A 72,089-nucleotide genomic window follows, 5' to 3' on the forward strand; every position below is an offset into this window, starting at 1 on the left:
TTTAATGAGTCAAATAGGGTCATAGGTCACCCTATGACCCCCTTTGACCCATGTGAACATTACTAATATGTCCTTAGGTGTCCTAGCACCCCTAGGGACATATGTCATCATTTAAAGGGTCAAAGGGGGTCATAGGTCACCCTATCACCCCCTTTGACCCATATGAACCATTCTAATATTTCCTAGGGACATATGTCATCATTTAATGGGTCAAAAGAGGTCATAAGTCAACTTATGACCCCCTTTGACCCATGTGAACAATTCTAATGCGTCCCTAGGGGGTCTTAAGACCCCTAAAGACATATGTCATTATTTAATGATGACCTATGACCCCCTTTGATTCGTATTAATCATTCTAATACGCCCCTAGGGGTCTTAGGACTCCTAAGGACATGTCATCATTTAATGGGTCAAAGAGGGTCATAGGTGACCTATGACCCACTTTGACCCATATGAACAATTTTAATATGTCCCTAGGGACATATTAAAATTGTTCATATGGGTCAAAGGGGGTCATAGGGTGACCTATAACCCTCTTTGACCCATATAAATCATTATAATGTATCCTTGGGGGTCCTAGGACCCCTAAGGACATATGTCATCATTTAATGGTTCAAAGGGGGTCATAGGTCACCCTATGACTCCCTTTGACCCATATGAACAATTCTAATATGTTTCTAGGGGTCCTAAGACCCCCAAGGACATATGTTGTCATTTAATAGGTCAAAGAGGTCATAGGTCACCCTATGACCCACTTTGACCCATATGAACAATTCTAATATATCCTTAGGGGTCCTAAGAGCCCTAAGAACATATGTCATTGTTTAATGGGTCAAAGGAGGTCATAGGTCACCCTATGACCCTCTTTGACCCATATTAACAATTATAATATGTCTCTAAGGGTCCTATGACCCCTAGGGACATATGTTGTTATTTAATGGGTTGTGGGGGGTCATAGGTCACCCTATGATCCCCTTTGACCCATATGAATGATTCTAATACATCCTTAAGGGTCCTAGGACCCCTAGGGACATATGTCATCATTTAATGGGTCAAACCCTTGACTCATATTAACCATTCTAATATGTCCCAAAGGGTCCTAGGACCCTTAGGGACATATGTTATTGTTTAATGGGTCAAATCTATGACCCTCTTTGACTCATATCAACCATTATAATATGTTCCTAGGGGTCTTAGGACCCTTAGGGACATATGTCGTCATATAATGGGTCGAAGGGGGTCATAGGTCACCCTATGACCCCCTTTGACCCATATGAACAATTCTAATATGTCCTCAGGGGTCCTATGACCTTTGAGGACATATGTCTTCATTTAATGGGTCAAAGGGGGTCATAGGGTGACCTATGACCTTCTTTGATCCATATTAACCATTATAATGTGTCCCTTAAGGTCCTAAGACCACTAGTGACATATGTCATCATTTAATGGGTCAAAGGGGGTCATAGGTCACCCTATGACCCTCGGTCATAAGTCACCCTATGACCCCCTTTGCTCCATATGAACAATTCTAATATGTCCCTAGGAGTCCTAGGACCTTTAGTGACATATGTCATTATTTAATGGGTCAAAGGGGGTCATAGGTCACTTTATGACCCCTTTTGACCTATATGAACAATTCTAATATGTCCCTAGGGGTCCTAAAATCCCTAGGGACATATGTCATCGTTTAATGGGTCAAAAGAGTTCATAGGTCACCTTATGACCCTCTTTGACCCATATTAACTATTATAATATGTTTGTAGGGGGTCTTTAGACCCCTAGGAACATATGTCATCATTTAATGAGTCGTAGGCGGTCATAGGTCACCCGATGACCCCCTTTGACCCATATGAATGATTCTAAGGACATATGTCATCATTTAATGGATCAAAGGGGGTCATAGGTCACCCTATGACCCCTTTTGACTCATATGAACAATTGTAATATGACCCCTAGGGTCATATGTCGTCATTTAATGGATAAAAGGGGGTCATAAGTGACCCTATGACCCCCTTTGACCCATATGAACAATTTTAATATGACCCTAGGGGTCTTAGGACCCATATGGACATATGTCATTATTTAATGGGTCAGAAGGGGTCATAGGTCACCCTATGACTTGCTTTGACCCATATGAACAATTCTAATATGTCCCTAGGGGTCTTAGGACCAGTAGGGACATATTTTGTTATTTAATGGGTCAAATGGCATCATAGATCACCTTATGACCCTCTTTGACCCATATAAATAATTCTAATATGTCCCTAGGGGCTAGGGACCTATATCGGACATATATCATTATTTAATGGGTCAAAGGGAGTCATAGGTCACTCATTGACCCCCTTTGACCCATATGAACAATTCTAATATATCAAATCATTTAATGGGTCAAAGAGGGTCATAAGTCACCCTATGACCCCCTTTGACCCATATGAACAATTCTAATATATCTCTAAGGCTCTTAAGACCCCTAGGGACATATGTCATCATTTAATGGGTCAAAAGGGGTCATAGAGCCCTTTGACCCATATGAACAATTCTAATATGTCCCTAGTGGTCCTAGGACTCCTAGGGACATATGCCATCTTTTAATGGATCAAAAGGGGTCATACGTCAACCTATTACCCCCTTTGACCCATATGAACAATTCTAATATGTCCCTAGGGGTCCTAGGACCCCTAAGAACATATGTTATCATTTAATGGATCAAAGGGGGTCATAGGTCACCCTATGACCCCCTTTGACCCATATTAACCATTCTAATATTTCTCCAGGGGTCCTAAGACCCCTAAGAACATATGTCATCATTTAATGGGTCAAAAGGGGTCATAGGTTACCCTATGACCCTCTTTGACCTATATTAACAATTATAATATGTCGCTAAAGGTCTTAGGATCGCTAGGGACATATGCCATCATTTAATGGGTCGTTGGGCATCATAGGTCACCTTATGACCCTCTTTAACCCATATGAATGATTCTAATATGTCCCTAGGGGTCCTACCCTTAGGAACATATGTCATCATTTAATGGGTCAAAGGGGATCATAGGTGAACTTATGATACCTTTTGACCCATATTAACCATTCTAATATGTCCTTAGGGGTCCTATATCGTCTTATAATTGGTCAAAGAGGGTCATAGGTCACCCTATGAGCCCCTTTGACCCATATTAACTATTCTAATGTCTCTAGGGGTCTTAGGACCCTTAGGGATATATGTCATCATTTAATGACTTATGACCCCCTTTGACCCATATAAACATTTTTAATACGTTTCTAGGGGTCTTAGGAGCTCTAGGAACATATGTCATCATTTAATGGGTCAAAGGGGGTCATAGGTCGCCCTATGACCCCCTTTGACAAATATGAATAATTTTAATATGTCCCTAGGGGTCCTAGGACCCCTAGGGACATATGTCATCATTTAATGGCTCAAAGAGGGTCATAGATTACCCTATGACCCGGTTTGACCCATATGAACAATTCTAATATTTCTTTATGGGTCTTAGGACCCCTAGAGACATATGTCATCATTTAATGGGTCAAATGGGGTCATAGGTCACCCTATGACCCCCTTTGACCCATATTAATGATTCTAATATGTCCCTAGGGGTCTTGTCATCATTTAATAGGTCAAAAGGGGTCATAGGTCATCCTATGACGCTCTTTGATCCATATGAACAATTCTAGTATGTCTCTAGGGGTCCTAGGACCCCTAGGGACATATGTCATCATTTAATGAGTATGAAAAATTCTAATATGTCCCTAGGGGTCTTAGAACCCCTAGGGACATATGTTGTCATTTAATGGGTCAAAGGAAGTCATAGGTCACCCTATGATCGCGTTTGACCCATATGAACAATTTTAATACCTTCATAGGGGTCTTAGGACCCCTAAGGACATATGTTGTCGTTTAATGGGTCAAAAGGGGTCATAGGTCACCTTATGACCCCTTTTGACCCATATTAACTATTCTAATATGTCCCTAGGGGTCTTAAGACCACTAGAGATATATGTCATCGTTTAATGGGTCAAAGGGGGTCATCGATCACCCTATGACCCCCTTTGACCCATATTAACCAGTCTAATATTTTTTTAAGGGTCCTAGGACCCCTAGGGACATATGTCATCATTTAATGTGTCAAAGGGGGTCATAGGGTGACCCATGACCCCGTACGACCCATATGAACAATTCTAATATGTCTCTAGGAGTCCTAAAACTCCTAAGGACATATGTCATCATTTAATGGGTCAAAGAGAGTCATAGGTCACCCTATGACTCCCTTTGACTCATATGAACAGTTCTAATACATCCTCAAGGGTCCTAGGACCCCTAGGGATATATGTCATCATTTAATGGGTCAAATAGGGTCATAGGTCACCCTATGACCCCCTTTGACCCATATGAACAATTCTAATACGTCTCTAGTGGTCCTTGGATCCTTAAAGACATATGTCATCATTTAATGGGTCAAAGGGGGTCATAGGTCACCTTATGACCCCCTTTGACCCATATGAACAATTCTAATAATTTTGTAGGGGTCGTAGGACCCTTAGAGACATATGTCATCATTTAGTGGGTTAAAGAGGGTCATAGGTCCTCCTATGACCCCTTTTGACAATTCTTATACGTCTCCAGCGGTCTTAAAACCCCTAAGGACATATGTCATCATTTAATGAGTCAAAGGGGGCATAGGGTGATTTAATGGGTCAACTGGGGTCATAGGTCACCCTATGATCCCCTTTGACCCATATGAAAAATTCTAATATGTCCTTAGGAGTCCTAGGACCCCTAGGGACATATGTCATCATTTAATGGGTCAAAAGCAGTCATAGGTCACCCTATGACCCCCTTTGACCCATATGAACAATTCTAATACTTCTCTAGGGGTCCTAGGACCCTTAGGGACATATGTCATCATTTAATGGGTCAAAGGCTGTTTGACCAATATGAACAATTCTAATATGTTCTTAGAGGTCCTAGGAGCCCTAGGGACATATGTGGTCATGTAATGGGTCGAAGGACCTATGACCCCCTTCGACCCATAAGAATGATTCTAATATGTCTCTAGGGGTCCTAGGACGCCTAGGGACATATGTCATCATTTAATGGGTCAAAGGGGTTCATATGTCAACCTATGACCCCCTTTGACTCATATATATTAATAATATACATATATATTAATAACATACATATTAGTATAATAATATATAATACATATTATATTTAGTGAAAATATTATGTTATTATATTTAGTAAAAATAATAATGTTATAAATTATATTTATAGATTATAATAAGAATAATGTAATATATTATTATATATTAATAGATTATATCTTATATCTTTACATTACGTTATTTTATATATATATATATACACACACACACACACACACACACACACACATCTTTACATAGTAATATAACTGAAATAATTTATAAATCATAAGCTATAACTCTTAAACCTAGTTTTCCCTCCAAAATGGGTTGGGATTTCAAATTGCTTAAAAAAATTCACCAAGCCATATTAGATATCTGATTAGGCTTGGTATTTACCAACCCTTCCCGATCAACCCAAAAGATGTGTTTGAAGAGAGTTTTAGTTATACTTAGACTTCGGGTAGCTGTCTGACAATGTTATTTTGATCAAAATTGAATGAAATGAAAAGAGTTTTTTAATATCGCTCTCGAGATTCCATCAATATAATTTTTGTCAAATTCTGAGTTTGATAAGTATTTACTAGCTAATTATCAGTGAAAATTATTGTAAAGTGCTAATTGACATACTGATTGAAAAATGGCTATAACTTTTAAACCATATAACATTTTTTAAATTTAAAAATTGCGTCACATTCTATGCTTCGTCTAGTATAAGAAAAAATAAATAAATTAAATTTGGTAAAATTTTCTATTAGTTAAGGTGGTCAGACACAGGAATTTTTTTCCAAAAAAATTTTGGTAGAAAATTCATATTTAATTATTTATTTAGAATAAAAATATCAAAAAATATGTGTCACATCTGGGCATGAGTCTACTTTTCATATCTATAATTATATTATAAAAGTATTATCATTTGATTTTGATTAAGGTGGTTAGACATACACCTACTTTTTATTTTTGCCTTGAAATTTTTGTAGTACTGCATTAAAATTCAAACTTTTGAGCAATCAATTATTTTTCTCTCCTAATAAGGCCTAGTATTTTAGAAACTACATTCAATTTCTTATAGAATATTTTCTTACAACTTTTTGATATAAAGTCCATAACCACTTTAAAATTATGTGTCAAGTTGACATAACCCCGATTTGTTGATTTTTCATTGCCACTTAAGGCCATAGTTTGGTACACCAGGATCCTACACATAACCTAGTTCAAAACTATCAATCAATCATTGTACTGATTGATAAGTGCTTTGTGGGTCATCTTTTGGGGCCTAATGGGTACTTAACAATTGGGCATCCAATATATAAATAATCGGGTACTTGATTATTTAAATATCAGGTGCTTGATTTGTATAATGACTAAATTAGAATCGGGTACATGATTTTTGAATTGAAAATTGCGTGTCTGATTCTAATGCCATGGGTGAGAATTTCCCTTTGGCGTTAGCTTTTTTCTTTAGAAAAGACATGGTACAAGCTTGGTGGGACCAAGCCTGTGCTTTTATGTATGATATTTGACTTAGGAAATTATTTGACAATTTTAAAGATTGTCATAATTTTATACGATCTTCCACATTGAATTTTTTGACAAAACAAAAACCATTATAGGTCTTACTATTCTGATTTCAAAAAGGTAAGTTTTACAGTGTTATGAGTTTATTAGCTATTTTTGCATTATTTATTAATCAAAAGTGTGTCTTAAACATAAAATAGTGAGATTCACTAAAAATTTAATAACTTTAAAAAATTTTCATATTTCTTAAATTAATTTACATATCATCAATTTGCACACAATTCTTTTGAAGCTAAAAAAAATCTGAAAAACTTAAATTTTGATTAAATTATGGTGTTTGTACACAAGAGGTTTATGAAATTAGCATAATCATCAATTAAAAATTAATAAATAAAAAATTCATTAAATAATTAAAGAAAATTATCCTCATTAATCTTTGGTCTATCAGGTAACTTCTTTTAAAATGATTCACAAAAATTCATTTAGTTGTATTGAATTGTGGTGTTTGTACACAAATGTGGTATGGTCCTAAAACAAGCATTTTGAAAAAGTGGTTTATCAAGATTCATACCAAAAAAATCTATCATATAGGTATACAAATAAATTACACTTTCAAAGAGGAGATTCCTAGCACTGCAATTTTTATTTTTGATTTTTTTAAAATATATATTTAATCTCTAAATGCCACAAATTTTGGCATCAATTGACAATATATTTCAAAAACAAGAAAAACACTTCCACTTTTTGGCCAAAAGTAAGGCCCAACATCTTGCACTGACCCATTTCACCATTCATTTTTTTCTTCCTTATATTTTGATGAATCCAACCCTCTTACTTTTACAATATGATTTGGTGTTTAGTGTTAGAAATTCAATAGAGAAAGTAAACTCTAAAAGTGGGGGACGGGGGGCAGGGGGTGGGGGTGGTGAATTAGTCCTTCAAAAACTTAGCCATTAAAACATTCACCAAACATCCATCTCACAATTTGTATGTAAACTAAAATAACTAGCTATACATGTTCATCAATAGCATGAAATCAAATAACATTCAACACATAACATAAAATATTAGTTACCTAGAAACCCTCTAATGACAAAGTAAAACTGGGGTGGGGATGACACCCATACATCTTCACTACTACAGTTGTAAATGTTGGAAATATAAGAGGAGTAACTAAGAGGGGAGGGTGAATCAGTTACTACAAAATAGTTCCTATATCCCTTAGATGTCAATATAAATCAAAACATAAACTCTAATTAAACTGAATTGAATTGTTACTTAGCAAACACATAGGCACTCAGTTTATGCTAGAAAATGTTGTAACTTGGCAATTGCTTAACATAAAAATCTTAAAATATTATCTATGATTAATCTTACTTAACTTAGTTGCATACACATAAGAGAAATAACATAAATACAAGTGACACCAAGATTTAACGTGGAAATCCAATTTGAGAAAAACCACCAATTGCAAGTAGTTATTGATTTTAACTCTTCTAAATTGAGCCCTATTAGGAGCCAACCCTGTTAAAGGTTACAAAAAACACTTATAGGTGTGACCCTATTAGAGGATTTAATCACCATGTTAGGATTTACAAATAGTTGTTAAGTGAACTATATTAAGAGATTTAGATCACTACCATAATGGTTAGAGATTAAGAATGAGATGACCTAATTTGTGATGTAATTAAATTGCTGATTACAGATCTCAATTCTAGTTTGTATACTTGATCCTTCCTAATCAAATGTATCTTTGTAGCTCAACAAGGATATTCTGCCTATCCTTCTAATGTTCTTCCTCTAAGCATCTTCTAGTCTTCTATTATGTTAAATACATTCAATCTTCAACTTGACCTGATATTTATATCTTACACATTTTCAAGTTAGCTTGAATAAAACTTAGAATACTTAATATTCATCTCCTTAGTCGGCTAGAACCAACAAACAAATCAATTGAACTCAGTATACCAAAATAAAAAAATCTTTTGTTAGCCAACCCTACTTAGTAGACACTAACTTAGAAGTGATTTTTGTATGTTAACCAAGTGAACTCGATTAACAGTACATATTCACAAAGTTCCTTTGGTAACAAGTGAGCTCAATTAACACTAGTTCCATCCAACTTTTCTTTCATTAATTGAGTGATCTTGGTTAACACTCATCTTTTGCAAACTTCTCTTTGTCACCCGAGTGGAATCAATAGACACTACCTTCAATTCTTGAGTGAGCTCAACATATACTAACTAGAAATAATATGACATTTTGTGTAACATCAAAGATGATACACAATTAATCAATTGTTTTCAATAGTAAAGTGTATCCAATGAAGGTTACAATTGTTTGATCATAAACTATGATCTACCGTGTTGATGGCTTACAAAGATTGTTAGATCTTACATCATTAAAAGATTTCAACATCTTGTTACAAGTGTTCTAGGTTAAAGGACTTCAACTTATAATGAAGTAAGCACCTTGTTAAAGGATTTACAAAAACTTACTAGGAGTACTTGGTTAAGAGAGTTTTACTAGATCACCTATTAGAATATCTTAGCCTTGATCCTTTGGTTAGCATCTCTTTCCTAGATATCAGATCACCTCTTTCTTGATGTATACTTGATCCTCTTTGATTAGATGTATCACTTCTATCCTCTCTCTACTTTCCTCTATTCTCTCTAACTAATTCTGCAACACAATCCTTTGTCACAACTCCTTAGTCACCATGAATGCTTTGTTTATGCACTAACTATCTACTCATTAATAAGACCTAGGTGACCTAAGGTTAGGTAGGAATCAAGAATTGTGATTCACCCATTTTTTCACTTAATTCATCCTTTAATTTGATTGGTTGCATGTATTGCATAGGGATTCTTAATATAGATTTGTTCTTATAATCTAGAATTGTCAAAAAATCCTTAAGTGGGGCCAAAAATAGTTTACATAGGAGTTTGTGCTATTAAAAATGACTATGTCCAAAACTATTTACTCAACACTTGAAGCCTCTAATGCTTAGCATCCACTATATCTTCAATACTGTAACACAACCTCTGAATGACTCACCATCCACTATTCACTTGGCATCTACTAACTTATTTGTCACTAGAGTGACTTGGCACTAACTATCTACTCAGAACATACTGGTTCTCAACACATACTATATATCTTTTTCAATGTGCATTGTCTGATAACTTATGCTTGACATACACTAATTACTTAGCATGTACTAAGTATTGTTAAGTAATGACTTAAGTGTATTGTCACTCATATTTCAAAATCAAAAGACATAGGTGGCAAAAATACCGTCATGCATATATAACTATAACTTGGGCATAATTCAGATAATTTATAATATTTACTCGACTTGCATACACAATTTGAAAAAATATCAAAAATTTTCAAAACTAATGACTTATCAATCATACCTCAAAAATTCATAACTCTCCTAGGTTGATTGTTCTATGCTATATATGAATCTAATACTCATGTTGATTAAATTTTCTTCAACTGTTGGCTTTCTTTGTTACTGCATTTACTCCCCCTTTGTGTATTCTCTCATTTTCTTCAATATCCCCTTTTTATCCAATATCCCTCTTTTTTTTTGACACTTATTTCATCGGTGGTACATGTATAGTGTGTTTGTCCAAAAAAATTTGATGGACCTCCATTACAATCTTGGGTGTTGCATCCCAACTATTGTATGCTACCTCTAGAGATTGAAATTGAACATCTAGCTCAGTAGCAAGGTCTTCTAGGCCTTATGAGTATAAATATGAGAATCTTTCTTCACCAATGTTTCTACAAAGGTTAGTTCCTTGTGTAACACCTCTACGTGTGGGGTCAATATGGCTTGAATATCTATTAAGGTATCCCTTGTTGACTTGATGGTCAACATCTCCTTCGAGGTTCACAACATGGCTTAATTGCCTCTTGTAGATCTAGGTAAGTTTGGTGGTTGTGAGATTCATTGATTGCTCAAGCTTTTGGTGCAATGGTAAGCATACCAAAAATCGGTATCAAAGCCTTGGGTCATGATTTCAATTTTTGGGAGGTCTCCTTCATTCCATTGGTGTGGAACCCTTAGTTGGTGTTGAGGGGGAGATTGTTGGCTTGGTAGTCAGCACCTCCTTTGAGGTTCATGAAATGGCTTAATCACCCCTTGTAGATCTAGGTAAGTCTAATGTTTGTGAGATTTTTTGATAGCTTGAGCTCTTGGTGCAATAGAAAACATACCAACATCCCTAGTATTTGCATCTTGTGCTTTTAGTTTAGTTAGTTGACCTTGAGTACATAATAATTTTTGAGAATGAGTCTAGCTTTGACCAGGAAACAATTTAAGAATATTACCTATTGCTTTTAAATCTCTCTATAGCCAGTCAATAGCCCTCTATGCTTCTTGTGTGAACAAATTCACATTACAGAGCTTTTTGTATAGAGAAAATATATTCTCTAACACCTTCTTTACATCTTCCATCTTGGTTGCTAACTCATCCCATCTTAGTGCAATGACACTAGAAATATTTTTATTGACCTTTGATTGGAACTTCTTCTTAGACCATTCTAGTAATTTTTTATTTGTATCCAAGTTTGTATCACTTATCTTGTCAACAATAGTCACCATTTTCTCAATAATAGGTTTTTCCTCATTACATTTTGGGAGGCTAAATGCATCAAGAAATATTTCTTTGATTTCATATAGAACTTTTCTTTTCTTGTGCTCCCTTATAAGTAACTCTTGGTCCTTCTTTCTTACTAAAGCTTCTTGCAATATGCTCATTTCCTCTATGGTGATTTTTTCTAGATCAAACTTTGGAAGTTTAAACACCTCATCTAAATTTACATCTCCATAGGATGTGCCTTCTCCAACCTTATATGTATCAGGACTAGACCTTGATGATTGCAATGGTGTAGTATCTACACTCGACCTATGAAGAATTTGACTAGGAATAGGAGATACAGAGATTGGGAGGGTAACCAATGAATAAATTTCTATTTTTTCCCTCTAGTTTCATAGTCAAAATTGACTCTTTAGTCCTATCCTTCTCCTCTATTTCTTCTTCTTCACATTGTGCTTGTGAGTTAGGTGTAGGACTTCCTTCCTGACCTATATGGAATTGTGTCCCATCTTTCTCAACTGTTAATGCTTCTTGCACTGAAGCATTTGGCACTAATGTGCTGACATTTTATGTCACTGTGTCCTTTATTTGATATACCACAATGGGCATTGAAACATGAGTGTCAATGGTTACACCCTATAGTGCTTCTTGTACTCATGTCTTTGTAGATGTAGGGGGTACACTAGATGTGTCAGTGTTTTATTTCTTCCCTATTGATAGCTTGTCAATCTTAGTTGTGCTTACTAATATAGGATTAGTGCATAATTTTATAGCTAAAGTAGAATCCTATAGTATCCTTTCAAATCATCCTTTTCCAAAGGATTGATGTTCTATATTGTGTTATCAAAATTTTTTTTATCTTAATTGTGTCCTATTAATTAGCTTGGTCCACATGTGGGTGACTAACACTTGGCATATGTACCTCAAGTACATTTTTATCTTCTTGCTACTCTTTTTTAGCTATAGCCTTTACAACTACTTCCTTTTCTATGCCTTCATCATGTCCATCTTTGGTAGATCCATCCTTGGTAATCTCTACTACCTCTTGTGCATCTTTTTCCTTACCTACCTCCTTAGGTTCTTGTTCAATTGCATTTTCTATTGTCAACCCATAGATGACTTTTCATATTTGGGTGCTCTATTTGGAAACCTCTTCAATATTATTCTACAAGATGTTAAAGGCTCTTTATTTGGGAGAAAATTTCCCCTTCTATTTTTTTATGGCCTTAGTCATGGATGAATTATCTACATCTAGCATTACTCTAGCTAGAGTAGTCTCCCTTATATTCCTTTCAGTTGTTAAATTGTATTACCACCTTTGCACAACTCTATCATATAGACTTTTGGGTAATGAGCTGGCAAGCTCAATAGGTGTGTTCTCAAATGTGGCCATAATCTTATATATAGATTCCTCCACCTTATTAATTTCTAGCTTTCCAAGTTTGTCAAACTCAACACATTTGAACCTAGATAAATCTATATTATTCTTGATATCATCACATAAGTTGTCTAAATTAGAAGAGGGAATATGGCTTACCACTTGGAATTGACTATTGTCATCTGATTGAATCTTCTCCTCATTTGATTCATCGAGAGCTACATACTTCCCCCTCTTTGGTTTGTTTTGCTAACTCTTCTCTATAGTAACAATAGTTATTTTTCCTTTGGGTTTGTTAGCTTCTTGTTTCTTCTTTGCAGTTGCCCTTGTTCTAGCCTTGGTAATAGGCACTATTGGATTTTTTTTGTGTTGGCTTCACAAATTTCCTTGGTTTACTCACTACTAGATCCTTGGCTTTTCTTTTCTTTCTTTTCTATAGGTTTGGGTGCTTCATTGGCTTCTTCTCCTTCGACACCTTCTTCATGTTCTACTTCTTCTTCTTGGTCCTCTCCTTGACCTTGTGTAAGTGTAAGAGGAGTTTGAGCTAGTTGATCATCTTCATAATCTTCATCTTCTTCTTCTTCTTCATCTTCCCATCCTCATTTACCAAATATTTCATTTAGTTTCTTTGCAATTTTTTTTTCTTTCTCACCACAAAATTTGTCTTCAAATCTATTGAAATTCTTGATTTGGCTTCCTCATAATTGCCAAATAAGGTTTTACTTTTGTCAATTTATTCTACTAATAGTGTTGTGATGGCTACTAATGCCTCATCCACATCATTTTCATAGGGTAATGGCCTGAGTGATTTGACCCTAGGAACAATTGCTTATACATAAGTATGATAAACATCAACTAGAAATAAAATATTGTCATAATATTTCTCTATTAGTGACACTAGTATCCTTAGTCTTTGCTTCATAGATTTCTTGAAGTCTTCAAAATAGCTTGTCATTACTATCTCAAAGTTGTCCCTAAGTTTCTCTATGAACTCTCCAATCTAAACTACAACAAACCTATTGATCTTCCAAGAAACTTTTGCACAATAAGGGAATGTGTTCTACACATAAAAGAATATGCAAACTAGTAATGAACTAAATTTTCATTGTGTACTCTTTGTCTTTCTTATGGTCCCCAAGTTTTTTGATAATTACTGGAGTTGTAACTTGGTAAGGTCAGAAGAGTGGTCCTTCTTTACTATCTTGTAGCCTAAATCCATAGCCATACAAGACACACCATTTAATCTTCTAGATTGAAAGAACTAGTGAGCAATTTCTCTCACTAAAAATGCATTTAGGGGATATGAAATTGTTTCTATTTCCATTCCTCTCTTGTTTCATACAACCCTTGTATTCTTGTCAATTACCTCCCTAAAATCACTTTTCATGGTCTTAGGTCTATCTAGGGTAGGATACCCTATTAATTTTTGAATGATCCTTTTTATAATCTTGGTAGGGCCATTTTCCAACCATACAGAGTGATCATATATTCTACATAGTATTATATTAATCCTTTTTATTTTGAATACATTTGGAAAATCTAGGGCATGGGTTAACCCTTTTCTCTCTACAATTTTGTTTTCCTCCATCAACACTCTATCTACACATATTTTTTCATACAACTCTCTAATTTCCATGTCTCCAATACTACCAACCTTACATGTGTAGCAACATCTTACATCTTAGACCACCAAAACCTATGGTGGTATCATCAATAACAAACTAGTAGCATCTCCATTGTATGCTATCTCAAGAATTTCTTAGAAGGATGGTTGTTTAATCTCGTTTCTTATTAACTGAATGTTCAAAAACTCTTTTACTTCCTTTCTAACAATAGTATAAGAACTAGATGCCATATCAAATAACTAGGGTTTGTGATAATTCAAACAACATAACTTGACACATGATAAATACCTTATGAATCTTAAGATTGGTGTTGAGTAGCAACTAAATCTAGCTCACAAAAACTTGAATCCTTCACCTTAGTTTTCCTTATGCTCTTCGATCTCAAATGAATTCAAATTAGTCAAAATTGACCATATAACCCTTAAAACTTAGCAATAAATGCTCATTTCTTACACAACTATAAGCTCAACCATCATAGAAATTTCAACTCACTCAGTTTACACATCATTTCCACTACACTCGACAACCACAATGAGCTTAGCCAATACTATCACCTTTAATAGCTTGGCATCAACTAAAAATTTTCATGCTCGACAACAACATGAAAACTAACAAAACTTATAGATCTCTTCCAAGTTCTAACCAATACATTTTATCTTAATTCATGCATATATAATCCTTTTAGAACTTAGATTCTTAAAACTAATGTAAAATATATCATTGAAATATCATTCCCACATACCTTTTGATTTCCTAGTTGGAGATGATGTGTTCACTTGATCCATTGGATGAAGTACCCTCATCTAAACTTGATGTGCTACAATCTTTCTTTTTCTTCCATGTCTTGTTCATCTACACTTTGAATTTCTCAACATCAACCTTATCTTTTACTTTGTTGAATTTACTTCTAGGTGCCTTTGACATTTTTGAATAGTTGCTTCTTATGTGACTAGTCTTGCAATAGCTAAATCATGTTGTTTGACTCAACCACCTAATATAATCACTTTTGAAATCTATTCTAATACAACTCTCAGCAACATGTCCATAATTTTGACAATAGTGACAACTATAGCTTGTATTGTAATCCCAATTATAAGAGTTGTTAGTATGGTTTACCTTTTCTTTCTTGTTTGATGACTAGCTAGGCTTGAATCTACACTCATATGCTCTATGTCCATACTTAGTTGTAGCAGTCACCTTCAAAATTTTGTGTGTTTGAAGTCTTGGTCTTGCATTCATGTGCCTGATGTCCTTTCTTGTTGCACTTATGATATCTTCCCATTAATGTTTTTTTAGGGTTCTAATTTGCATTGTTGCTCCTACAAACATTTTCTATATGACCTAACTTTCTCAAATTATGACAAGTGGATTTGTAGTTCTTACCTTTTTTGTTTCTTTTTTCACCACTTTTAGATGATTCTCCTTCCTCAGTACTGGTGTATCCCAATCCATTAGTATCATCATTAGATCTAGGAGATTTAATCATTTTGTCAAAGTACTTGATGGTTTCACTAGGGTTGTTAAATTTTTTAGCAAATTCTTTTTCTCTTCTTAGATCATTTCTTAATTGTTCATTATATAATTTTATGGTTATGATATCAATGTCCTTACCATTCAATTCATGATTGGAAAGCATCACTTAATTCATTATTTTCAACTAGATATTAGCAATTCCTTGTACCTTTGATGTCTTCTCTTCCAATATGTTTGTCATTATCCTTTTGTCATCTTCAATCATGAATTTATCTTCCTCAACTTTATTTTTCTACTCGATCACCTCACATAGCAATATTGATTGGAATTCTTGTTCTATCTTAAGATTTATGACCTCTTCAATTAGGGCACCATTCTTTTCCATCAGATCTACAACTACTACATTGAATTCACTTGATTTTCCATTTGCAAAAAAGTTGGTAGTGTCTTCCTCTTGGTAGTGTGTGTCATTCTCCTCAATAGCTATCTCTTTCTTTCTTTTTAATGAGCACTTCAAATCATTTATTTCTTCATTAAAATAATGTAGAGAAAGACATATTTCAATCTTTTGTTTATTAATAACATTTCCCAACTTGTAGGCTTCCATCTTCAAGATTTTTCCTCAAAGCTACAAAGCTTTCCTTTCCAGAGAACAAGGCTCTGATGTCAATTGTTAGAAATACAAAAAGTAAAGTAAATTCTTTTTTTTCTTTTTTCTTTTTCAGGGAGGGGGGTGTGGTTAATCAAACCTGCAAAAATCTAGCCATTAAAACATTCACCACACATCCATCTCACAATTTGCATGTAAATTGAAATAACTAGCTACACATGTCCATCCATAGCATGAAAGAAAATAACATTCAACACATATAACACAAGATATTTTTTTACCTAGAAACTCTCTAATGGGAAGGTAAAACTAGGGTGGGGATGAAAACCAAAAATCTTCACTACTATAGTTGTAAAGTGTATCCAATGAAGGTTACAATTGTTTGATCATAAAATTTGATCCACCTTGTTAAAGGCTTAAAAAGATGGTTAGATCTTACCCTATAAAAGGATTTCAACACATTTTTAGAAGTGTTCTTGGTTAAAGGACTTCAACTAAAAATGAACTAAGGACCTTGTTAAAGGATTTACAAAACCTTACTAGGACTACTTGGTTAAGAGCTTTTTATTGAATCACCTGTTAGAATGTCTCAACCTTGATCCTTCAGTTAGCACCTCTTTGCTAGATACTAGGTCACCTCTTTCTTGATGTATACTTGATCCTCTCTAATTAGATGCATCACTTGTGTCCTCTCTCCACTTTCCTATGTTCTTTCTAACTAATTTTGCAGTACAATTCTTTGTCACAACTTCTTAGTCACCATGAATACTTTGTATGCACATGAAAACTTCTCTCTTTTCTCATGAACTCTTTAGGGTTTTCCTTCCTTAAGAGGACCTAGGTGACCTAAAGTTAGGTAGGAATCAACAATTATGATTTACCCATTTTTTTCTCAATTCATCCCTCAATATAATTAGTTACATGTACTACATAGGGATTCTCAATATATATTCATTTTATCATCTAGAATTACAAAACAATCCTTAAGTCTGCCAAAAAATGGTTTACATAGGAATTTTTTCCATTACAAACAACTATGTCCAAAACTATTTACTCGATACTTGAAGCCTCTATTGCTCAACATCCACTATAATTTCAAGTTTGTAACTCGACCTCTAAATGACTCAATGTCCATTGTTCTCACAACATCTACTAACTTTCTCATCATTTGAGTGACTCAACACTAACTGTCTACTCTACACATACTTGTGCTCAGAACATACTATATATCTTTCTTAGCGTGCATTATTTGACAACTTATGCTTGGCATACACTACTTACTCAACATACACTAAGTACTGCCAAGTAATGATTTAAGTGTATTGTCACTCATATGTCAAAATCAAAATGACATCAATAGTTTAGGTCAAATGTGTAATACATTTTGAATGAAGGGAAATTACTTCATGTATTTCATTAACTTCTATGTGTAATCTTTTTACTATGAAGACTCTTATTTCACATAATCTACATCTTTTTATTTTAGACTTGATTTAAATTTAGTTTGTAAAATGTTTAAATGGTCATTGTTTAGACATTTATTTTAGTCAACACATTTTACATGACTTTTATTACCTTAGTCCTGCATATAACATACCTACAATAAGAAATTGTAGACTTATGGTTTCCTTTAAGGCTATTGATCTTGGGTCTCTATATAAATGTAAATGCTACCACTATACCTACTAGTGACACAGTTACTATCGTTGAGAATCCCTCTTCCCATTCTTCTCATTATTAGAATAAATCATTAAGAGTGTCTCCTACCTAAGTGCAAATAATTTCCCATTGTTTCAAAAATATTGATCAATGATAAGGTCAAGAGCATTCTAATAGAGATACAATCCTTTTAGTTCAACGATTGATGAAAATACTGAATCCTTAAATTGTTGTGCTCAAGATCTTAATTTTTCTCATCCTAATATTATTTTTGAGGATTTTATTACTATTCCAACATCATTACCTAATGTGCCTACATGTACTCCATCTACCATGGTTACATACAGCCAATATATCACTCCTACCCAGTCTTAGAAGTATTCCCAATCCTATTGACTAGGTCCTCTTATGAGTGTTCCATGTATTTTACAACCATTATCTATACCTACTTACAAGAATGTCTCAATTTTATATTACAATTCTCCCTTCATTTCTCACAATATTCCATATCATTCAATTTGCTTCTATAACCTAATCCAAATTAAGTGTCGCACTTGTGGCATTTCCATCCCTTTTTCCCAAGATATCATCCACACCATTATCCCTCAATATATAAAAAATACCCCACATGGAGACATATAATGGAAAAGGTGATTCCTCGACTCATGAAATTTTTTAATCCTTGTGTAGTGACTTCTCTATTAATCATAGTCTTATGGATAAATTATTTACTAGGAACTTGAGAGATAAGGCCTTACATTGGTTTTGAACCTTTGCCTCATTGTTCTACTGACTAATTTAAAGTTTTTGTAATGCTTTCTTTCTATATTTTAATTTAATGCAATTGGTCCTCAAAATTATTTAATTGATTTGACTCATTGTAAGCAAGGTGTTAAGGAAAAAAATTCACTTTTTTGGTAAATTTTTATTAAAAAATATATGCTAAACTTTCTTATCCCATGCCTAGTATAGATGTTCAACATATCTTAATTTGTAGTTTGTTAAAAGACATTAGAGATCAAATGTTTCTTCAAATTGAGTTTACCTATTTTGCTCAATTGTCTAATATACTTCATAATTATCACCTTAGGTAAGCCAATTTGAGTCATCCACTCTAATAGAGTTTGTTGATAAGAGTAATGCTTATCATAAATCATCTTTAAAGTTCCAAAAAGAAAACAAAGTTTTCACCAAGATTAGTACCTATTCCAAAAATGGTGATGAAAAAGTAGCAACTACAAGATTAAGTGTGCCTCCTTTGTCACTCAAATTTAAACCATTTTGTTCTTACACTTATCTTTCTAAGTCTTTACATACATTATGATGAATTAGAATAATGTTAATATTTCAAAACTTCTTCTTGTGAAACCAATTGACCCTTCAAAATTGTTGGTGTAATTAAATATTAGTAACTACACTTTACTAAAAAATTCTTAGCATTACACATTTACATACTAAAAGACACATAGGAGTTTTTGCTTTATTTTAGCACATGGCCTAGGATAAATTGACACAAGTGAGGATATGACTAGGGAAAAAAGCATGCCTAACAATTGACCAAAGTTGTAAAGTTGACACAACATAAGCAATTCACAAAGAAACACCACTAGAAAGGGGGGGGGAATAATATTTCATTAATTCATCAAGATTTCATCATACATGTTTGGATATGAGGCCTTCTAGGTTACAATAATACAAAGATTCAAATATACATTAAATTTCCCCCAACATGCGAGATCTATTATCTCTTTTGTGGATTCTAACTCCAAGCTTTTTTTCCTACTGAACTCTCCCTTAAACCTAGACCAAGATCCTTTATTTATCCTTGCCAAAATGGCTTACAAAAGATTCTATATCATCATAAGGATATTGTCAACCACATAATAGTCTACACAATCCAATACATTAAATTATAATCTCAAATTAAATACACAAGTTGTCTCACAAATGAGAACCAAATAGACAACTTAATGAAAGAAGAACAAGGCAACATTGAAAAAAAGACATAGATAGTCACTAAGATACTCAATGGGTACAGAACATAAATCACTCAATGAAAAAAGTACCCAAGACACATAGTGAATTAAGATAGGAATGCATCCACTAAGTCAAAAACAAAGAAGTCACTAAATAGCTTACAAAGATTATTCAGCACAAGTCTTCCAAGTAGCATAGAAATAAAGTGTACGATGCTCCTACATTAGACAACTAGGGTTGAACAAAAGTGATTCTCATAAATCATGAGTATGTTACAACCCTAGATAATTCCAACTTAGATTGAAAAAAATACACAACATCTTCAACTAGCATGTCCTTCCACTATACTAAATACTCAAACGAATCATTTCCTTTTGTACTCTTACCAACTCTCTGATCCAAAAGCTATACTACCCCTTTAGTCTACTTCTTAGGAGAATCACTCAAAATATTCATCTCATTATATTCATGATACTTGTACATATCAGTGATACTATATATATGAGATATATCCATGTCACCAGGAAGCTCAACTTCATAGGCATTACCATTGAAAAATTCCTCAAGATTTTGCAAGGAATACTTTCTTCATCTTCAACTTACTATATGTGCCAACATGAAATCTACCCTTCTTCAAATGAACAATCACCTCATCACCAACTTTAAAAATCATGGGTCTCCTAGACCAATTTGTATTCTCCTTGTATTTGTAATCACTTTATTCCAAGTTGTGCTTCACTTTCTCATGTGAAGACTTCATTACTTAAAAAATCCATCTCCTTCATCACTTTTGTTCTCCAACACTATCACCCAAATATGATATACCTCTAAGTTGTATTCTAGTAAAAATCTAATATGAAACCTTTCTAGTACTCATGTTCATAGAATTATTGTATGCAAACTCTTCTTGTACTAACACTAAATCCTACTTGGTTTATTTCCAACTAAGCATCTCAACAAATTACCCAAACTTCTATTTGCATCTATTGTTCGCTCATTAGTCTATGGATAGAGTATAGAACTAAACTTCAATTTTATGTTTAAATTCTTCCACAAAGTCTTTTATAAATAACCAACAAACTTATTATCTCTATCAAATACAATACTCCATGGTACAATACTCCTTGGTAAACCATAAAATCTAACAACTTATTTAAATAAAATCTTAGCAACGTGCACTACATCAAATGTCATCTTGCAAGGTATGTGATGAGCCTCTAAAAGGCCATTATTTGGAGAACCTTTTATCTTGTTTTTAGACAATTATCTTGCAGAAACATTATATGACTATGATTTAAGCAAAAGAACTTATTTTTTTATGAATATATTATCTATATGTTAAGACATGAAGATTGAAGTATATATTGTTCAGATATGATGTATTTTCTTCAATCTATGGACTTCTATGGTTTAATGAAGGAATACAAAATGTTTTATAGGTACTTCACATATTCAATGTCAACATTTTAATGCTAAGTCAAAGCCAACTAGATTGATCAATTACCACAACAAGTAGATTATTGTGTGATTTCTATTATGGAAGTTGACAAATATAGCCTCCTCAACCTGATATATTCTTGGAGGAGTTAAAATGTAGTTAATGATATTTTTGTTGTAAAATTCATGATTAGTAATTGATCCTCGTTGATGGAGTGATCATAGAAGTAGGAAGTTGTTGTAGCTTTCCTTTAAATAATACCCACTATAGCTTTCGAAAAGTATTTTTTTCAGAAGAGAAATAGGATAGATTATTTTTTTCAAATCAGTAGTGTGTAATCTTATTTTTAGATGTAATCTTTTACTATGAATGAATAGAATACAAAGTTCAAGTTTTCACCTTCTGTCTTGACCACCTTTTCTGTTCACTCATCTAAGGGGGTTCACTTGGTGAGTGAACTACTTTGTTAGGATAGATTTTATAACCTTGTTTGTTTCTTTAAAAAGTAGACTTCTATTATTATTGCAACCATTGATAACATAATCATTGAATTTTTCTTGCAGCATAGGTGCATAGATAGATTTACTGTTTGTGGCATTACTCTAAGCTTTATGAGAAGATGTTGTTTTAGTTCCTAGCTTAGTTTCCTACATTATTTCTTTTATGTTTTAGTTGTAATGACTTAAAGAGAAATTAGAGCATATATTTTGTAGCTACCCTCTCAAGCTTACGCTCTTGGATTGACAAAATTAAATGAAGTCAATATGTTATTCTTAGGAAAATACATGATTCTGTGTAATGATAGAGTCAATGTGAAAGGATGTCCAATCCTTTGTTACTAAGATATTTAGCTGACTAGCTATTTTTGGCACCATTACTAGGGAAGGTGTCAATCTAATTTAACCTTAAAGTCATTATGTTAGATTAGATTGCACATTATCTTGCATGCATAGAAGAAGAGATCACTTTGTGATATTTCTTCCCCATAATATTCAGGAAGACATTTTTAATCCTAAACTTGAAGAACCTCACAACAAGAATGAAGAAGAACTTTTTGAAAATCCATTTGCTATTACTCAAGAATGAATACCCTCATCCTCTAATGAATCCTTGCATCTGAGTGATCTCTTTGCTGAACTTGAATACCAAGATAATCCACTTTCTCTTGTCATCTATCAAGCACCACTACCAATACCCCCTATAGGAATGGCTTAGCCTCAGACTCAACCAACATTTCCTTTTCCTATCCCTCCTCAGGAAGGTAACCAAAATTTGAAGAAAAAATACCTACTGCTACACTTCCCAAGTTTTATGGCTTGATCACTAAAGACCATGAAACCTTTCTCTTTGAGTTTGACATACTATGTAGAGGTTATGACTATACAACTAATTCCTACAAACTGAAGTATTTTCCTTCTACCCTCAAACAAGCTTATCTAAGATGGTTCATGGGGTTGGGTACCAATGCTATAGCAGATTGGCCTGCAATGAGAATTTTTTTCTCACAAAGTATAAGGATACTGCAAGGGTCAAGATTTAAAAGGGCATGGCATTTTCAAAATGTCTCAAAAGGATGATGGAACTTTGGAAGATTATTTTCCTAGTTCATGTTCAAATTGTAGGATGACACACAACATCAATTAAATGAGTTCAACCTAATCCTAATCCAAAAAATACTAAATAATAGGGCTCAACAACAAAGCTATGTCATCTCATTGAATATATTCACTTAAGGTTAGGCATCACTCTTCTTGCACTACAAAAGCCTATAATAACTAAAGTTGAAGGTCCTCTGACTGAGCATACAAATGAGTCAAATCAACAAACCTCTCTTGTAGCCAAAGAACCTCCATTCTCCATAGGTTGATAGAATAAGGCCAACCCACAGAGACCCATGCAGTCATTGATTTTCTTAATCAACTAAATTAGATAACGGTAAAAATATCATTGTTGGATGCTATTAAGGAAGTCCCTTCCTATACTAAAGCTATTAAGGAAGCATGCATCAAGCAACTAGAAAGGAAAAAGAAAGATCCAAAAACCATCCATGTCCTAGGACAATTGTCTATCTTAATGCTAGAGATATTAACTATACCTAAATACTTTGACCCTAGGAGTCTTGTAGTTATAGCTACTATTCATGGGATCCAAGTTCAAAATGCTTTGGTTGACCTAGGAGCATCTATTAATGTCATGAAAAAGGAGGTATTATCTTAGCTACATATCATTCACCTCAGAGAGACACCAACCACCCTTCAACTTTCTATTAGCTCTACTATTAAACTAGATGAGATGATAGAAGATGTTATAGTCACCTTAAATTCCTAGGAGTATCTAGTTGATTTTATTGTGCTCTCCTTAAAAGCTAATATGGGAGGGTATCCTTTAATTTTAGGAAGACCATGGTTGGGCACTACAAATGATTATATAGAATGCCAATCTAGGAAGATGACAATATCCAATGGTATTCATGACAAGATCCTGACTTTATACTCTCTTGTTCAACCATTGTTACTAGATGACCAAGTAATTTGGCCAAACTTGGATGATGATAATAAAGAAGTCAATTTCATCCATCAGTTGATGATGATAGGTAGAGATTCATTTATAGTTTCTCAAGAAGAAGATGAAATAATTTCATCCATTATTTTAAATGAATATGGAACAAAGTCTCCAATGTGTCCTCAAGCTAAATTTATCCTAGAAACCATTGTACCATCCTTGAATTCACCACATCATTTAGAAGCTTCATAGTTTCTCCATTAATTATTACCTCATGAGATGGATCCTTCTCTTGTTGCCCAATTATTCATGGTAGATAAGGTTGTTAAGATGGAAATTATTCTAGGCAAGGAATTGAATGTCAATAATGCCTTATCACCCTCTCAATAGAAAGCTATGTTGTAGTTACTGCAAGAGAATCAAAGTGCATTTGATTAAGATTACATGGACATGAAAGGATTAGATCCTATGCTTTGCACTCACAAGATTTACATCAGCCCTAACTTCAAGCTTGTTTGATAACCTTAGAGAAGAGTTAATCTTGTCTTAAAAGATATCATTATGAATGAATTGTAGAAACTATTAAGTGTTGGTTTGATATACCCATCTTTGATAGCCAATGGGTCTCAACCCTGGTCATAGTACCCAAGAAGGGAAGAAAATTATGAGTTTGTATAGATTATAGGAAGCTCAATTAAGCCACTAAGAAGGACCATTTTCCATTGCCATTGATAGACCAAGTCCTTGACAACCTAGCTGATAAAAAGAATTTTTCTTTTCTAGATGGTTTTAGTGGTTACAATTAGATTCAAATAGCCCTAAAAGATCAAGAAAAAATAACTTTTACTTTCCCATGGGGAAAATTTTCCTACTTGGTCCTTCCTTTTGGCTTGTTTGATGCCCCAACCACATTTCAACGAGCTATGATTAATATATTTTTAGATATTTTTTCTAACTGTAGAGAGATCTATATGGATGATTTTACTATTTATGGTGCTACTTTTGAAGAAGAAAAAAAAAATTTAGAAATGGTACTCAAAATATTTTATGACTATAACCTTTCCCTAAATAGTGAGAAATGTTTTATGATGATGGAGGAAGGGGTAGTGCTTGGCCATTTCATTTCATCTAAGGCCATCCAAGTAGATCTAGCAAAGATTGAAGTCATAAGTACCTTGCCTACACTAGAGAAGTAGAAGGATGTGTGCATTTTTTTGGAAATGCTAGATATTATATAAGATTTACTAAAAAAATTAGTCAACTTGCAACACATCTCTACAACCTTCTCAAAAAGGATTCTAAATTTGCTTGGGACTCTAATTGTGCAACATCCTTCCTACAACTTAAGGAAGTTCTTACCACATTGCCTATTTTGAGAGGACCCAATTGGGGTTTTCCTTTTCACATTCATACAAATTCCTCTGACTATGCTATTGGTGTTATGCTACGACAAAAACTAGACTCTATCGAACATGATATTTATTTCTTTAGTAAGAATTTCCAAGGTGCAAAATTTAATTACATAGTCATTGAAAAGGAATTACTTGTAGGGATCTATACCCTCAATAAGTTCAAGCACTACATTACTAGATACAAAATATTTGTTCGCATTGACCATTCTACTATAAAATATTTGGTTAAAAAACCTACAATTTTAGGAAGATTCATTTGATGGTTATTGCTCATGCAAGAATTTGACATCAGCATAGTTGATAAACCTGGTAAGGCTAATGTGGTAGTTGAATTTCTCTCTCAGTCACATATTCTTGATGATCCTATAGGAATTGATGATAGTTTTCTAGATTAGCACCCTTTTCTATTGTTCACACAAAACCCATGGTCTGTAGATATTGTTAACTACCACACCATAGGTAAAATGCTAGTTTACTTTGTTACCAAAGCAAGAGAATTACTAGTAGAAAAGAGGTTTAATTATTCATTGATTGCTCAATTTATATTCTATAATGAACTCAATAAAGTCATGCATAGGTGTATAAGAGAAGATGAAACATATGATGTCTTGAAGGCATGTCATGATGAGCCTTGTGGAGGTCACTTTGCAGCCAAAAGAACAACCTTCAAAATCTTGACAACTAGGCATTATTGGCCAAGCTTGCACAAGGATGTTGCTAGATATATGAACAAATATGACAAATTTCAAAAAATGGTAAGATCCACTAAATTAGATGAAATGCCACTGTAGCCTCAAGTAGTTGTCACACCCTTTGAAAAATGGAGGATTAACTTTGTAGGACCCATTGAACCTACTTCACAAGGAAAATCCTACATTCCAGTGTGCACTAACTATGTAACCAAATGGGTAGAGACTAAACCCATGAAACACCCAAGGGATATCAACATGGAATTTTTTTTGTATGAATCCATCTTTATATGGTTTGGAATTTCTAAGAAATTGACATCTAATCAGGGAACTGAGTTTACATCAAATTTGATAACTGCTCTTATGAAGGAGTATACTACCAAGCATGGTAAATCATCACCTTATCATCCTTAGGCTAATGGTCAAGTAAAAGTTACTAATAAGGAGCTAGAATAAATTCTCACCAAGACTATAGCACTCCACAGGAAGGATTGGACCACACACCTTCCTAAAGCTCTCTGGGCTTATAGAACCACCTAGAAGTCTACAACTAGTTTTACTCCCTTCGAGCTTGTTTATGGTAAATCAATAGTAATGCCTATATAATTTGAATGTAAAACATTAAAGACTACCTTAGAGCTTGGGATAGAACTCACTATTTCCCAACAAGACCAAATCTTGAGTTTAAACTATCTTGATGAGTGGAGAAAATCTATATTGAACAATACTGAGCTTATATTCAACACTCAAGAAAATAGTGGCATGAAAATTTTATCAAATAGAAAATGTTTGATGTAGGAGATTGGGCACTCCTTTATGACTCAAGTTACCAGCATAACCTAGGGAAGTTCCAAACATGCTAGTTAGGACTATATGAGATTGTTGTCATATTTCCAAATGGTGTAGTTCAACTATCTACCATTAATCTTGTTTTATTCAAACTACTTGTCACTGGGCATCATCTCAAGCTATACAATAAACCAGTTAGCCATGAAGAGTTCTTGTAGCAATTCTAGCACAATGAGGAAATTTTTATTCTTGTAGCCAATGATTCTTGGTCTCCTACCCTAACTCCTAATACTTGTTGACTCTACTCAAGGCATTCATAATAAACACTTTCTTTTTTAAAGAACTTTGTTTACATGCATTCCACTTCAATTCTCTCTTCTCCATCTTACCATTCCATCCCATCACTCTATCAATTTTGATGATCTTTTCTAGAACATCTTTCCTCCAATAGTTGCTTGGTACTTACTGCATAACTTTGCATGCATTTTATTTTATTTTATTCATGCTTTGTTAGGGTTTGGATTTTTTTTATAATTATTCACTCTTGCATATCTGAGCCTATGGGACCCATGCCTTTATTTAGTTGTGGGAGGGAAATATTAAATATATATTTTTTAAAATCAATTTCAAATCGCATGTAACTTCAAAAGTTCATTGAGATGACTGGAAATAATTGCATTATGAAGTTAAGGACATTAAAAGTAGTTACTTAATTTTTAATGATTATTTTCAACATGTTTGGGTGATGGACCTATACATGAGTGGAAATTATGAAATTTGATGCAAGAAGGATATTATGAGATATTGTGCATAAAACTCTCCAAGTACATGTTTTTTTGAAATAACTAGGGCTAGTGTTGTAATATTGTAAACCTTGATTCACCAAGCTCTAATATATCATGGTTTTTCCAAAATTCAGCTAGAATTAACCATGGGTGGAGGTATATAGATGAATGAGCCCATTGATCATCAAGTTCTTTTGGGTGATGTAGTTAGTTGTTAAATGTTTAGAAGAAGGGGATGGTTGGATTATTGTCTTAGTTTGAAAGGATTTGATGAAGAGGTAGCTCTTCAATTTATGAGCACCTTAAAGGATAGTGTTGCAATGGTTAAAGGTTTAAGAATTGAGTTCTATGAGGAGGTGGTAGCTAAGGTCACTAGGTTTCCTTAGGAAGCTAAAAATTGGGAGAAAGAGTTTGACCTTAAAATAGCTAGGGCACAATTCAATATACACTAGGACCCTCCTCTAGACATTGATAAGAAAAAAGGTACTTCTAGGTTATCCTTGCCAATGGAGTTTATTCAACCAACCATGTTTATCATCTAGCACTTCATGTGTGAGAGACATTACAAATACCTACATGCCCTACATTTCAAAATATTGGCTTACTTATGGCTTGATTATAGATAGGTAAATTTTCCAAATTTCCTTTTTAATATTGTTAAGAAAAAGCTTCTCTAGTGCAATTAGGAAAAGATCAGTCTATCTCTCACCATTCTTTAATAAAATTAATATTAGAAAGGGAATTGAATAAGCAAGCAATTGGGAATGGGAGGAGTTCTTGTAGTTAAAAGAGGTAGAGCCTATGTTGGTCGTCCCTAGAGGCAAAGGTGTTGGATGAAGGGAAAGAACATCCACTAGTTTATGTAAAGTCATTCCTAGAGTTGAAAATAGTCCTAAAGCCTCTCCCTCTAGTCCTAGACCAAATAATAAGAGAATTTACAAAGCTTAACCCTCCATTGTTAACAAAAAGAGAAGAAAAAATGTAGAAGTTGCTAGTGCTCTTGAGGTACCATCATCCACTAAGAATAGGTCTCCCACTGAGAAAAACAAAGGTAAAACTTTGGAACCTAAAGTAAAAGGATGAGAACAAAAACTAGGTGAGGAGAGTAACCTTAATGAACCCATGCACTATAAAGAGGAGGAAAATCAATAAAAAGCTCCTAAAGTGCCTGTGGTGGAAATACTTGTAAGCAAGAGGAAATGAAAGAATCCTCCATGCTTGACAATACCACGCACAAGGCAAAGTGTGAGACTCTCTGAGAGTAGGGTTCTTGAAGCCTCTATTCCCATAGTTACCCCCAAGCTTTTTGAATATTAAAATGAGTCCTCTCTGGAGGAAAATTACAAAAAACTCAAGCCAATGAAAATGAGAGAAAAACCCAGAATCTACAACCAGAAGTTGATTATAGCATTGATTATGTGCTTATCGACAATGATAAGGAGTTTGGTGAGTGTGAAATATTTGAGGAGTTTGAAGAAAAATGTGATATACAAGATGTTAGTGAAAATTTTGTAGAACTCCCTTCAGATAATTATCCAAAATTTAGACTTGAAATTGTTAAGGAAGTACTAGAAAAACTAGATCAATAAGGGTTAGACACATTAGCTATAGTAGCCACTAAATCTAGTAGGAAAGAAAATCTGGAGACAACTATTGTCATAAAAAAAGGAGAGTGCTCCACACTATAGAGTGTCAAAAAAACTCTCCATTTGGAACCTAAATGGATAGACCTCTTTAATCATGAGCCATTGCCACCACCCAATCTATCTACACATTTGTCTATAGGAATTAATTTGTTTTAACAACTATTATGGGAGAGAGATCAATGTAAATTGGAGAAAGAAAAATTAAAGCATGTTATTAATGAGAAGAGTTACTAGTTGAAACAAAATTTAGATCAAAATGAAGTCCTAAAGAGAAGAATTGAGTAGATCACATGATTGATTCTTGAGTTAATGGAATATAGGTCACCATTGCTAGTATATGATTTTTTTCTTAGAGAACAATTTTTAAATTATAAATTGAATAGAATTTGGGAAGGTCTTAACCCCTCTATCTCTACCCTAGATGATTTTTATGATGCATTTCAATCTATTCCCATGGCTTTAAAAAATTTACTATGTGAATTGTATCTTCACAATCTAGCAGTGCCTAATGACACTGAATGTAACCTAGTCTTGTATGTAGGGGATGTGTAGCTAAGAGAAATAATGTCATGGATACATAATAGAATAAGAAAAGAACATCAAATTTCACCCTACAAGAAGAATGAAATGACAATACTTTTGTTCATGAGACTGGAAGTTCAACATTCTAGATGAACATATTTGGATTGGATTTCTATTTTGGGATATCCTTTAGGACTTGGTAAGGTGATTACAGTTAGAGAATAGGCCTTTACAAATTGGGAACAACACTTATCTCATAATATTGAGACAACAATCATTGTCTCAAGGTAGCAAGGGGTTAGAATGCCACATGACCTATAAGTAAGAGAACCCCACTCTCTACAAAACTTGACTCTTGCTACAATTGGGATTCCTTGGTATATTTACTTGGGGAGAAATTAGTGTAAACATTGGTTACCATTGAGATATCATCCCCTAGTTCTCCTATAGCCACTACTAGTAGCAAATGACAATGTAGAAGACCATGACATGACTACTAAAGTTTGGTACTGGAAGAGGCTCAAGAAAAAATGAAGAATGAAGAATGATCCAAGTAAAAGAACACTTAGTGACTAGAGAGTGTAGGCCTAGATCAAGAACTTCATGATTGCTAGGGACTAGTAATAGATCAATTGGGGGGAATGATGAGCCTCAAAAAGGCCATTATTTTGAGAACCTTTTATCTTATTTTTAGACAATTGTCTTGTAGAAGCATTTTATGACTCTATGATTTAAGCAAAAGAACCTATGTTTTTATGAATATATTATCTATATGTTAAGACATGAAGATTGAAGTATATATTTTTTAAATATATTGTGTTTACTTGAATCTATGGACTTCTATGGTTTAATGAAGGAATATTACATGTTGATAAATATTTCCTCATCCATGCTATGTTTGGGTAGGTTCCTTCCTATACCCATAGGATTTGCAAAGAGTGATAGTTTGAATATTAATATCTTTTCTAACATTGATGATGAAATGAATATATATGTACATGAAAGTTATTTTGTTCAATGTTTTGTAGGTGATTGCCATGCATATTCAAAGTCATCATTTTAATGCTAAGTCAAAGCCAACCAGATTGTTGAATCACCATAATAGGTAGATTATTGTGTGATTTCTATTATGGTAGCTTATAAATATAGCTTCCTCAACCTACTATATTCTTGGAGGAGTTAAAATGAAAATAATGATATTTCTATTGTAATATTTATGACCTATAATTGATCCTTATTGATAGAGTGATCATAGAAGTAGGAAGTGGTTGTAGCTTTCCTTTAAATAATGCTTGTTGTAGCTTTGGAAAAGGATTTTTGCCAAAAGGAAAATACAATAGATTGTTTTGTTCAAATCAATACTGTGTAATTTTGTTTTTAGATATAATCTCTTACTATGAATGAATAGAATACAAAGTGTTGAGATCTAATTGAAAAGATCATTGCTAAAAGATGTTGTTCAAAGAGGAAGATTGTTGGTGTAGATCATATGTTCCAATCATTATTTTGTCACTGATGTCAAACTTGCTATTTTCTAGTGAGACAATTGCTTATAAGATCCAAGTACTATCACTTAGTTGATTGATGAAGATGATTTAATCAATAAAATGTAACAATAGTACCTAAAGGAAAGGTTGAGTTATGATTATGTAATGAAGTACTAGGATCAGTTAAGACAATGGTGAAATGATGTATTGATGATCCACTTGAAGTTACAAAGGTTGGCCACACTTAGAAACTTTAGAAGAACAAGTAATACTAAGACTTTCTACAAAGCCTGATGAAGTTGATAGAAGGTGCCAAGCAAAGTTAAGTCATGTTATGTAGAAAATTAGTTAGTGCTAAGTAAAAGAAAATTATAGTGACTATTGAGTAACACAATTGGTGCCAAGAAAAATACAATAGGTGTCAAGTATCAGTAAAATATAGTTGATGTCGAGTGATGCAGTATGTGTTGAGCATTAGAAGATTAATAATGCCAAGCTGCTGCATTATTAGAAAAGTTGAAGATTTGCCAAATTTGAGCTAACAAGTTTATTTTCTTGAAGTTTTTGAACAAGGTGGAAGATAAGACTAATGAGTTGGTGGTACAATATTTGAGGTAAACCATTTTTGGGTGAATTCAAATGGATTCTAGGAGAAGTTTCTAGAAGAAACAAGATATAGGGTCAATACATTGTATCCTACCTAATCTATGTAAACCCTAATTGGATGATGGAAAATGAAAAAGTATTCTAATTTCCTATTTATGGAATGTCTAGTCATGAAGAAAAAGAGTTTAGGAGGAGCAAAGAAAATAGGATTACAAAATATTGTGAAGGTCAAGAGGACCAAAGGAAGAACATAGACATAGAGTCAAGAACTTTGCTTCATCCAGTGACCATTGAAGTGACTACATTAGCATACCAAGCAAGAAGGCTTAAGGAGAAAAATTCTTGAAGGGTGAACAAGATATTAGAGCTGCAAAGAATGAAAGCCAATAAAATTGAGGATTGAATTTTGATTTGGATTCTGCAAGATAATTTGTAAGTTGTGTCAGATCAAAGCTCCACTATTACTCTCTAACAATTGTATTAGTTAGGGAAAAATCTTTTGGACTAAGATTGACTTAATAGTCATGAGAAAATCCTTTAATAGGATGACATTCCAAGTGAATGGCCTAAAGTCCTCCAACTAGGCTCACTTCTAATAGGGTGATTGAAATCCCTTAACTGGGTAACATTTAACAGTGTGTATTGTAACCTTTAACAAGGTTGGCCTTTCATAGGGCATCACTTCAAAAGAGTGAAACAGGAGTAGCATGTTACTAGTGGTTTTTTCCAAATTGGGTTTTGATGTTAAATCATTGTGTCAAGTGTATGGAGAAATTTTTATGTTTCATGTTTTGTTGTTGCATGTTGATTTAATAGTAACTTGCAAGTATTTGTAATAAGCTTGGATGCATATGCTAATATATGAATATTTGAATGGGTTTACTAAGCTAAGTGAAAAGTTTTATTGATACATCTGGACCTTGAATAACGGATTCACCCCCCCTCAGTTATTCTAAATAACTTTAACAATTGGTATTAGAGCCATCTGCTGACTGAACTAGTTTGAAGGTACTAGAAGCACAAAGATCAAGATGTCCAAGAGAGAAGTACCCAAGCTTAACAGAGATAACTTGCCTGCATGGAAAAGTCTAATGAAATTGCATTTTGGAGGAATAGGAGATCATGCACAAACCAATATTTTAGTGGAATATGTTGACCCTATTGGAGGTCCTACTACTGAAGATATGAAGAAGAAGAAAGAATATAATCAGGCAATGTCAGAGATTTCCTCTGCTCTCAGCTATGTAGAATTTAATGACATCAAGGGATGTGATAGTGCAAAGAATATGTTGGATGTCCTAACAACCATCTATGGAGGAAACAAAAATGTTCAAAGAGCCAAGTTAGAAAGCCTCAGAGGTAAATTAGATGACATGAGAATGGAAGAAGGTGAGAACATTGCTCAATATGTTGCTAGGATAAAAGAAATTGTTATTGCAATAAAAGGTGCTACTGGTCAAATCAATGATAATACTATGTTAAGTAAAGTCTTGAGGACATTATTGCCTATTTATGCTATTAGAGTTTCTGCAATTCAAGAATTGAGATGTACACTAGGAAATAATCTAACTCTTGAAGGTCTAGTAGGTAAACTCACTAATTTTGAATTATCCAATTTTGATAATTATAAACTAGAAAGTCTTGAATCTACCTTTAAGGCTAAGTTGCTATTGAAAGATGCTAATGAGAAGAAGAAAAAGAAGAAAAGAAAGGTAAAACATGCATCTAGTGATAGTGATATAGATGAGGAAGATGTTGAACAATTAGAAGCACTACTAGCAATAAGATTTCATAGAGGTAAAAGAAAATTTGAAGGTTAGTAACTCATCATTTATTTCAATTGAAATGAAGTTGGTCATATTGCTGCAAGATGTACATAGAAGAAAAACTATAGAGAAGGAAACACTTACAAAAATAGAAGAGAAAATGATAATAGAGATTACAAAGACAAAGGAAAGAAGTGCTACATTGTTGAAGAAGATGAATCTAATGAACATGATGATGAAGTGGTGTATGTTGCAATGAAGGATGAATTTGATGAGGATGAGGCAACTGCACTTATGACTCATGTAAATAAAAATGACAAGTGGATCATTGACATTGGATGCTCACATCACATGATAGGAGATAAAAGTAAGTTCCTTACCTTAAATCATTATGATGGAAATAGTGTTAGATTTGGTAATAATGCTCCATGTCTAATAAAAGGAAAAGGTTCCACTAAACTCATAGAAAAGATCTCTTGTGATAATGCTTACTATGTTCAAGGATTGAATTATAATATGTTGAGTGTGTCAAAACTAAGCAATGTAGGATGCAAAGTTGAATTTGGAAACAAGACTACCAAGATATATGACAAAAATGGGAAACTAATAGGAAAAGGAGATCAAACTAGAAGCAATATATTTTACTTTGATATAGGTGATGCTACTTGTCTTATTGTGAAGTTTAATGATGTATGGATGTGGCATAAAATGTTGTGCCATGTCAACTTTGATAACTTGATTAGTATCAACAATTTGAAGAAAGTTAGAGGTTTTCCCAAACTGAGAAAGCTTGATAATGTGATATGCAAACAATGTTAGCTAGGCAAAATGACTAAGTCAAGTTTTAGAAGAAAAACTTATACTTCTAAAGAGATACTAGAGATAGTTCACATTGAATTGTGTGGGCCCATAGAAGTGCAAAGTTACAAGGGAGAAAAATATATAATGTTGTTTGTATATGAATACTCTAGAATGATGATAGTCATGTTTCTAAAGAAAAAGTCTAATGTCTTTCAAATGCTTAAGTGGTTTTAGGCAAGAGTTGAAAAAGAAATATGTAAAAGTATGAAATGTTTGAGATTAGAAAAAATGGAGAATTCACATCAAAGGAATTGGAAGTGTTCTGCAATGGAAGAGGAATCAAAAGATAGACATCAATACCCAGAACCCCTCCACAAAATGGAATTGCTGAAAGAAGAAATAGGTCAATAATAGACTATGCTAGGATACTCATGATGGAAAATAATTTTTCTCTAAAATATTGGAGAGAAGCTGTAAGTACAACTATATATACCATAAATTGAGTGAAAATGAACAAAGGTACTAATTCAACACCTTTTGAATTATGGTATGGATACTCACCCAATGTAAAATATCTTAGGGTATTTGGGGGAAAATGTTTTACTCTTGAAGATGTAAGGAATGGTAAGTTTGATGCAAAAAGTGATGAAGATATATTCCTTGGCTACTCCACAACAAGTAAAGCATACAAGTATTTGAATACTAACACTAACAAAATTGTGGAAAGTGCAAATGTAAATATTGATGAATACACAGAAGCTCATGATGTTGAACCAATCAACAGACCAAAAGAATACAAATTATTTGTATACTTCTATGAGGGAATGCCTATTGAAGAAGAAGTTTCCAACCAACAACAAATTTTAGCAACTGCTGAGTCATAGCTAGTGAATGCCAAATTAAATTCAAGAACTTAGCTGCATTCAAATACCAAGTTACATAATAAAGAAACTGCACATTCTAATTCTAAAGTTAGTATGTGTTAAAGAGAAGTTGATATAATTGATCAAAATATACATAGTGACTCTGAAATTGAAAGACAAAAAGAAGAAATAGGAACTAAGCCGAGACTATCCAAATATGTTAGAAGACATCATCCTTCTGACCAAATCATTGGAAACAAAGATGTTAAACCAATGAAAAGGAATACACTATGGAATGAATCATGCCTTCTAAGCAAGAAAAAACCCAAGACAATAAAGGATGCTCTAGAAGATGATGATTGGTACAAAGCTATGGAAGAAGAAATTCATTAGATAGAGAAAAACAAAACTTGGAGTTTAGTTCTAAGGCCAGATGACAAAAATGTGATTGGTACCAAGTGGGTATTTAGGAACAAGCTAAATGAAAATGATGAAATCAAAAGGAACAAAGCCATACTAGTTTGCAAAGGATATGCACAAGAGGAAGGAATAGACTATGGGGAGACATTTGCCCATGTTGCAAGAATGAAAGGAGTAAGAACTCTACTTGCATATGTTGGCTACAAAAGATTCAAATTTTATCAGATGGATGTTAAGTCTCCATTTCTGAATGGCATACTAGAAGAAGTCTACATAAAATAGCCAGAAGGATTTAATGATGACAACAAAAAGGATAATGTATGTATACTACACAAAGCTCTTTATGGTTTGAAACAAGCACCAAGAGCATGGTATGAAAGACTTCATAAGTATCTTGTGAAGATTGGATTTGAAAGAACTAATGATAACAAAAATCTATATATAAAAATAGAAAAAGGTGAAGACATTCTATTATCTAAAATCTTTGTTGATGATATAATATTTGAAGGAAAAGATGCATTATGCAAAGATTTTGCTAATCAAATGAAACATGAATTTGAAATGTCAATGTTTGGTGAGATCAAATTCTTTGTGGGACTACAAGTTTATCAACTTAAGTATGGCATATTTGTTACCTAGTCAAAGTACATCAAGGATATGCTAAAAAAAATTTGACTAGAAGATTCAAAACCAATAAGCACACCCATGATAATAGGACACAAACTATCAAAGAATGATGACTCTATTGAAGTAAATCAAACACTATATAGATTCATGATTGGAAAATTGCAATATGTTGTACATAGTAGACCTAACATTACATTATATATTGGGATAGTTACAAGATTTTCTAAAAATCTCAAAGAAAATCATTTAATGGCAGTAAAAAGAATAATGAGATACTTGAAAGGGACAAAAGAGTTTGGTCTATACTACAAAAAGAATGAAAAAATTGATTTAAGGGCCTACACTAATGTTGATTGGGGAGCTAATACAGATGATAGAAAGAACACCAGTGGAGGAGCACTTTTTTGAGGCAAATGACTAGTTACCTAGACTAGTAAGAAACAAAGCTATACCTAACAATCCATAGCTAACGATGAATATGTTACTACTACTATAAACTATAAAAACATTGTATGGATCAAGCATCTACTCAAGGGAATGAAAGAATAAATAATAGAACCTATGATACTTTATTCTGATAACACCAATGTTATAAATATATCAAAGAATCCAGTGATGCACACCAAGACAAAACACATTGCAATCAAGTATCATTATGTAAGAGAGATAGTTGAAGATAGAGAGGTGAAGATGGAGTATGTCAATACAAAGGAACAAATTGTTGACATCTTCATGAAACCTTTACCTAAGGATGCATATGAATATCTCACAAGTAAGTTCGGGGTGATACCCCAATCAAAGGCTATTTAAGTAATAATAGGACTACCCTACATCAAATAGGTTAATTGCCAAATGTCACAAATTGATGCAGAGGATCTTACTTTAGGTACTACCTAAAGTAATCAAAGTGTTGAAATCCCAAAATAGTCACAAGCAAGGTGATGGAAGAAGAAATTTTAGATACTAAAAATTCTATATCTACATGTTAAGATGTTAGAATGATACATCTTTGGCATTGTTTTCAAAAAGGGAGAAATAGAAAAAACTAATCAAAAGCCTAAGAGAGAGAAATATCACAGAAGAATAGAAAGCTAAGATAAGAGGGAGAAATAATAGCTAACAGGTAGAAATAATAGAAACTAATTAGGATAAAAAATTAAAGAGGGAGAAAAGATAGAGGAAGATAATTACTACTATTGCTAATAAGATCATGAAGGAGACATTCTAATCTACCTTGTAAGAGGGAGAAAAAGAATTTTGTAACTTAATTAGAAGTTAGAAGTTGCTAATGCAAGGACCAATTTTGAGACAAGTTTTTCTTTTTGGTATTGCCTTAGTTTTTTTAACCTAGTTAGTTTGGTCAAATAAAATGTTTTACCATTCAGATGACTTGGTTGAGCAGTTTGGTTTTCTATCCATGCCAAAGAGGGAGATTGTTTAGATTTGATTAAAAAGATCATTTCTGAAAGAGATTGTTGAAAGAGGAAGATTGTTGGAGTAGATCATATGTTTCAATCATTTTTTATCACTGATGTCAAACCTACTATTTTCTAGTGAGACAATTGCTTATAAGATCCAAGTACTATTATTTAGTTAATTGATGAAGAGGATTTAATCAATAAGATGTAATAATAACACCTAGAGGAAAGGTTGAATTATGATTATGTAATGAAGTACAAGGATCAGTTAAGATAATGGTGAAATGATGTATTGATAATCCACTTGAAGTTACAAAGGTTGTCCACACTCAAAAACTTTAGAAGAACAAGTAATACTAAGACTTTCTACAAAGCCTAACCAAGTTGATAGAAGGTTCTGAGCAAAGTTATGTAATGCCAAGTAGAAAATTAGTAAAATGTAGTTGATGCTGAGTGCTTTTACAATTGATGGTAAGTGATGCAGTATGTGTTGAGCATCATAGGATTGATAATGATGAGCTACTACATTATTAGAAAAGTTAAAGATTTTCCAAATCTAAGCTCACAAGTTTTTTTTCTTGAAGTTTGTGAACCAGGTGGAAGATAAGAGTGATGAGTTGGTGGTATAGAATTTGAGGTAAACCATTTTTGGGAAAATTCAAATGGATTCTAGAGAAGTTTCTAGAAGAGAAAATATATGGAGTAGATACATTGTATTCTACCTAATCCATATAAACCCTAATTGGACAATAGAAAATGGAAAAGTATTCTAATTTCATATTTATGGAATGTCTAGTCATGAAGCAAAAGAGTTTGAGAGGAGCAAAGAAAAGAGGAGGGAAAAATATTGTGAAGGTCAAGAGGACCAAAGGAAGAACAAAGATAGAGTCAAGAACTCTGCTTTGTCCAGTGACCACTAAAGTGACTACATTGGCATGCTAAGCAAGAAGGCTTAAGAAGAAAAATGCTTGAAGGATGAACAAGTTTTTAGTGCTGCAAAGAATGAAAGCCAAGCAAATAGAGTACTAAATTTTGATCTAGAATCTGCAAGATAAGTTGTAAGTTGTGCTAGATAAAAGTTTTACTATTACTCTCAAACAATTGTATCAGTTAGGGTAAAATCCTTTGGACTAAGGCTGACTTAAAAGTCATTAGAAAATCCTTTAGTAGGGTGGCATTCCAAGTGAATTTCCTAAAGTCCCTTAACCAAGCTTACTTCTAATAGAGAGATTGAAATCCCTTAACTAGGTCACATTTAATAGTGTGTATTGTAACCTTTAATAGGGTTTTCCTTTCACAGGGCATCACTTTAGAATAGTGAGAAAGGAGTAGCATGTTATTGGTGGTTTTTTTCCAAATTGGGTTTCCACATTAAATCACTATGTCAAGTGTGTGGATGAATTTTTATGTTTCATGTTTTATTGTTGCATGTTGATTTAATAGTAACTTGCAAGTATTGGTAATAAGCTTGGATGCATATAATGATATGAATGTTTAAATGGGTTCACTAAGTTAAGTGAAAAGTTTTATTGGTACACCTAGACCTTGAATAACTAAATCAAAATACAATAGGTGTTGAACATCAGTAAAACATAGTTAATGCTGAGTGCTTTTACAATTGATGTTGAGTGATGTAGTATGTGTCAAGCATCATAGGATTGATATTGCCGAGCTACTACATTATTAGAAAAGTCAAAGATTTTCCAAATCTGAGTTGACAAGTTTGTTTTATTGAAGTCTATGAACTAGGTGGAAGATAAGAGTGATGAGCTAGTGGTATAGAATTTGAGGTAAACCATTTTTGGGAAAATTCAAATGGATTCTAGGAGAAGTTTCTAGAAGAGACAAGATATGGAGTAGATACATTTTATTCTACTTAATCCATCCAAACCCTAATTGGACAATAGAAAATGGAAAAGTATTCTAATTTCATATCTATGGAATGTCTAGTCATGAAGAAAAAGAGTCTGAGAGGAGCAAAGAAAAGAGGAGGGCAAAATATTGTGAAGGTCAAGAGGACCAAAGGAAGAACAAAGATAGAGTCAAGAACTCTGCTTCATCCAGTGACCACTAAAGTGACTACATTGGCATACCAAGTAAGAAGCTTAAGGAGACAAATGCTTGAAGGGTGAACAAGTTGTCAATGCTACAAACAATGAAAGCCAAGCAAATTGAGGACTAAATTTTGATCTAGAATCTGCAAGATAAGTTGTAAGTTGTGTTAGACCAAATTTTTACTATTACTCTCAAAAAATTGTATCAGTTAGGGTAAAATCCTTTGGACTAATGCTAACTTAACAATCATTAGAAAATCCTTTAGTAGGGTGGCATTCCAAATGAATTGCCTAAAGTCCTTTAACCAAGCTCACTTCTAATAGGGAGATTGAAATCCCTTAACTAGATCACATTTAATAGTGTGTATTGTAACCTTTAACAGGGTTTTCCTTTCATAGGGCATCACTTTAGAATAGTGAGAAAGGAGTAGCATGTTATTGGTAGTTTTTTCCAAATTGGGTTTCCACACTAAATCACCATGTCAAGTGTGTGGATGAATTTTTATGTTTCATGTTTTATTGTTGAATGTTGATTTAATACTAACTTGCAAGTATTAGTAATAAGCTTGGATGCATATAATGATATGAATGTTTAAATGTGTTCACTAAGCTAAGTGAAAAGTTTTATTGGTACTTCTAGACCTTGAATAACTGATTCAACCCCCCTGTCCAGTTATTTTAAAGAATTCTAACACAAAAATCAAGTTTCCACCTTCTTTCTTGACAATCTTTTATGTTCACTCATCCAAGAGGGCCCACTTGGTGAGTGAACTACTTTTTTAGAATAGATTTTATTTCCTTTTTGTTTCTTTGCAAAGTAGACTTCTGTTGTTCCTATAGTCATTGATAATAGAGTCATTAAACTATTCTTTCAACATAGATGCATAGATAGATTCATTGTTTGCATCATTACTCTAAGCTTTAAGAAAAGATGTCATTTTAGTTCCTATCTTAGTTTCATTTAGCATTACTTTTTTGTTTTAGTTGTAATGATTTAAAGAGGATTCAAGGCATATACTTTGCAACTACCCTCTCAAGCTTATGCTCCTATGTTGACAAAATAAAATGAAGTCAGTATGTTATTCTTAGGAAAAATCATGATTTTGTCTAATCATAGAGTCAATGTGAAAGGATGTCCAATCCTTTATTACCGAGGTATTTAGTTGATCGAGCAATATGAAATGTGCCATCTTAGAAAATCTATCAACAATAATAAATGAAAATCATTTATTCTTGTAGTCCTTAGTAATTCAAGAATAAAATTCATACCAATATCACTTCAAGGTTTCTCAAGTATTGAAATAGGTATATACAATCTAGTATTTTGACTTAATCCTTTTTCAACTTGACAAACTCCACAACTCCTTGCAAAATTCTGAACATCCTTATACAAATGTGGCCAATAATATTTCTCCTTAAGAAAATTCAATATCTTATCAATACCAAAGTATCTAGCCAATCAACCACTATGTTTCTTCTTCATCAAATTAATTCTCATAGATCCTCTTGGTATACTTAATTGAACTTCTTTAAACAAAATATGTTCCTAAATGAAATAATCTTCATTCTTAGTTGATCTAGTACTAGTACCCTACACTCTCTCCATGCCTCAGAAAAATTAGGGTCAATATCATAAAAATCCTTCATCTCTTCAAAGCCAAGAACTTCAACTTTCATCTCAATTAACCAAAAATCTTCTTTTTCTCAATGCATTTGCAACTAGGTTAGATACTCCACTATTATTTTTAATTACAAATGTGAAATTGTTTAGATTTTTAACCCACTTTATATGTATTTTCTTCGAAATATGCTAACTTCCCAAATAATATAAAGTATTTTGATCAGTGTACATCACAAAGTCCTTAGGAATCCAATAATGTCTCCATTTATTCAAGTCTTAAATAATAGCATAGAACTCTTGATCATACACATAATACTTTATTTTAGCATCATTCAATTTAACACTAAAGAAATCGACAAGTTTATCATTAGGCTTAACACAACCCTAATTGTGCTACCACTTTCATCATAATTAACTTGAAATACTTTATTAAAAAATAGGTGAATCCAACTTAGGTAACTAAAAAACCTTTTGTTTCAAAGTCTCAAAAATCTTATCAACTTTGTGTCCACTTAAAATCATTTTTATCTCCTTTGTCTTAGTAATTTTGAATTTTAAATGATGGTAGACCCTAAGCCTCTAGATCCACCACCATGCCTAGACCTGTAACTTGTGCTTGTAGTGTACAAAGACTTGGTCAACCTGCTGAATGGTTGTGTGTCAATTGGTGTTGATGGGTTGTCTTGTGTTGATAGTTCTACTTTGGAGGATGGGCTGTCATATGATGACATTGTTGCTTTTGGGGGTGGAATCTCTACTTGTTTCCAGTTGGGGGGAGCCCAAAATTTAGATGTTGGTTCTCTGTCGGGGTAGAAGAGTTCACTTGTGGGTACCCTGAGGATCAGTCTCAATATAGAGAACCCCAAGATAACTCGTGGTCAAGATGGCCCAGTGATTGCACTTCTTGATAGTATTATGGACAATGTGACTTTTGGCCTCAAACTTTGTGTTGTAGGTAGATTTGTTGCTTTCCATCCTACTATTGAAATGGTATAGAAATGGATGGATTAGAAGTAGAAGGCCAAAGGTAGTGTAAGTGTTTCTACTATGTGTAGTGGACTATTCTATTTCAAATTTACCACGAAAGAGGATTTTAATATTGTTCTCTCTAGGACTTGGTATTTTGGGAAGCACTGTCTGGCTCTATCTAGATGGCATCCAGGCTTTGATGCTAGCCTAGAGCTAAAAAAGTCACCCCTATCTAGGTAAGATTACTGGGTCTCCCCTAAGATTATTGAGTCTCCCCCCTAGAATTTTGGGATGAAAATATATTAAGGTGGGTGGGGAATTCTTTCAATAATTTTGTCATTGCTGATAAAGTGAAAATGCAAAAATTGAGGTTGGTCTATGCTAGATTCTATGCAAATGTAGCACTAAATAGAACACTACCTACTATTGTTATGTTGAAGACTAAATGGGGTGAGAGAGTTCAGCCTATAGAGTATGAGAATGTAGGTTTGTACTACCAAAGATGTGGGCAATTTGGACACCTTATAGTGGATTGCAAAGCTAAAATACAGAAAGATAAGTAGAAGGAGGGCTCTCCAGGGATTGTTATTCAAATCTTGGGGGAACCTTCTAAAGTGGCCAAGAAGGCAATAAAGACACCCTCTAAGGCTTTCTCCACTATGCTCCCTACTCAAGAAAATGGTTTGATTCCTTAGGGGAGGGTTGCTATGGAGGATAAGGACTTGGATGAATACCCTTTCAAAATAGATATGGAGGATCTTCTGTGCAGGGGGCATTATTGGAAGAAGGGAAAATTGAGGTATCCTACTCTCTCCCAGGTTCCTCAACAACCCAGAAAGGGGACAACCAGTAGGATACTCCTTCCAAGGAAATGGGGATATCCCACTTTCACCTGGGCTCCTCAACAACATAGGATGGGGATTGCTAGCTAATATTGTCTTCCAAGGGATGTGAAAATAGAGAGACGGTTTGCACCCCTTTGAGGATGGTTAAAGCTTCTTAGACTGAGATAGTTATGAAAGTACTGGAAAATATTGATAAGATGGATAAGGAGATGAGCTCTTCTTCACCTCAAGATGAGGATAATGGAGAATGGGAAGTGTAGAAGAAGAGGAGGAGGGGGGGAGAAAACTAGATATAGGCACTTTCGAGACAGTTGGAAGACCATCGAGTATAGTAACCGGGACAAAGCAAACTGTTAGGGATGTGGCCAGTGGTAAGCAACTTACACTAGAGACAGTAACAATAGGTAAGAAATGAAATTCCTTTCTTGGAATATGAGGGGATTAAATAATCCCCAGAAGCAATATTCTCTCAAACAAATTATTTCTCAAGAAAAAATTGACTGTGTGCTAATACAAGAAATAAAAATGTCTAGTGAAAGTTTTGTTAAAATAGCAAGTTATATCTAGCTAGGGGCTGGGTACTTACATATGGATGTAGATGGAGCCTCAGGGGGTATTGCCACCATGTGGAACCTGAACTCCATGAAGGGGTATGAGGTGTGGAAGGAAAAAAATATCATTATCAACTATTTCCAATCTAATATTCATTGTTGGAGGCTAATCAATAGATATGCCTCTAATAACATAATTAGGAGGAAGGAAACATATGATAAGCTAACTAGGATTACTAAAACTATGAAGGAAGAGCAATGGATGTGTATGGGTGATTTCAATACTCCCCTTTACCATTCAAAAAAGCTAGGTGGTAATAGAGAATGTCTGGAGAGCTTACAAGACCTTAATGAATTCATGAGGAAGTTGGATTTGATGGATGTGGATTTGCAAGGAAACCCATATACTTGGACTAACAATAGGAAAGGATAGGATCTTATATAGGTTAGGCTGGATAGATTATTAGTGTCAAGGAATTGGAGCACAATGGGTAATTCCTATCTTGAGAACCTCACCAGAATGGTTTCAGACCACTCCCCCATTTTATTCCATTGGGAAGATAGTATTAAAGGGGGACATAAACCTTTCAGATATGAAATAATGTGGGAGTCTCACCTGGAAAGAATCATTGGAAGTCATTAGAAGGGATTTGTGCCAAGAAGACAGATACTAGATGTGGCAATAACCACCCATGAGGTTGTCCATTCAATGGAAAAGAATAGGCAACTTGGGATGGCATTCAAGTTGGATATTTCCAAAGTGTATGATAAGGTAAATTAGGACTTACTACATGATGTGCTAGAAAGAATAGGATTCAGTAATAGGATCATTAACCTAATCATGATGATCGTGGGCTTAGTATAGTATTATGTCCTACTAAATGGTTCCCCCTGGGGTAACTTGAATGCTGAGAAAGGCTTAAGACAGGGTGACCCACTTTCTCCTTATCATTTTATTATGATAGTTGAAGCTTTAGGAAGGTCTTTCTTTAAATTAGTTAATACAAGCTATATTAAAGGTGTTAAACTTGCTACTAATGCTGAAACTGAGGTTATATAGCAGTTTGTGGAATCTTCACTTATGGAGGCAGAAGCTTGGAAGATGATTTTACACAATTATGATGAAAGCTCAAGGCAACAAGTGAATTACCATAAGAGTAAGATTTATTTCTTTAACACTAAAGCGTTGCTTCAAAGAAGGATTGGGAAAATCCTAGATTGCCAATCTACTTGCCTCCTAGACACTTATCTAGGTCTTCCCCTTACTACTAAGGAAGTAACTAATGAATTCTAGAACAAAATTGTGGAGAGAATTTAGAGGAAGCTTGTAGGTTGGAAAGGGAAGATATTAAGCAGTACTGGAAAATTATAACTGCTCATTGCTACTCTTTAGGGAATCCCTATCTACTTCTTATCCATTTTCAAAATCAACCAAAACATGGCAAAGAAAATTGAGAGAATTCAAAGGAATTTCTTGTCGTCAGGGATAGAGGAGAAAAATAAATTGAGTCTAGTCAACTAGGAGGAGGTGTGTAAACCAAAATCTAAGGGGGGGTTAGGGGTTAGAAGGCTGAAGATCTTAATAAAGCTCTCCTCACAAAAATTGATTGGAGATTGGCAGAAGGAAACATGGGATGGGGAAATACCATGAAGGCTAAATATTTTTCTAATACCTTGTTTAGGTGGAACCTATATAATAATGACCTCCATAGAGGTTCAAAGGTTTGGCAGAATATTGTTAAGAATAGAGGTTTGCTGAGAGAAGGGTTGAGGTGGATTGTGGGGAATGGCTTCAATATCAAATTTTGGGAAGACAGGTGGATGGATGGGAAGCTATTGGCCTTGAGTAAATATAGTGGTTTAATGGAAATTCTAAAAGAGGATATAGTGGGAAAAGTTGGGGAGTATATCGATCAAGGAAGGAGGTGGAAGAAGCTTCATAAGGAGGGCTACTCACATGAGGATGTTGTTATCTTAAAGGAACTGGAAGAATTGATAAAAGAATAGAGACTTCCCTTACTCCCTCAGGAGGATATTATGGCTTGGGACTTAACCCCAAATGGGAACTTCACTATAAAATATGCATATAATTTCATGTTTAGTAAGGATCCTAGCCCAATCCTATGGCATAAGGTATGGATTACTAACCTCATTCCTAAAATCAATTTATTTTGTTGGATGGCACAGCATGGAAAAATTTTAACACTTGAAAATTTGAAAAAAAGGGGGTTCTATATAACAAACCGTTGCTATTTGTGTAAAGGAAAGGAAGAAAGTATTTCCCACATTTTCATAGAATGTTAGTTTTCTTTAGGGATCTGGACTAAGGTTTGGGAAAGATTTGGTGTGGCTTGGGTTATGAAGGATAACTTGGGCTAGTTTGTGGAGTGTTGGGATTGCCCCTTTTACCACCCAAGATTAGTTTTTTCATGGCATATTATTCCACTATATGTTTGCTAGCACATATGGAAAGAAAGAAATAACAAGATATTTAGGGAGGAAAGTAAGATAGTGGAAGTGGTTTTTGCAATAATGAATAAATTGTTAAAGGAAAATTTAAGAGTGGCTAAATGTAAAATGCCAAAGGAGGAGTCGGGTAAACTTGAAGGCCTAGTGGCTGAAAATTGGGGTTGTAAAGAGGATTTCTTCCTTTTTGATAAAATAGCTAGGAGGAAGAGACAACAGACAAAATGGAGACCTCCCACCATAACACAGTGTAAACTAAACTTTGATGGTGTTGCAAAAGGAGGGTTTGGAGAGGTTGGAGGTGTGTTGCGGGGCAAGAATGGTGATGTGCTATTGGTTTATACGGGTAAGGTGGGAAACGATAGAAATAATGTGGCAGAGGCTATGGCATTATTATGGAGGCTTCAACTCTCTAGGAAAAGAAAAATTATGGAGTTAACAATAGAAGGAGACTCCAAATTAGTGATTGATTTGGTTAAGGGGGAGGCTAGATTGGGATGGAAGATTAGAAATATCATCTTGGATATTAAGCAAATCTTGAATGAAATTAAAATGGCCCACTTGCAGCACATCTACAGGGAGAGTAATTAGGTGGCAGACATAATGGTTACCATGGGGTTTAATGCAATGGCAATTATTACATATTGTGCCCCCCTGCCAAATATTTGAATTTTAAATTCTTGGCTTCCTAATAGTCACTTCCCGGTTTAATGTTATTTTAAATATCCTAGGAATATCGAAAAGATTAAATGATCAAACCTTATGATTTATTTCTATGGGCCCGCAAGTTCCTCATTGTCAAATTGAGATAGATCAACGGTTGGTGCTATCTCACTATGGGAAGTTGTATGGTCCTTATGCATAGCGACATAGTGCTTTTTGGCCATGTGTCAGGTGGGTCCTCCCTTTTATCTTATTATTTCTCTGGCGCTAGGTTTTGTTCCATCCATGGTGGGCACTATGGCGCTATCAAAAAATTTATGTTCCTCATCATTAATGACATAGCGCCCAGACAGAAAATGTTACTGTGGCAACATCAGAAGGACGGTGGGTCCCAAGTATGTCCCATCAAATATCAATGATGAATTTTGTCAGACATGTTGGTAGTTGGTCATTTTTTTTTCATTGGCTGAGGTATGACTGTGTAGAATGTGGGTCTTGCTTCACTTGGTGGGCTGCAAATGAGGGTTGTCAAATAGGTTGGCACGTGGCCAGTTCTTATTGGTTGGTCTACTGATAGATCGGATCCATCTTGCTTGCCACCAAATCTCAAAAAATCAATGGTAGGTGTTATCTCACTATGGGAAGCTGCGAGGAAATTAACCATAGTGGTGACGCATGGCACAGATGACATCATGGGCCTACCTTTCTCCAAAGTGATATTATGGCTCGTCCTCAGTGGTAGTTGTCAGGTGGGTCATAGTTAAATGATGGTTTTTCATTGGTCCATTCAACCAACTCAGTGTGTAGTTGTACAATTTTCTTTCTCACTACTAGATCTAAGGAAATCGACAGTAGGCGCTATCTCGATATGGAAAGCTGAGGAGATTATCCATAGTGACATAGTGCCATTGTGCCAAATGGATCAGTGCGGCCAGATCTCGCCAAGACAAGGATGCCAGGTTGTGCTAGGTGGTTGCCAAGTGGATTCATGGACCAAAAACTTTATGGAGGCAAGCGAAGTATTATGAGATCTTCCATGATTGTTGATCTCATGAAGATCAATGGTGGGTGATATCTCGCTATGGAAAACTGCGAGGATATTACCCATAGCGACATAGCACCTTAGTGACATGTAGCAAGGTGGACTCATGTTCTCTTATGAACTGCAGGGATGATGTCAGGTTGTGCCTGGTGGTTGCCAAGTGTGTTGACTTTGGTTTGTGGGCCCAAAAGTTTTAAGGGAAAAGTGCGGTAATATGGAAAGTCTTCACGATTGTCAGATCTAAGGAAATCGATGGTGGGTGCTATCTCACTATGGGAAAGTGCTTAGAGGATATGCATAGTGACATAGTGCCTAAGTGACATGTGTCCCAGTGGGTATAGTTGGAAGTAGTAATGGTTAGCAATTGGCAGTTAAGGTGACTGTCATGGTCAAGGTTGTAAGGTGGCACAGTTAGTAATGAAAAGAGATGGTCAACTCGGGGAGACTTTGTAGGGTGGCGAAAAGATAAAAGATTGTTGGTCCACATGGGTCATCCTAGTGCCAAGATAGGTTGATTTGCTAACCTTGCTAATTCATGAGATAGAAACAAGGGAAATCAAGGGTTTTGCATGAATCTGATCTTCATGATCAATTTCAACCACCTTGGAGTAAATGCGAAACAAAGAAGAACACTCTACCACCTCGATCTATCTATCTACCTAGTCAAAGCACAGTTATGGCACCATTTTCATCTTCTGAGGGCCCTGTTCCAACCAAGATTAGATATCATTGCATTTGGATCTATATCTAGATCATATTTTCTCCATGATTATTCTCTACAGGACTTAATGGTAGGTTGTTGCAAAGCAATTACTATTGGAGGACATCCCAGTTATGCCTGAGCTATAAAGGAAAAAATTTATGAATTTTGTAGAGTCAAATTTTCTCTATTTTCTCTATTACTTCTCTACAGATTCTCGATGTAAATTCCCCCTGTACGTCTGAACTAGATGATTTTCTATCTTATCTCCTTTAGCCATTAGTATGAAAGTGCAAGAACTCTTTGCCTCTTACTGGTGTTTTGTAGAGATCTATGATTTGCATGACTGTATCTCCTTGGCCTATGAATGATAATATAAGTGGATCTCTCTTTCCTTGTGTCATTTATCTTAGTCTTTTGATCTACATGTGATTATCAGATTAAAAGAAGTTTGAATGTATATATCCTTAGTTTCATTCTAGTTCAATAGTGCATATATGGGTAGAGTTTGGTCTGAACACTCTATTTTGGTGCATCACCTCTTTATATTTTATTAGGTAGATTTGATTTCATGCTCTCCTTCTCCCTTTTCCTCTCCAAGAGTAGTTAGGTGTATCCTAATAGTAAGAGGAAGCTGGGCTTCTCCAGAGACTCAACCTCACAGTTCAAGTCCCACAGCTTGGAGGTTGTTTCCATGTTTCACTAGGTTGTCCTCATGCATAGGCTTTGGACAAGGGTGAAAACCTAAGTGACATCAATTTTTGGCATGCTCAGTGGGACAAATTTTTAGAAAATTTCAAGCCTACTAGTGTCAAAGGGAAGATTTCAAGATCAATACTGAGTAGATAGTACTAGCTTTAGTGTTTAAGCCTTCAAGAGGCTCATTCTTCAAAGTACTTGGCGACTCTAAGCTTTAAATACATATCTTGCTCCAAAAAAAAGTTGCAGTGATTCGTGCCTAGAGCTGAAACAAGGGCATCTTCTAGAGGTAAGTTTTAGTATCAAGAGCTTTCATTTTCAAACCCTAGAAGAAGGAGGACTAGAATATCTTTATCACCAGTTAGGAGTGCAAAAGTAACAAATACACCTACAAGATCTATCTCTACTCCTCCTATTGTTAGATCTCAGCCTAGATTGCCATCAATACGTATCAATAGATCACTTGTCTATATGGAATTTCCTAGAGCTCATACTTTTTCCACCTTTAAGGGTGGGAGCCCTCTCTTATTATCCCAAAGACATGACATACCAGTAGCTACCTTCAAAAGTATACCAGAGTTTACTAGTGAAACTTCTATCTCTCCCTCATAACATATTTAAGAGGTTGCAAATGTCTACAATATCCATGGTATTATAGACGATGATGTTGCACTTAGGCTCCTAGCCTCATCCTTGAAAGGAAAATAACTACAATGGTATAGAGGTTTAGCTCATGGTTCTATAACAGATTGGGATGGATTAGGTGCATAATTGTTCAAACATTTTGAGGATAAAAGTGACTATTTATCACTTTTAGAGCAGTTGACTACTATAAAAAGAGCCCCCCATAAATGTATGACTGATTTTAACTATATATTTCAAAATACATAGGATAGAATACCTACTTCAGTGAAGCCTACCCTTGGTAATGTCTTCTTGCATTACCTTGGAGCTTTTAACAATGATATTGCCACTACAATCCAAACTATCAGAGGAGATACCTTGCCTAATGCTTATGAAATAGCAATAAAATTAGAGAACATCCTAATACAAGGAGGTAAGCTAGCTCCAAGACCTCCTATGCCTTTCTTCCCTGATGTTCCAAATCATCAACTAGCAATGGATCCCCTTCCCACAACTTCTACATCACAATCTCTTGTCCCAGTCCCTCAAGCTTCCACATCTTCAAATGGGATAGATGAAATCAAAGAGATGATGCAATCTCTAATGCAGAACATGGATGAAAGAGAAAAGAACCTAGAGAAAAGATTGCAAGATCATTGGAAGAAGCTAGAGGATAACTCCTCTATGATGTAGAAAGTAAGCAACAAGGTGGTGACTTTAGAAAGACAACAAGCTCAAGGTAGTAGGCCTCATCAATTGCAATATCAAACCCCAAGCAGTGGTAGGCCTCAAAACCCTAATCATTGGAACAATTCCTTTGATTAGAGTAGGCAGGGTGGCCATGCTTCAACCTCAAATGTAAACCAAAGTAGGGCCATAGTCCCTCAAAACAATATGGCTCAAGATTAAGATTTTTGTCCCTCCTGTAACTACTCCTATGCCTATTGTATGTGTTAGAAGGATAAATATTTTATGGCTTTGATAGTCCAAGAACCTGCAGAAAAACCATCATACAAGGAGGACCAATTTAAAGATGCCTCAGATAAACAAAGACAAGGTGATTGCTCTTTTATGAATCATCAGATGGAGGAGCATTGTAATGTAAACTAGGATTCCATTGCTCATAACACTAGAAGAAAAAGAAGAGCTATGGAAGATGTTGTCCCCCCTCCTCCCAATTAGGCCTCAACTTCAAATGCAATATCTCATGAGAAAGAAACAAATAATCAATCAAGTAACTTTTAGTAGTAAAGGAAAAATCATGCCAGAAAAGATACAAGTGATCCTCAGGTTATCCCATCTCAACCTCATACAATTGCAGCTCCCAAAGCTTCTACGAAAGCACCTGCTATGCCATTTAGTGTGGTAGAGCAAATGAAGAAGAAAAATGTGAATATCTCCATGTGGGATGTTGTTGCTACTATACCCATGCAAAAGAGGTTGTTGTAGCAAGAATTGGAAAGAATTGAACCAAAGGATCAGACACTTAGCATGGAAAGTGCCACAAGCCTAGTACAACCATCAAGGGAGGTAGAAACAAGTAAAAAGGTTAGACCTCCTCCATTCTATTTTTCTCTAATGATAGGGGGAAAACTAGTCCATAATTGCATGATTGATTCAGGGGCTAGCAGTTCAGTAATGCCTAGGTGTGTTGTTGATGCTTTGGGAATGAAGTATGAGCCCATTGTTAGGGATGTATTACAGTTGGATGGTAGTACTGTCAAGACTGTAGGGATCCTTAGGAATGTGGAGATGGCCTTACATTCATGCCCTAGTTGTACTATAACCCAAGATATCTTTGTTGCTGAGGTCAAGCCATATTTTGCCATCTATCTGTCAAGAGACTTTACTGCCCAAATAGGTGGTTTCATATCTTCTAATTGGTCATATATGTCTTTTAAAACAAGATATGGAGCCAATGCTTCAATCAAAGTAGAGCCTCAAACCCTCCATCATACTAAATGATACACCCCTAATTCCATCAACATAAATTTCCCTATCCTAGAGATGGATGAGAATGACATAGTGAATGAGCCCACCACTTCCCTAGCAGAGATACCTGATTTTTTTTTGGATGAGTGGGCTAATGCATATCAATTTGACCCTATGCCAGAAACCCTTGAGACAAGTCTCAGTACATACTGTATATTGGAGAAAGATGCTCTAGTTCCCAATCTTGTGGGTACTAAAGAAGATATGAGTGGGATATGGAATATGTACTTTGATGGATCAAGGAATAAGGTTGGATTAGGGGTTGGTGTGATGTTGATTTCTCCTGCACAAGTAAAGTACTATTTCTCCTTTAGGCTTTAATTCATTCGCACTAATAATATAGCTGAGTATGAATCCTTGATTCAAGGTCTCCTACTTGCTCAAAAAAGAGGAATTCAAGCCTTAAGGGTGTATGGAAATAGTAAGTTGGTGGTTAATCAAGTGAGAAATTATAATACCACCAAGAATGGTTTGCTCAAGTCTTATAAAAATAGGGTATGGGATTTTCTTGAAGATTTCAATGCATTTAATATTCAAAGCATCCCTAGAAAAGAAAACAGACATTCTGATAGACTTGCAACAATAGGTGCATCTTATGATGTGCCAGGGAATCTTAAGGAGGAGAAGAAGAAACTAATCAAAGTGGTAGTAAGGCCTACTATCCCTGATAACAACACCCATTGGCAAGTGCTTGAATCTAATGAGCAAATCATGAGCTTCTTGTAGAATGAGGCAGAGTTTTCAGGTAGGAACCAGTTGAGACTGCAGGATCAGTATGGTGATCAAATCATTCATCTCAGTTCCAACAAGCTGCCTAAAGGTCTCATTACTCTAGAGAGTGTTCTTAATCTTGATGATCAAACAAGAGGTAGGGCCATGAACCTAGCTGCTGATGAAGATGACTATACTCTAGTCATAGTTACTGATGGAAAGTCCTTAAACATGGGGAAGGTATGTTATGAAACTGAACAAGAAAATTTTATTCATCTATGTCAAGAATTTAATGATATATTTTCCTAGACATATGATGATTTAAAGGGTTTTGACCCAAGGTTATTTCAGCATACCATAGATTTAATTAATGACGTAAATCTAGTAAGACAAAAATAGAGGCCAGTGAATCCTAAAATTGATCCCTTAATGAGAAAGGAGCTATCCAAGTTGATTGAGGCCAATATAATTTTTCCCATCAAACACTCATCATGGGTAGAAAAACTTGTCCCTATTAGGAAGAAGAACAGAGAAATTAGATTGTGTGTGGACTTTAGGGACCTTAATTGAGCTTCCCTTAAAGATCACCATCCTCTCCCTTCTATGGAATAGATTTTGTCCAAGGTCAGTGGTTCAAAGAGATTCTCGTTTCTTGATGGATTTTTTGGCTACAATCAAGTGTTGGTTAAAGAGTCTGATAGATACAAGACTATATTTACCACTAAATGGGGTACCTATGCTTATTGTAAGATGCCATTTGGGCTAACCAATGTAGATGCTACATTTTAGAAGGCAATGGAGATGGCCTTCAAAAGATTGATTGACAAGTTTGTCTTAGTTTACCTTGATGATATCACTATGTACTCAAAGCATGTAGAAGATCATTTTGATCATCTAAGATAGATATTCCTAAGATGCAGAGAGTTTGGGGTTTCCCTTAACCAAAGCAAGTGTGTCTTTGATACTAACCAAGGAAAATTGTTAGGACATATTGTATCCAAGGATGGCTTGACCATTGATCCAAAGAGGAAAAAAGAAATACTTGCCCTTCCTCTTCCTAAACACAAGAAAGGGCTGCAAAGTTTCTTAGGTAGGATAAATTTTGTGAGAATATTTATCCCTAACCTTGCTACCATGATGAAACCTCTTATAGCTATGCTAAAGAAAGGTATAGTCTTTGCATGGACCAAGGAAGGGAAGGGAAATTTTGAAGAGATCAAGAAAGCCATAGCCTCAGCCCCTACTCTCATGAATCCAAATTTTGAGAAACATTTCATCCTTTATACCCTAGGTGGTGAGTCAAGCATTTCTGCTATCCTAACTCAAAGAAATGATAAAGGTGATGAGTAGCCCATAGCTTTCTTTAGTGAAGGGCTTAAAGAATATGAAGATAAATATAGCTATGTAGAGAAGCAAGCCCTTGCAATCATTAGAGCTTTAAAAAAATTTAGACACCTCCTGTCTCATAATAAAATTCATTTGTTAGTACCCCATGCTAGTGTGAAGGATTTCCTTTTGAGCAAAGATATTAGTGAGAAAAGAGCTGGCTAGATTACTAAAGTGATGGAATATGATATTGATATTTAGATTACCAAGCTAGTAAAAGGGAGGGGGTTGTGTAAGCAGATGTTATCATCTCAAGAACCTGATGAGGAAGCTTCAATGATACTGACAGAGCAACAAGAGGTAAGAAATAGTAACCCAAGAAGTTGGATGGATGATATGATGAGTTTCTTATTAGGGAATGGATACCCTCAAGGATTAGATAGAACTAAAAGGAGATAGTATAGATTATAGTTGATTCTTTATGTCATAGTGGACAATGTCCTCTTTAGAAAAGATTTTAATGGAGCCCTATTAAGATGCCTTGATACAAACCAGGCTGAAAGAATGATTAGAGAAATGCATGATGGTCCTGATGGTGGTCACTTCTTAGCAAAGACAACTGCAATGAAGATCATGAGGGCTGGTTATTACTAGCCATCTCTATTTCATGACTATCATAAGTATGTGAGGAAGTGTGAAAAGTGTGCCTTCTTCTCTGGAAAAAAAAGACTTGCAAACCTTCCCCTTCATCCTATTTAGGTGGACCAACCTTTTTCTTAATGGGGATTGGATTTCATAGGCCCTATCAATCCTCCTTCTATTTTAGGTCACAAATGGATTTTAGCTACTACAGATTACTTCACTAGATGGATAGAGGTAGTTGCATTGAAGGATGTCACTGAATCTTTAGTTGTTGAGTTCCTTGATGGAATTGTGACTAGGTTTGGTGCCCCTTCAACCATTATTTTAGATAATGCAAAGTCTTTTGTTGGAGCTTAGATTTGTGCATGGGTAGTTGACCACAACATTTACTTGAGCACATCATCAAACTACCTCCTCAAGGTAATGGTCTGGCTGAGTCATCCAACAAGAACCTGATCAGAATCATGAAAAGGACAACAGAAGATAACCAGAGGTGTTGGCATAAAAAATTGAAGACTGCACTGTGGGTTGACAAAATAATGCCTAAAAGGTCAATAGGGAATTCACCATTTGTGTTAGTCTATGGAAGAGAAGCAAGGCTTCCAATTTCATTGGAGTTCCCATGCCTAGAGCTAGCTCATTAGCTAGAGTTGATTGAAGATGACTTCATGAAAGTAAGAATGGCAGAGTTGATAGAGCTAGAAGAGAAGAGAGGTGAAGCCATGCACACCCTAGAGACACACCAGCAGTAGGTAAAAAAGAGTTTTGAAAAGAAGGCTAAGGTCAAAATCTTTAGGAAGGGAGATTTGGTTCTAAAATGGGATGCAGATAGGGAAAAAATAGGAAGACACTTAAAGTTTGATGCATTGTGGAGTGGCCCCTATCTGATTATCAGTTGCGAACAGGCCAATGCTTTTCAGTTAAGTAAGCCTGGTGGTGAAATTTTTCCCATTCCAGTCAATGGTATCTATCTCAAGCCATGTTTCTGAGGATTTGAGATTCCATGTACATAATTAGCTTAGTTTTGTTTCCAGTTTGTTCCTTGCTTTTCCAAGAAGTGCACGAGCATAGGATTGTCTCCATGAGACAACAAGTTTTAAATTTTGAAGGGTATAGAAGAAGGTTTCATCTCTAGTTCCAGTTGCAGAGACTAAGCTTTTAGGGTTTTCCTCTCAAAGGTGGGGTTAGGGTTTCACAATAGACATAGGATCTACATCTTTTGACTCTGTAGCCCAATGGATTCTTCAGGCAACTGGTCTTATGCATAGCAAGCTAGCATCCCCTGTGAGTCACTAGAAATGTTACATATTGTGCCCCCCCCCGGCCAAATATTTGAAATTTAAATTCTTTCCTACCCAACGATCACTTCCCCGTTTAATGTTATTTTAAATTTTTTTTAGGAATATTGAAAAGATTAATTGATCAAACCTTATGATTTATTTCTGCAGGCCCGCAAGTTCCTCATCGTGGGATCGAGATAGATCAACAGTTGGTGCTATCTTGCTATGGGAAGTTGCATGGTCCTTACACATAGCAACATAGCACCTTTTGGCTACGTGTCAAGTGGGTCCTCCCTTTTACCTTGTTGTTTCTCTGGAACCAAGTTTTGTTCCATCCATAATGGGCGTTATGGCGCTATCAAAATATCTATGTTCCTTACCATTAGCGACATAGCGCCCAAACAAAAAGTGTTACTGTGGCAACATTAGAAGGAGGGTGGATCCCAAGTATGCCCCGTCAGATATCAATGATGAATTTTGTTAGGCATGTTGGCAGTTGGTCATTTTTTTTCATTAACTAAGGTATGACTGTGTAGAATGTGGGTCCTACTTCACTTGGTGGGCCACAAACAAGGGTTGGCAGACAGGTTGGCACGTGGCTAGTTCTTATTGGTTGGTCTAATGATAGATCGGATCCATCTTGCTTGCCACCAAATCTTAGGAAATCAATGGTAGGCACTATCTCGCTATGGGAGGTTGTGAGAAAATTAACCATAATGACATAGCACCTCAGCGACATGTGGCACAGATGACATCATGGGCCCACCTTTCTCCAAAGTGATATTATGGCTCATCCTTAGTGGCAGTTGTTAGGTGGGTCATAGTACAATGATAGTTTTTCATTGGTCCATTTAGCCAATTCAGTGCACAGTTGTACAATTTTCTTGCTCACTGCTAGATCTAAGGAAATCAACAGTAGGCACTATCTCACTATGGAAAGCTACAAGGAGATTATCCATGGTGACATAGCACCATTATGCCATGTGGATTAGTGGGGCTAGATCTCGCCAAGATGAGGACACCAAGTTGTACCAGGTGGTTGCCATGTGGATTCATGGACCAAAAACTTTATGGAGGCAAGTGTAGTATTATGAGGATCTTCCATGATCATTGATCTCGTGGAGATCAATGGTCGGTGATCTAACTATGGAAAGCTGTGAGGATATTACCAATAGTGACATAGCACCTCAGTGACACGTAGTGAGATGGACTCATGTTCTCTTGTGAACTGCAGGGATGATGCTAGGTTGTGCCCAGTGGTTGCCAAGTGTGCTGACATTGGTTCATGGGCCCAAAAGTTTTAAGGGCAAAGTGTGATAATATGGCGAGTCTTCATGATCATCAGATCTAAGGAAATTGATAGTGGGCACTATCTCACTATGGGAAAGTGCTTAGAGGATACACATAGTGACATAGCACCTAAGTGACATGTGTCCCAGTGGGTATAGTTGGAGGCAGTAATGGTTAGTGACTGACAGTTAAGGTGACTGTCGCAGTCAGGGTTGCAAGGTGGCGTAGTTAGTAATGAAAAGAGATGATCAACTCAAGGAGACTTTGTAGGGTGGAAAAAAGATAAAAGACTATTGGTCCACATGGCTCATCCTAGTGCCAAGATAGGTTGATTTTTTGACCTTGCTAATTCAAGAGACAGAAATAGGGGAAATCAAGGGTTTTGCACAAATATGATCTTCATGATTGATTTCAACCACCCTAGAGTAAATGCGAAACAAAGAAGAATACTCTACCACCTCGATCTATCTATTTACCTAGTTAGAGCACAGTTATGGAACCATTTTTGTCTTCTCAGGGCCTTGTTCCAACAAAGATTAGATATCATTGTGTTTGGATCTATATCCAAATCAAATTTTCTCCATGATTTTTCTCTACAAGACTTAATGGCAGGTTGTTGCAAAGTAATTACTGTTGGAGGACATCCCAGTTACACCTAAGCTATAAAGGAAAAATTTTATGAATTTTGTAGGATCAACCATTCTCTATTTTCTCTATTACTACTCTACAGATTCTCGGTGTAAATTCCCCCTGTGTCTTTGAACTAGATGATTTTCTGTCTTATCTCCTTCAGCCATTGGTATGAAAGTGCAAGAACTCTTTGCCTCTTACTGGTGTTTTGTAGAGATCTATGATCTGCATGACTATATCTCCTTGGCCTATGAATGATAATATAAGTGGATCTCTCTTTCCTTGTGTCATTCATCTTGGTCTTCTGATCTACATGTGATTATTAGATTAAAGCAAGTCTGAATGTATATATCCTTAGTTTCATTTTGGTTCAATAGTGCATATATGGGCAGAGTTTGGTTTGAACACTCTATTTTGGTGCATCACCTCTTTAGATTAGATTAGGTAGATTTTATTTCATGCTCTCCTTCTCCCTTTTCCTCTCCAATAGTAGTTAGGTGCATCATGATAGTAAGAGGAAGCCGACCTTCTCTGGAGACTCAACCTTACAGTTCAAGTCCCACAACTTGGAGGTTATTTCCATGCTTCACTAGGTTGTCCTCATGCACAGGCTTTGGACAAGGGTGCAAACCTAAGTGATAACAACAATCACATGTTGGGAGAATGTAGCTGATCTCAACAAATATTTAAGGGTGTTGATATCCAAGGAAAAAAGGTGGGATAAATTCAAGATGATGTCTACAAACTTTAAAAGTAAGGCCAAATTTGGCAAGAGGCAATTTTAGTCGCTAAATTAAACTATTACATTTTGGAAATAAAGGGCAGACGTGGCCATACAAATGGAAAGTGGAGTGATTATGAATTAAGAAAAATGTCTTTTCATAGTTATGGAAACCTATTGCAAGTTTCAAATTTCTCTCCCAAGGGAAGTACAAAAGATATTATTAATTAGGGTGTCAAAAATTGTTAGGGTGAGAAAATTATGATTTTTCACATCCATGAATGCCATAATAACCTGGTATGGGATTTTGGAGCTCATCAAACATGGGTTTGCACTTTTTATTTTTATCTTTTCAAAAGAGTTAAGAAGGAGAGTAGTTGCAGAAAGATCAAAGCCAAAAAAGTTCAAATGCGTATTTTTTAAGAAGGGGAGTCAAAAATTGGACAAATTGAAATGGGGGGGATCTAAATCGGTTGGAGCCAACAAAAATTGAGAACTTTATTGAAAAAATGGCTACCTGGTTCTTACTAAAGGAAGGGATTTTTTTGCTCTACATGATGTCGATGGCTAGATATGATGAGAATTGTGCACACCAGTTTGTGAATAACTGGAATGATAGGAAGGTTACCATCAATGGTATCACCTTCCAAGTCATAGAGGATGTAATCACCATGGTGACCGAACTCTCCATGAAGGGAAAAAAATGGAGGAAAGTTACCAAAATTATTGATGAGGTCAACATGAATAGCTTTTTCATAGAGGATGAGGTGTCAGTTCATTATAGAGGTGGGTTTAAAAGAGATAGGTTACCCACTCCCTGGGATGATGTGTACCTAATCCTTATGAGGTATCTAATGCTAGAGGGTAGGTTTGGTGTATGCTATTACTACCATTTTCCTCTGTTGAATCATTTCAGAATTAGGGACTTCATTTCTATTCCTTTTTTTCTTTTGCACTCTCTTGAAGACATGGTTGCTGATGTTAGGGAAAAAAAGAGTAAAGGTTTAAATTTTCCCATAATTCATCAAGGCTTAATTTTCCACATTTATTAGTTTCACCTCACCTTGTGTCCCCCTAGAGAGGTGGTTGTGAAAAACCAACACCATGATCAGAACTCCCCTCCAAGCTCAAGTACTGGGATGAAAATGCAAACCCCTATGCCAGCCCTGAGTAGAGAAACTAAGAAAAAGAAAAAAATTGACATAGCCTTAGATCAAAAGGGAAACAAGAAGATTAAAATTGAAAAATTAGTGGAGGTTGTTGGAGAGGATTCAGGGGAGGATAATGGGGTAAAACCTAGAAGGAGGTCTAGTAGGCTTGCCCATTCCAAGGCTAGGTGCAAACAGAAGACCATTAGACACCCAGTGGAGGAGGTTGAAGAAGATAGCTCTAGCAACAACAGTGATAGAAGGGAGGAGGAAGATATTTCCAACTCCAAGAAGGATGATGGTAATGAGGAGGGGGGGGAATTTTTAACTTTGGGAACAAGTCAGTGGATGATACTCAAACCCAAATGTTTGTTGGAAAAGCGGGGAAAATGGAGACTGCCCATGTGTCTGCCAGCTTCTCCCTCAAACCTATCACCTTTTATGAAGAGAATAGCAAGAAGAATAATTCCCCCATAACCACTTCATCTCCTATTAAGTAGAATTTGAAGGTTTCCTCTAACCCATGGGTTTTGTAGGATAAATCACAGGTGCAAAAAATGAAGTAGGTTGCTGCAAAGGAAGACGCAGGGCCTAAAGATAGGACCGGGGTGATGGATGAGCGATACATGCATCTAGAAAGAAGGGTCAAATATTTGGAAGAGGGGTTCTTCACCTTCTCCAAATTTTTCCTTAAAGTTACCCATGCTAAGAAAATAACCTTTCAATTGCTAGCATAGGAAAAGGAGGATGAGGGCTTGGACATGGAGCATCATAAGTTGCTCTTCAAGTTTCTTGTTGATGACTAGGCCTAGATCCTACTACATGAAAAGGGGAAGGGGAAAAAGGAAAATTAAGTTTTTTTTATGTTCCTATCAGTTACTGGGATCTTTGGATCCAAAGACTTTTAATACTTTACTAGCAGTATTGGTTTTGTTGGTTATCAGCTGTAATTAAGACTTGGGTTGGCTTGAGTACCTTTTTGGATAGTGTGGCAATCTAGTAGTTAGTTTGTCTCCTTTTTGGTTTTAGCTTAGTTGCTGGTCTTTGTTCATGGTTGCAGACTTTTGGATCTTTTCTTAGTTAATTTTGTGACTACTGGTGCTTCTGGCTGGTAATGTGCTGGTTACCAGCTTTTTGATTGTATATGGGCTAACCCCCTTGCTTTTGGTCACTTTTAATTTCAAAAACATTACAAACCAAACTAAAATTTTGAATGAACTTCCTATAGAAACTTTTCAATCCATAAAATGATCTTACCTCACTCACATTTTTATGTGTAGGACACTCAAGAATTTCTTTAACCTTCTTAGGGTCCATCTACAAACCATCAAATGAAATTTAAAAAAAAAAAAACCCAAAATACAAATCTCTTCCTTGATGAATGAAAACTTTTTAAAATTAATCAATAACTTCCTTAGTCTTATTTAATATCATAATATCATCAAGGTGTATTATCAAAAACTTACGCAAAATTTCTTCAAGACTTCATTCATCAATCACATAAAATTACTGGATGCATTAGTCAAACTAAAAGGCATAACCAACCATTGATACAAACCTTATTTTTTCTTGAAAGTAGTCTTCCATTAATTACCTTCTTTGATTCTAATATGATGATACCTACTATTCAAGTGAATCTTTATAAAATACCTTTCTCCACTTAAACAATTCATATTATCATCCATCCAAGGCATAGGAAACCTATACTTCATAATTATCTTATTAATAGCTCTAGAATCAATACACATTTCCACTAATCATTATTCTTAGGTGCAAATATAGTAGGTACAACACATGGACTCAAACTTTGTCTAAAGAAACCTTTCTACATCAATTCTTGCATGTGCTTATTAAGTTCTTCATTCTCAATAGGTGGACCAATCTATATGGTGCTTTAATTAGCAAACTATCTCTAGGAATCAAATACATATAATAACGTATAATCCTTATTAGTAGTAAAGCATTAGGAAAATTCTCAAAAATAATATCCTGGTACTTGGTGAGAAACTTTTCAACTTTTGTTGGAACTCGGTCAATACTATCATCACTTGGTGCACAAGGAATCACAATTAAAAAAAACCTTTTCTTTTCTTATATCTTTCAAAAATTGATTTCCATTAGCCTATTAGATTTAGATAATTGCTAGGAGAGGGGTGATTTAGTTATCTTGTGGGCCTCAAAAATGATTCAACACCAATTCAATATTATATCCTTTCATAACATTTTCTCAATAACCACATTTAACATTTCAATTCAAACTTATAAAAAATTTATTTCAAACTATAGAATCATTATTTTATCTTTTACTAAATAAAAAAAATCTAATTAGTTTTTTCTATATATTTCAACATGAAATATAAACCATGAAATAACTTAGAAACACATAAAAAATCACACAATTTGACATAGATATTTTAATGTGAAAAACCTATCAAGGGAAAAACCTCTTGGGAATTGGCAACCCAAAATTTTATACTTTTGAAGTAAGCTCTATTAGGATCCAACCTTGTTAAAGGATTGCATGCACATTTTTAGTGTGACTTCATTAGAGGATTTTAACCAAAGATCATCCAGACCTCATCAGGCCCTGAAATATCTAAGAAGTATCTTTCTCTAAAGAACTTATAAGACATCAACTAATGGATGCTTTCATATAGGATTTCATAGACTTGTTCGGTCCACTTGATCAAGAGATTTCATCTTATATAATGGTAAGAAAGTAAGAAACATATATTCTAATAGGTTTAGTAATCATTTTCTTTTTAGATCTTTGTTCTTCTCATAAACTTCTTTCTAACCTAATTTAGGATGATCCATACATTTCACAACTCAACTTAGCACTTCCTTTGTTTTTTATTCTCAATACTATTTCATTTGGTTATCCTTCTCTTCCACCTTTTCTTATTCTTCTTTATTTGGCATCAGTATAAAATACTTTCTTGTACTTCTCCTTAAATAGAAATCTATAATATTTTAGCACGATTATATTTTGTTTCTTAATCACATTTATGGATCTTCATTTTGGTTTAGGTTCAATGCATCTAGAAGCTTGGTCAATACTAATTCACCTCAAAGTTTGTGCTTAGTCTGAAAATAATGCACATGAAATTATGATTTCTAGTTGACACATTGATTTATTGGGATATGTAATTAAATGTGTTGAAGATAAGGATTGATGAGTTAGATCATTTAATTCAAGAAGAGGATTAGGTAAATGACGTAAGATAAGAATTCAATGAGAGGTTTCTAGAAAAGAAGGAGATGTATGGATATAATGAGCCTAATGAATCAAATTAGAAACCCTAAGATCTGTGATGATTGTGAAAATAGAAAAGGACTAGAATTTCCTATTTAAAGAGGTATAGAGACAAATTTTAGTATGAACATGAATAATATATGTGAAGAAGAGAATAGAGTAGAGATTGTGTGCATGTGTGAGAGGTTTCTAGTAAGATGTAACAAAGCTGTTGAGATTGATAAGAAAATCTAAACATAAGGCTTAAGTTTGTTGTGAAGGGAAGGGTGAATGATTGAAGGGTTTCCAAGTAAGTTAAGGACAAAGGTAACAAGGAAGGCTTATCAGGGAATCAACACAAGGACTAAATAGAGACATGAAAATGCAAAAGTGAGTTGTAATCATATCAATCAAATCCTACTATTTTCTTTCTAATTATTGTAAATAGTTTGTATTGAAATACTTTCAATAAAAAGTTGACCTAGTAGTCATTGAAGAACTTAATAGTCTATGTAAATCCTTTAACAAGGTGAAATTCTAATGGAATGATCTAAAGACTTTTGACAAGGCTAGGGTGATTAAATCCTCTAACTAGGTCACATTTAACAATGTGTATTCTAACCTTAAATAGGGTTGGCTTTTAATAGAGCTCACTTCAAAAGAGTGAAAAAGTGATGACATATTGCTGGTGGTTTTTCCCAAATTGGGTTTTTGTGTTAAATCCTACTATCAAACTTGTGTTGAATATTTTATGGTATTTTACATTTACATGTTTACATTTAGAAAAGTCTATTATCTTAGGAAAATGATGTTAGAATTCTTTAGAATAACTGAGGGGGGGGTGAATCAGTTATTCAAGGTCCAAATGCCCTATTAATACCCTTTTCATATGTTAAAACTTAAATCAGTCATATAATCAAATTACTATAAATCAACATGCAAAGATAAAACATTCAAGATCAACACATGACACAATGATTTACGTGGAAACCCAATTTGGGAAAAACCACTAGTAACATGCTACTTGTTTCTCACTCTTCTGAAGTGATGCCCTATTAAGAGCCTGCCTTGTTAAAGGCTTACAACACACTATTAAATGTGACCTTGTTAGAGGATTTCACCAAACTATTAGGAATGGGCCTGGTTAAAGGTCTTTAGAACATTCACTTGGAATGTCACCCTGTTAAAGGATTTATCTAATGGCTATTAAACCAACCTAAGTCCATAGGATTTATCTTACTATTACAATTGCTAGAAAGTAACGATAATGGTCTTTTGATCTGACATAACTTACAACATACTTTGTAGATTTTAGATCACTCTTTCAGTTCAATCCTTATGCTTGGCTTCAATCACTTCAGCTCTAGCTGCTTGTTTCCTTCTCAAGCTTTGTCTCCTTGAGTCTTATTACTCATTCTACCAATGCAATCATTCTTGTGGTCATCTATTTAAATAGAATTCCTATGCTTTCTTCTCCTTAGCACATTCGTCAGCACTCCATGCTTTTATGCTTGACCATGACTCTCTCTCTCACTATCCCCTCTATTCCACTCTATTTTTCCATTAACTTATGTCTTTTTATATACAAGTCTGATTTGCCTTTGCCACTCAATTCTCCCTCTCCAATTTTAGGGTTTCAAAATGGATTAGGTAGGATACAATGTATCTACCCCATATCTTGTTTTCTTCTTGAAACTTCACCAATTGTATCTTAAAAATGTTCTACATGGTGTTTTGTGCCACCAACTCATCATTCTTATCTTCCTTTTAATTCACAGATTTTTAGATAACAACTTTGTCGGCTTAGATCTGGAAAATCTTCGATTTCCTAAATAATGCAGCAACTTAGCATTATTGAGTTACTGGTGCTCGGCACCTCTGTGTTACTTGGCATTATTGAGTTACTGGTGCTCGACACCTTTGTGTTACTTGGCACCTATACCTGCTCGGCACTTGGTTCTGCTCGGTACTTGATTCTGCTCAGCACTTGAACTTGCTCGGCACTTGAACTTTCTCGACACTTGAACTAGGAATTTACTCGGCTCTTACTAGCTTGCTCAGCTCCTTCTCTCTAATAAACTTCATTTGAGCTTTACAAAAGACTTAGCTAAAACCTTAGATCTTTGATATGTTTTAGTGTGCTCATTCTTTGTATCTTTTAGTATGTCATCCAATAGACTATTTCATTAATGGCTTGACTGTACCTTGTACTTCATTACAACATCATAACTTCAACCTTTCTCTAGGTGTTCTAGTTACATCTTATTAATTGCCTCCACTTTGACAATCAACTAATTGATAGTATTTGGATCACTAAAGCAATTGTCATCCCTGCAAGTAGCAAGTTTGACATCAATGACAAAACAATGATTGAGGACATTCTTTACCAGTTCCATATATTATTCCAACAATTGTTCTTATGATCATTTCAATCATTTCCAACAATCTCCCTCTTTGGCATTGATGGCAAACCAAACTGATCAAGTAATCAATTCAATTACCACCAAGATTGTATTGATTTACTGCATTTTCACTACTGATCACATATATCTCCCTCTTATATATATATCTCTCTCTTTCTTTGCATTGATCAATTTTCTGCATATTTCTCCCTCTTTGGCATAAATGCCAAAGATGTAACATCTTTATCATGCAAAATATAAGCTTTGGCTTCTTGTTGTCTTTCTCCCTCTATCACCATGCTTGTGACTGATTTGGAGTTTCTGTTCCTGCTGTCATCCTTTGCATCAACTTGTTAATATTTCAATGATTTATTCTTGTTGATGCAAGGCAGCTTCCTTGTTGCCTTAAACTGCTTGACTTAGGGGTATAACCCCCAGGTTGTCTCTAAGATATTCATAGGCATCCTTGGGCAATGGTTTGGTGAAGATATCTGCAGTGTGTTCCTTTGTGTGAATGTATTCCAACTTCACTTGTTTGTCTTCTACCAATTCTTTGACATAATGATACTTGATTGCAATATGCTTGGTTTTTGCATGCATTACTGGATTTTTGGATATATTTATAGAACTTGTATTATCACAATACAATATCATCGGTTTTGTTACTACTTCTTTCATTCCATTCAATAGATGTGTGAGCCATACAATGTTTGTACAATTGACTACAACTGCCACATATTCTAATTCTGCAGTGGACTGGGATATACATGTTTGTTTCTTGCTAGTCTAGGTAACCAGCCTTTTGCCTAGAAATAATGCACCTCCACTTGTGCTTTTTTTGTCATCAATGTTTCCTCCCCAGTCTGCATCTGTATATGCATTGAGTTCAAATTTTCCATTCTTTTTGTAGTATAGACCAAAATCATCAGTATTCATTTGATATTATGGATTCTCCATATGAAATAATATCACCATGCAAAGCATCAACTTTAGATAATGTGGTTTGGTCACTTTTTGAATTCATTTCTAGAGGCTACTTAACTGTTTTCAGCATTAAAAAGGTGTTGAACATTCACTAAGATGAGGGTAAGTGGAGAAGTGGAGATAAAGTTTAATCTCCACATATCCATAGCTCATTTTATAAAGATATTTTAAGTGGAGATGTGGAGATGGTGGAGAAGTGGAGGTAAAGGTTAATCTCCACATCTACATAGTTCATTTTTATGGAGATCTTTTAAATGGAGAAGTGGAGATAAAGGTTAATCTCCACATCTCCACAATTTATTTTATAAAGATATTTTAAGTGGAGATGTGGAGATGGTAGAGAAGTAGAGATATTTTAAGTGGAGAAGTGGAGATAAAAGTTAATCTCCACATCTCTGTAGTTCATTTTATAAAGATCCTTCAAGTAGGTATCTGGAGATGGTGGATATCTTCTATGTGGAGAAGTGGAGATAAAGGTTAATCTCCACATCTTCATAGTTCATTTTGTAAATATATTTTAAGTGGATATGTGGATATGGTAGAGAAGTGGAGATATTTTAAGGAGATAAGTGGAGATAAAGGTTAATCTCCACATCTCCACAAGTTTTTATATAAAGATTTTATAAGTGGAGATGTGGAGAAGTAGAGATGAAGGTTAATCTCTAAATCTCCATAGTTAGTAAGCAATTAAGGAAGGAGGTGAAGAAGTGGAGATAAAGGTTAATCTTCACATCTCCATAGTTAGTAAGTAGTTAAGGAAGGAGGTGGAGAAGTGAAGATAAAGGTTAATCTCCACATGTCTATAGTTCATTTTATAAAGATCTTTTAAGTGGAGATGTAAAGATGGTAGAGAAGTGGAGATATTTTAAGTGGATAAGTAAAGATATTTCATAAAATTTTTAAATGTGAGATATAAAAATGCTATATAATTTGACTATATCAAATTTGAAATATTTTCAAGTTTTAAAAAGTTTGTTCATCCCTAATGCATGTAACTTCAAATGCTTGACAAGGGTGTCATTCTTGTGTTGATATAGGAATATTATATATCGTTAGAAAGGGGAGAAGATGAGGAATTCATTTTTTTAGTCAATTTGGGTGTGGGTTTTATTGGGAAAAGGATTTTGTTATTTTTGTGAAACTGGGGTAATTTTAACAATTTATTTTGGCTTTTGCCATGGAGTTTAAAATTCAATTTTAGAGAAAATAGTTAAATAGGTTGTTCCCAAATTTGGAAAGAATGTTCCTAGGAATGGTATTTTGATGTTAGAATTATTTAGTGGGGTTTTTGGCTTAATTTAGCAATGGTTTTGGATCTTTTCATGAAAATTAGTTTCTTCATCATTTGAAGATATTTTGATGAGTTTGTTGAGGCAAATGATGGGATTTCATATATAGTTGGAAGAGGAGAGATAAGAGAGGATTTGCAACATTAAGTTTGAAGATGAAATTTGGCACTTCTAGATCAGATATGAACATCTTTCATACTTCTATATCTTTCTTGTTTCTCTCATTGTAAAAGGTTAGTCCCAATCGATTGAGCAAAGCTCTAGTTGTGATTTCACCATTCTCTTGCCATTTCTCTCATATGAACAAAAAGTAAAGAAAAATAGACTATAGTTATAATCTATTAAGTATTTTATGATTCTTTCATGCATCTTGAATTTACTTATTTCAAAGGAATGAATACAAAGAGTAGGAAATTACTTAGTTTTGTTCTGATGCTTGTCTCCTTTCACTATTGTTTACAATCTTTTGTGTTCTATGGACAAAGAACATAGATCCATTTTCATCTCATTTTGAGTTGTATGTCTTGATGTAATTTTCCTTTGATACAAAGAATCATGTAAATTCTTGACATATTTTGATAGGGTTGTGAGTTTAATGAGAAGATTGTTTGATTCACAAAGTGATAGGATAGATCTAATATCTTGATGTATGTGATAAATCATTGATATCCTAGTTGTATGTTTTGATTTATAGAATACCAAATAGATAGGGAAATGATCAACTATAGGATCAATTTAGCTTGTTGTTGCATATGTGGGGTGACACTGATTCAAATTCAAATATCAATTATCCATTTTCTCTTTCTATTTAGGAGATGAAAGGATACACTCACTCAGATTGTATATTTCAAAAGTTTTGTAACTTTCTACTGCATACCTTTGTTATTGCATAAGTATAGAAGAAATAAGAATTTAATCTTATTTGTATAGATTCAGATGTTTTCTTTGAACTGACACCATATAAATGAATCTAAAGGTCTACCCACCTAGGTTTTGTAGATCCTGAAGTAGAAGAAGGAGTTTAGCCTTATAGTTGGTCTGGGTTCTTGAAAAATTATGTCCATCATAAGAGGTATATTCCATTAGATGCAATCTTCTCTTGGTTACTTGGTAGTTAAAATCTTTTTTAAATCATGAGCCCACATTGTTAATGTTATTTGAGGTGCAATGGAGAGATTAAAGATGAAACAATGATAAGAAAGGTATCAAGAACTCTACTTTGTATATATTCTATTAGAGTTTCTACAATACCAAAATTGAGATGTACTCCAAGTAAAAATTTTCCTTTGGAAGGTGTAATTGGTAGACTTATTACTTTTGAGATGTCTAAATTTGATAACTATACACCTTCTATTGTTGAATATTCTTTTAAGTCACAATTGGTTCTTAGCAAGAGAAAATAAAAACATGTGAGGAGTGACAGTGGAACTTTTGATGATGATCGTGATGAACTTAAATAACTTATTATAAAAATATTTGGAAGAGGCAAAGGTAAATACAAAGGTAAATTACATATTATTTGTTTTTGTGCAACAAGGTTGGTCATATTGTTGCAAGATGTCCTAATGGAGAAGACAAGGATGGGAGAATGGAAAGAAAGTACAAAGGAAGGAGAGATGATCGAGACTACAAGAAAAACAAGGATTAAAAAGGTAAGAAATCTTATTATATTGCTGGGAAGAAACTAACATTAAATCTGAAAGTAATGATAATGAAGTTGTCTATGTTTCTATGAAAGAAGATTTTGATGAAGATGAGAGAATTGCTTTAGTTTCTTATGTGAACAAAAGTGACAGATGGATGATTGATAGTAGTTTCTCTAATGATATGACTGGGGATAGAAATACATCTAAAGAAATAGGAACATACATGGGTGGCTATGTTAAATTTGGTAATGATATTCCATGTGTTGTAAAAGGTAAAGGTACAATTCAATTAGTTGACAAAATCAAGTGTGACAATGTTTACTAGGTGGAAGGACTTAACTATAATCTATTGTGTGTTTCATAGTTAAAAAAATTAGGACAAAAATTTGAATTCCATCTCAAAAAGACCAAGATATATGATGGCAATGGTAAGCTTATTGGAAGTTGTGATCAGACAAGAGGTAACTAACTATCTAGATTTATCTAATGAGATATGTTTGTTTTTACAACAAGAATATTTTTGGTTATGGCACAAAAGGATTTGTCATGTAAATTTTGACAACTTGAACACTAGTAAAATGAAGAAAGTAAGAGGGTTTCCAAAACTAAAGAAGCCTAACAATGCTATGTGTAAACAATGCCAATTGGGAAAAAGGAAAAAATCTAGTTTCAAGAGAAAAACATACACCTTTAGTGATATTTTGGAATTGGTTCATACTAACCCATAGGAACCTATTGATGTTAAAAGCTATTGTGGGGATAATTATTTCATTTTGTTTATTGATGACTACTCTAGGATGATGATTGTGGTGTTCATCAAAGAAAAACCTAATGCTTTTCAGTTAATTAAGTGATATTTGGCCATAGTAAAAATAAAATAGGGAAGAGTCTGGAGTGTTTGAGATCTAACAGAGGTGGTGGACTCATTTCCAATGAGTTCAACATATTTTGCAATGATAGAGGAAAATTAAAAGACATATATCAACAGTAAGGACCCTTCCTTAGGATGGGATAGTTGAAAGGAGAAATAGATCAATAATGGTCTCTGCTAGAACATTGATGATGGAGAAGAATGTAGCACATAAATATTGGAGAGAAATTGTTCAAATAGTACTTATGGACCTTGAGTAACTGATTCACACCCCCTCTTAGTTATTCTAAACATTCTAAGAACATCAATGACCATAAGACCTAGCTAGAATGAAGAATTTCAAAGCATAAAGATGAATCCAATGATAGAACTAGATTTTTTATTTTCTATATAAATAAATTAAACAAAATCCATATGAGAATGCAAATTTAAGTGAAGAACAAGTAAATAGAGAGATCTAAGATAGAATTCATGCAAGATTACTCTATGTTTTTAGATTTTTCTATGCAATAGAATGAGATCTAAGTTATAAGTGCAAAGAGAAAACTAATTTAAGATGAATGCACTAATGAAACTAGAATGAAAAATATTAGCAAGGATGCAACAAATCTTGAATGCTAAAAGTAAGTACTCATTTTGATAGAGTTTCACTACTTAAAAAGTGGATCCTTTGAGAGAGATGAAAGCTCTCTATTTGTAGAGAAAGTAAGTAAAAAGTCTAGGTAGAAGAATAGAGAGAATATGACTAAAAATGAGAGATTCTACGGGACTAGGAATATGACATGTCTTCCCTTTTTCCATTTGTCTCATCTTGGAGACTCTTTTTAAAAAGTGTCCTTTGTTTGAATATTCCAAAAAGTGTCTCATATTTGAATATTTACATTCAAATATAGGAATATATGGAGACAAATTTATTTCAAATGATTTAATAGATCCCTTTGTCATGTTTTATTGACTAAAGTCTATTAATTTACTAAAAGGTTTTAGAAATTTATATTAAATTAATTAATATAAGAGGTTTGATTAGCCAATTTTAGTTGAATATTTAGGGGTTTATTAAAGTTAGATTATTATTGCAAATTTTTTTTTTTATGCAATTGATATTCAAATTGAGTAGATATAACCATGACTAGAAATGTCTAGTGATTTTAGGATTTTCTTGATCATAGATTTTTTTTAGGGTTAGGAGAAAATTGGTTTAGGAAACCAATTTTAGGGTATTACATTTTCCCCTCTTTTAATTGATGTGTGATAAGTGCATTGATTCAAAGAAAAATATGATTTTGAAGCATGGAAAGTGACCTCATATCAGTTTTATGTTTGATGATACAAAGATTGATAGATGAGATAGAATTAAGTTCAAGCTGGGTTGGATGAAAGTAAATCCTCAAGAGTTTAGATGAAGTAGATATGAATAAACTCAATACATATACATCAAGGTGAGCTTAGGATTATCTCTAAGAAAAAACTTAACCCTTGGGAGTGTAGATAGAACACCCATATACTTGTTCATTGAAAGGAGTTTAGGATTATCTCTCGAATGAAGCTTAATCATGTAGAGTCTTGATAGAACACCTTGATACTAGTCCATAAAAATATGACAAGAACTATCATGAGTCATATGATTATCCCTAGAATGGGGCTTAATCCTTAGGAGCCTTGGTAGAATGTATATATACTTGTCCATTGATTGATGATGAGAAATGTCATGAGCTAACCAAGATAGCTAATAGAGAGTCGGTCACCTACTCAATAGATAAGACAATACTAGATTGATATGAGTTGCATGAGAATCTAATATGCCCCTAGAGAAAATATTCCCCTAGCAAAGAAGACTTTTAATGTTGATTAGATTGGCTTGAAGAAATATTTGATTTGTGTAAAGAAATGTGTCCATCTCATCCCCT

General features: G+C 34.6%; 1 protein-coding gene across 1 annotated transcript; it reads left to right on the top strand.

Annotated features, from left to right (window-relative positions):
- The first annotated feature begins 46,398 nt into the window (after positions 1-46,398).
- LOC149557552 (uncharacterized) lies at positions 46,399-46,878 on the top strand. The gene has a single exon (XM_089830332.1). It carries the CDS (start codon positions 46,399-46,401, stop codon positions 46,876-46,878), a length of 480 nt encoding a protein of 159 aa, XP_089686458.1.
- The last annotated feature ends 25,211 nt before the right edge of the window (positions 46,879-72,089 follow it).

The sequence above is a fragment of the Cupressus sempervirens genome, chromosome 5 (genome assembly GCF_028749045.1).
Source record: "Cupressus sempervirens isolate cs-2001-9-10 chromosome 5, ASM2874904v1, whole genome shotgun sequence".
Classification (NCBI taxonomy): Eukaryota; Viridiplantae; Streptophyta; class Pinopsida; order Cupressales; family Cupressaceae; genus Cupressus; species Cupressus sempervirens.

Bases quoted from the DNA above. Each gene is read 5' to 3' on its own strand.
- LOC149557552 (XM_089830332.1), top strand. From the start codon at position 46,399: ATGCCAAAGGAGGAGTCGGGTAAACTTGAAGGCCTAGTGGCTGAAAAT.